Below are 72,089 nucleotides of genomic sequence, written 5' to 3' on the forward strand. Positions count from 1 at the left end.
ATTTCTTCCCTTTCCCAACCCTTTTCCCAGTTGTCTTTCCTACCAATGTTTTATAGCTGAATTAAGATATTTCACCACCCCAAATAAATAAATGTAATACCCTCCCAACCTTCTCAAAACATGCTGGTCTTTTTTCATAGCACATATCGTAATGTGCAACTATGCACTTATTTTTTTGTTTATAGGTTTAATTTCTATCTTCCTCTCTACCATGTAAACTCCATAAGGGTAGAGAGTCCTGTTTTGTTTACCCAGTAGGCTCTATATGTACAGATTGGTTAAATAAATAAATAATGAGAAAACTGAATCTTAGAAAAGTTAATTAAGGCCATAAGTAAGTGGCAAAACATCATTCAAATTCTCCGTGTATTCAAAGCCCTTGAAATTAACCACCGTGTTACTCTGTCCGTGCTAGCAAGGCTGCATAATTTGCAGGGCCCACCACACAATAAAACCGTGAGCTCCTGTTCAAAAAGCAAGGAAAATGTGCCATTAAAGTTATTAAAATATAAATCTTTTTTCCTTTCTTCCACAGTTGTTTCTTGATTTGTAATATTTTTGCTGTTTAATGTGATTCTAAGTAAAGAAAACTTAAAACTTCAAATTATTACCATGAATTTTACCGTTTATCTTTATGTTGTGTAATACCAGTTTTAAATGCAAATATGAGTATTTAATTTGTATGCAGAATCACCAAAATTACGCAATTCTTATTTCATAACTTGGATATGCATATGTATTTTGTTCTTACCAGAACAGTAGAAACACTGCATAGAACTAACTCAATTGTTTTTATGTCACTTCTTAATTATGCACACATTAGATGAATATTTTCTACCTTCAATTTGCTGGTGAGCAAGGAAGGGTTGAAAGAAAAAGAGGTTGAGGATTTTTTTGTCTTTCTCTTCTCCTGTTATGTCATCATTTCAGCATAAGTATTTGGTTAATAAAGGAAAGTAACAAGAGTAAGAAAACATGTGGTAAGGGTACCTTGGTTGTTCATGTTTCTTTGAATGCCAGACTTCTTTAGATGTTTGAAGCTAATTCTAGTTCAAGAATAAAGTGTGGCTTTTCAGGTCTGTCATCTCTCCCACTTACTCCAGGCAGATGTGACACACTTACCTAGCACTGGCTTGGAATCTTACTGAACTCTTACATACCATGGGTTCGCCAGAATTCTATGCTCATTTGACATTGTAAGTGCAAATGGGGCAGCAAGGAATGGTTTCCATGCATGGTATGCATTTCTCCTGAATTTATGCCCATACTCCATTGTCCCATTGCATTTCACTTGCAAAACACAAGCTCAAAAATAAAAGTAAGAATTTTCCAGACAGCAACAGCAAACCATTAAACCAAGCATGAGACCTTTATGAGCTTACACACCCACGAAGCTGGCCCTGTATACATTCACAATCTAATGCATCTTACTGCTTTGTGCCTAGTGACACTGTATCCAAACTTCCGCAGTAATGAGTCATATTTTACCAAGATAAAGATACTTGATTTCAGTACACTATGAGTACAATGAAGGATGACAAGTAGTTCCCAAGTCGCTTTTCAAACTTTTATTGTAACTGGCAAAGGAGGCAGATACATATGTTTGCACACCAGGAACAAGGAATTATTTTTATTTGCAGACATTTATAATTGCTTTGCCATTGATTGAGCTATTAAATATTCAAATCTGTGCAGGGAGCAGGTAATTTAGTGCAGCTATATTTTCTTCCCCACTTCATTATTGAAATTGAACAAAAGCTGAATTATACAATCATATAGCTGCAAATATTTTAGTCAGGAGAAGAACCTTGTACTCTTCAGCCTCTTTTGAAGAATGAGACAATCATAAACAAGGTCAGTATCTTCACTGTTCTTTGAGTCTGGGTTCATTTTCCATTTTTTCCCCGGTTTCTCCTGACATAATCCCAGTTCAGAAGGCATATGTTCTAGCAATTATACCAAAGTTGATCTTATTTACCATCACAGTTTGGAATTGTCTTGGCCTGAGGAGCCAATCTAAAGTTGATACTTAGATTGTATTAAAAAAATTAAACAAGTTTTTAGGTCTGTTTAACAGATGAGAAAACCTAGTCTTATAAACGTTAAGGAACTCACATAGCTAATCAATAGCAGCATTATAATTTGCACCCAGGACTGGCAAAGCATGCATTCATACCAATTCATTTTCAATAAACACACTAGAGCCAAAGATAATATCTGTATGCTTTGACCAAACTAGAACTATTATATCTTTTTTATAATTTTCATTAGTCATTTAGCTCCAGTATATTCTTTTGCCCTTGGTTACACATTTTTTATTCTATATACATTGTTTCTTATATATTTTCTACCTTTCTTCTACAATGTATTTGGTGATATAAAATATACAATTGTATTTTCTTAAACTACATTACAATTAGAACTATACATATGATACAAAAATATGAAATGTAGATGATATGTATTTTACATACATTTATATTACATAATATAAACATAAATAAAAGATGACAAAGTAGATTTGTGAATTATCTGAGAGATGTCAGATCTCACATAAGGACACTGAATTTAGCATTCGATCAAAAATTCAAAGATACAGATTTCATCAGTACAGTCCTCATACACATTTAGATTTCTGAGTTTATATTCTGCATTCTATATAATATTTATTATTTATTCAGTAAAACCAAAGATTAGTATGTGCAAAGCAGTGAATTCAACATTGTATTTGCGATGACTTGCATTCCCTTTACAAAGATGCTTAAAACAGTTTAACATCTGATAGCTATGAAGATGACCTTTTTCAAACTTAAGAAATTCTAGAGGCCCATGTTAAACGATATTATATTCCCTTATGAAAACAAGTAGAACCAAATAGGCGATGGAGAATGTCAAGCTAGAAAGAGGACCCAGAGGGCTCCCTACACTGAATCACATGAGGAAATACCCTTTCTTGTAATAGAAGACTTGACATTAACTATTTGTATTTCTTTACAAAGAAGTAAAATACTTTAGTTTTTGTAATTTATAGAGGTTCTTTTCAGGTTTAGTTGATAGAATATTCTGGTTCTATTCCTTGAGACTTCAGTTTCTGAGAAACAGCAGTTCATAAATGATTTCTAAGAGTGAGTTTATTTTTTATTTTTGCTCATTTTAGTGTAAGGGTTCACCAAAGTCTGTATTTATAGTTAGAATCATAATTTATTTAAATACCAGGTGATAATCAGGCAAATCAATAAATGAACAAATCAAAATACACCAACTAAAGTGAATAGTAAAAGAGCTTATTGTGTAACAAAGACTAAATAATTTAAAGGAAAATTAAGGTGAGTACTAAGCTTCATTCAATAGTTGATGTCTCAGGTGCTTCCTCCCAATTTAAAAGATGAAGAGAAGCTGACATGATCGGTCCTAACTGATGTTCCTTGTCCCACCTTCTGTCAACATGAACCACAAAAGCACTGAAATAAGAAAGCTTTTTTTTCTTTTTTTTTTTTATCATAGTAGGCCTAATTCTTACTTGTGTCTGAGGAGTCTATTTAATTCCTTAAAACTTCTATTTGGTGGGTTTTCTTTGAATTTTGGATGTCTGAAATGGTTTTTTGTTTGTTTGTTTTTTGGTTTTTGGCTTTTTTTGAGATGGAGTCTCGCTCTGTCACCCAGGCTGGAGTGCAGTGGCGTGATCTTGGCTCACTGCAACCTCTGCCTCTCCAGTTCAAGCGATTTTCCTGCCTCAGCTTCCCAAGTAGCTGGGATTACAGGTGCCCACTACCACGCCCCGCATTTTTTTTTTCTTTTTTTCTTTTTTTTTTTTTTTGGTAGAGGCAGGGTTTCACCATGTTGGTTAGGCTGATCTCGAACTCCTGACCTCAGGTGATCCACCTGCCTTGGCCTCCCAAAGTGCTGGGATTATAGGTGTGAGCCACTGCACCTGGCCTGAAATGTACTTTTTGATTTAGTTTTGTAGTGTAAGAGGAATACAAATGAAAAAAAGACTAATAGATAAGGAAAACAAAGAAAAGTCCATAGTGAAAAGTGCAAAACATTTCCACCTAAGAGAGTAAATTTTATTTGGTTTTAAAATAGAAGGAGACGAAAAGAAATAGTAATCTTAAATTAGAAGTTCAAAAATCACCTACAGGTTTCTGAAGTGATGTCTCAGCCTAAATTATCTGAACAAATGTGTAATCTATTCCAATTTCCTTCTTGAAAGACTTTTATTTTCATCTGCAAGGTCCAGAATGCCTGGGTACGATTTAAGCTCTGCCATTAACAAGCATGCACAACACCTGTAGATGTGGTCTTATTTATAAATAGGATCGTAAGACTGCATGTCAGCTCTTTTAAAAATGTGAGGTCATGCCCACATAGCCCTTGTCACCTCTCCTGTGATTATCCCTGCAAGAATTTAGCCTTGCTAAGCATCCTTTCCCTTACCTGTAATAAAGGTATAATGTTAATACCCACATCATTGTGGGGTTACAAACTTATTATAAATGTATTTTTCCATGTAAGGTTCTTAGAATAGTGTCCAATAAATGTTATTTATTGTTTAGCTAAGGAGGACTAAATTTCAGCCCTTTATAAGAGAAGCTCCTAGGAAGTCTATGAACCTTCATGCACCAACTGAGCCTCCAAGAGCAGAGTCCGCCTGGATCTGAATAGGACACTTTGGTGTAATAATCTCCATCACGAACTAGGAAGTAGGAAGTGAATATTCATATCTCCACGTTTTACACATAGGAAGCCATCTTAAAGCAGTTAGATTATTGAGTACAATGTCACATGGCTAGCAGGAGACAGAGCTGAGACAATGTCACATGGCTAGCAGGAGACAGAGCTGAACTTGCTCTGTCTCCTGCTAGCCATGTGACATTGCACTCAATAATCTAGCTTCTGATTTCATGTCTTGCCAAATGAGAAAAACTTACAGTCATGTTTCTTCAAATAAAACGTCATCAACTGTGAAACAGTAAGAAGGAGCTACTCTAGTGTTTGGCAATCAGTAGCAGTAGGCTCCTTTTCTTAGCAAAATTCAAGCAGGGCATAAATCTGGGCAAATATGACATCAGAGGTGGACATGAATAGTGACAAGTGCCTCCACATAAAACCGCCATTCAAATGATCCTGTTATCTTTTGCTAATCTGAAATTTAGTTGTATCAGATTTTTCCTGAAGCAAACTGAAGTAAGAGCTGGGGCTTGTAGATCTCATTGTCATTGAGAGGATTGGCTGTGATATTAGCTATGTGAGTTAGTCCTAAATGTGAGGGTATGGACTTTGGAAATTCTGGATTGTTTTGACATACTAGTCTTGTTTTGGTTTGGCTTAATTTTTCTAGAATATGAGAAGCAAATTCAGATATAGCAGATACGAATAAGCTCAGTAATAATATTGACTTTATGATAAACATTTTTCTCTTTGCAATAATTTATTCAAGAAGGACTAATGAGTAAAGAAATATTTTCCTCGCTGGAGGATACCATATCTTTTACAGTGCTCAGTTGATCACATCAATTATTATTTAATCTCTAATGATAATCGATATACAATTAATATAAGAAAATCAAACATTTGCTATATAATTCAGTTCTACAATGCCTCAGTCTCCCTTAAGAAGCTCGCTTATTTTCTTCCTAACGAAAAGTCATTTTATATGCTTCCATTGAGAATACTACTAAGATGTTCAATCATTGGAAATTTTAATTTACCAGCTAAAGTTGGTGAGATAAACCTTTCTTTAGATGACCAGTTTTGCAAAAAAAAATTACTGCTCCTATCTGATTGTGCAAGTAAAAATAAGTTGGTTGTATAGAACACAATGAAACTAACATATAAAAAGCATTCAGCTATAATTCGTAGATTACTTTGTATGAATGAGTATTACAGAATGAGCCAATATCGTGTTTGCAAATATCTCTCCACAGAAACAACAAATCTTTGCAGTTTTTTCAGCATTATGTATTAATTTAGAATAATAAAAAATCAGCAATATTCAGATATCTGCTCTTTCTGTGTTATATTCTTTTCTCACATTTAATATTTTTGTCATTTACCTTCCCCTGGGGTGACAATGGCATAATGAAAAAGAACATAAAATTAGAAAATCTCTTTACAGTAGCTATTCCTATCCTTTGGGAGTCAAGACATCCTTCTTTTCTTGTTTTCATTTTATAACATGCACCCATTCCTAATTAGATAACAGAACACTTTATATATATAAGTGCCTCCACATAAAACTGCCATTCAAATGATCCTGTTATCTTTAGCTAAACTGAAATTTAGTTGTATCAGGTATATATATTACACACACACTTTTCAAGTTAATTAAGTAAAATTTAAATCACAGAATAACTTGTTGAAATATTAAACATAGTGGGATATCAGAAATCAATGATTGAGAATCAAGCACTTACATTCTAAAGATAGTGTAGACCGAATACCCTAAGTATACCTCTCACTCATTTCTCTGACTTCCCTTGGCATTCACCTTCTGGAGCATTAGAGAAAGAGTACAGCCTTTGCTAATCAAAATTGATTAAAGAGACTCTTGGCTGGTAAAGGCAGTTACTTTGGATGACTCACATCTTTCTGCTTGCACATGGCAAGGATTTGGCACGGTTTTTACAGTAAGACTGTGTCTGTCATCCCCAAGATTTTTGTTTTTCTTTTTAGAAATGTTAAGATTAATTCTGGAAAAAATATATTATAGTTGTGTAACCACGTAAGGTAAGTCATTGATCAAGGGGAGTACTGCCCTTCTAATACTACTTAGGCTTTAAATATTCAATCTACCAAAGAATAGGAAATATTGCTACACTAACCTATTTACTTCATGTTAATAACAACTTCTGGGTGTTCTTCTTATCTGCATCCATTACTCCATGATAATGAGATTCTCCTGCTCTCAGAAGATATTACATGTGAAGGGTGGGTGTTCCGTAAGTAAAGGCATAAACACAGCTAAAACAAAAGCATTACATTTATTTTCAAAGTCATTATGTTAGGACCCTAGAATTACTGTTATTGCAAAATCATGTTGGTTTTTGAGCAAAAAAATTGAGAAGTTATTCAACCTAGCCATCCCACTACTGAACAGTACATCACACATATCAGGAGAAAGATAAAGATCTTAAAGTTAACACATCACCACAGTTCTACATCCTTTTTAATTAATGGCAGTATGTTTTTAGTAGGTATAGAGTGACAACACTTTATAGGACTCAAAATATTTTCTGGCTTGATATTAAAGGCAACATGCAGCTTCCCATGTGAGTTCTCTACTCTTTCCTGAGAACCACCTGTAGACTTGTTTGACTTGTTTCATTAATTACAAACAAGGGAGTTTAACTTGTATCAGTACCTAAACAATCAAGTTAAAAAGACAATTACTTCTTTTTTTAATGTGAAATTTTTGTTCAGGTTCACTCAGACAAAATAATTAGCTAAGAGAACATTTTTACTTTTCCACTCAGTAAAGCTAAGCCAAATTCTACTTAAGATTATCATATTTCTAGGCTAGCAAGAGTTCATAATTACCTAGCTTCACTCTTGTGTCAAATCTTCCATAATCTTTTGGCATGTTTCAATAAGAAAGCCTCACTAAGGTAAAGGAAAAGCTTTTTTTCCACATTTTATTCCTTCTAAACTATAAAATAATTAGCAGTATACTATGTATAAGCAGTAAATCCAAAAAATGAATAAAATTAGAAAGTTATATAAAAATTGCTTTTTCTGATTTTATTTCATAGAGTTTAATTTAAGGAAAAAATTGGCCACTTATGACTTTCCTACATTCATCTGTTGATTAGGTTATTTGCTCTCTTCTCCACACAGAGGGAGTTCTCACAAATGCATATTGACAAGCCCACTGTAGGCTTGTGCGGAAAGGAGAATTAATCCTCCATTGTGTAGCAGTCAAGTCCTATTTAGTGGTTTGTCTGCTGAGATCAATACAGGGTCTCTAAGGCATAATGGCTGGCTCCTTTCACTCTTGCTAGACAAACAAATACCCCTTTTAAAAAATCAGTTCACGAAGAAGAAAAATAAAAGCTTTTTCTAGGCATAACCAGCCCTGGCTAAAACTTTTCAATAGCCTAAGTTTGGATTTCAGTGCCACAGTCTTCATTTCTAGGCCCTTTTCCCTTCTCTAAATGTGACTGCTCTTCAGTCTCTCCCAATGAAAACCTGTCTTCAAGAAATAATTTGATATACATATTTAATCCCAGAGAGATGCCTGTATGAATTCAAAGTCTTAATGTGCTACAATTCTCAGGAATACAGCAGTCCCCCATTATCTGAGGGAGATATGCTCCAAGATCTCCAGTGGATGCCTCAATCCAAGGATGGTACTGAACTCAATATATTCTGTTTCTTTCTATACATATATATCTATGATAAAGTTTAATTTATAAGTTGGGCACAGTAAAAGATTAATAACAATAATTAATAATGAAATAGAAAAATTGTAACTATATGTTTTAGCAAACATGGTTTTTCTCCCTCATAATATCTCATTATACTCTACTCTTCTTCCTCAAGCGATGATGTGAGATGATAAAATGCCTACATCATGAGATGAAATGAGGTGACTAACACAGGCGTTGTGACTTAGCATTAGGATACTATTGACCTTCTAGCAGTCATCAGAAGGAGGATCAAATGCTTCCAGTGATCCTGGATCATGGAACCATGACTATGTCAATGGTTTGATGTCAGGAGCAGACAATGTCGATGACTACTGGGCAGGTAGAACAGGTAGAGTATATAGTGTGGATACACAGGATAGAAGGTTAATTCATTATTCAGGCAGAACAAGTAGGGCAGAGCGACATTTCATCATTCTATTTAAAAGTGCACGTCCTTTAAAACTTATGAATTGTTTACTTCTGGAATTTTCCATTCGATGTTTTTGAACCACAGTTGACACTGAGTAGCTGGAATTATGGAAAGCAAAACAGTAGATAAGAGAGGACTACTGCGACTTTAACAAAGACAAGAATTCTTAGGCAGAATTAGTCTCTGTGGAATTTATGTAATACAGGTAGGCATTTGAGACATGGAGTTGAAAGCAAACCATCTCAGTATCGTCATAGACAGCAACTTACTCCACCTACTTGTAAGATTATCCTGCAGCTGGGAGCTGCCTGGACACCTCTTAAAAAACCACATCTCTTCTATTTACTGCTTGGCTAACTTCTTTTTGTTCCTCTAGATTCAGTTCAAATCTTGCCTCCTTATGGAAGTATTTCACAAGTACACTCAATTCCCAAGGAATCCTACCATCATTTCTATTATTGCAGTTATTACTCTCAAATGTTATTTTCTGTTTGTCTCTCTCTCCTAGAGGTCACTAACAGCAGTGACTGCTGCTGTTAATTTGTGCCTTTCCACACTTAGCACAGTGTTTGGAGCATAATACCTTCTCCCTTCTCCCCCCTGCACCAATATTACATAAGTGGTAGACAGCAACCAGGGCAGTCAGCTCATTCTCCCTTTCATCTTCTGTCCACCTGTTAATGGAAGGCATCCAGTAATGGTGGAGAGGGGCAGTGATAGGAAAGAGGCAGATGCGCTAAGAGTCAGAGGTGCCTCTTTTCACTTCCCCCAAAGATGTATTTCCTAAAGTCGAGAAGCATGAAATGTTTGAAGAAATACATTTTACAATATCAATGTTTTGTTGAGTGGTTTCAAACTCTTCTAGAAGAAACAGCACAACACGTAACCTTTCCAAAATGAGTTAATTACACAATGATTTTTCCTTCAAAGCCAGAGTTTGGCCAACTACATATGGCCCACAGGTCAAATGTGGCCCATCTCCTGTTTTTGTACTGCTTACAGGCATAGAAGAGTGTTTGCATATTTAAATGGTTAGGAAATATCATATTTCTTGACATGCAAAATTAGTATAAAAATCAAATTTCAGTGTCCCTCCATAACGTTTGATTGGATTACAGTGACTCTTGTTCATTTATGGATTATCTAGGCTTGTTTTTGCATTACAAAAGTAAAGTCGAGTAGTTGTGACAGAGGCAGTGCCATTCTGCAAAGCCTAAAATGTTTGCCAACTTGCTTGCCTTTTACAAAAAGAGTGCTCTAAATGGGCATATTAGGAACAGCTCAGGCACTCGAATCACATTATTTACAACACTTAAAAAAATAATTGGAAACAATCGAGAGGAGAAAGAGATTCACTTAGGCTTGAAGAGAGTAAGCCATTGGGGCATTCCTCTTTAGGGTGAATAGCAGAGACATAAATGAGATAATTAACAATTGTTTTCAGGAGGAGTTAGATCCCATAGAGCAGGGAATGTAAACAATAGCCTTGGTTGTCTGGAAAGTAGAACAAAATACATCAAAATATTTAGAAAGCTGAGATCATGAAAGTTCACTTATTTGTTTATTACTCTAACTTCTTTCCTTCACTGGAAGATCCTTTTGGGGTGGTTCAATAAATTGAACCAAGTGTTCAATTTGTGATCAGCACCAAAGTTTCCAACTCACTACAGAAACTAGATACAGTTTTGAGGGAGGAAAGAAGGGAAGGAGAAAGAAGAAAGAAAAATATATTTGAGAGGATTATTTGCTTTTAGCTTTTACCATTTGCTTTAACTTATTTTTCACTTTTATATGTGGAAGTTCACGAATTTAAGTGTTCTTATCTAACCAGACAATTGTATTTGTATTTATAAAACCACTACCAAATGTTTCAGGGAACGCGCTTCTGCTGTTTCAAGTTTTACTTTGTTTTCTCCTAATGAAAATCAACCACCATTTATCACGTAGCGACTGCTCTCAGAGGTTAGTGAAGTCGTGAAAACCCTAATAGACTTTTACAACTACAAATAAATTATTATCATAACCCCTTATTAGTGGTAGAAACATCAAGTTGTCAAACAAATTCTATAAGAGTAGTCTAGCTACTCACGTAATGACACCTATAATGGAATCACTATGTTCTTTCTTGTGTTTAATTTAAAGCACACATTGTACATTTCCATTTTATTGCCAAAACTCTCATCTGTAATCTTATAATCTCCTTTAAACACAAGAATATTTTTCTTTATTTAAATTTATAACTAACAGCCAGGCTGTGACATGTTTAGCTATAGACTTTCATTAGCATGATAAAAAAAAAACCACCACAATAAAACAACAAGCAAAACAAAAACTCCTGCAACAAAAAAGACTCATGAGCAATTGAACTTGGAATTGTATTCATTTTTAAACGCAACTTGGTTTTACATTTATTCACCTGCCCTTAAAATATGGCTTTAATTTATTACTGATGGCATTTTCAGAGATCCGTTGAAGGATTTAACTCTGAAATGGTTTATTCTAATTAAGAGCTTCTTGCCAACACTTAGTCACCATGAGGCTTGGAAGCCCCAGGGACCAGCTTTCATTACACATTGTGCCCATTTCATACAAGTAGAACATTTTACAATAATCAGATCTAATTTACATCTTTATAATGTTCCCTCGTTTAACACTTTTTTTCTCACTCTGTCAAAAGAGATACTTTGGTTCTTTAGTTTGTTCTCCATTTTCAGTGGATTGAAATGCACAGCTTTGACAGAAACTAAAAAGCTTCAAGCCTACCCTAGAAGATGGTCCATCTTACCCTTAGTTTTTAACATAGTAAGTCTGATTTGCTCATGATCATTCAAAACACAGAGTGACATGACACAGGAAACTGCTTCCCATCAGTCTCACTACTGTGTTTCCAATCTGGATAAAATGCAATTTTCTGCTTTTGGGAGGGGGCGGGGCTGGAGACAAACAACAGTATAACAGCTCTGCATCTGGTCCATAATGTTTTGGAACCAGGGTGGATCTTTGTAGTGAGCTGTGGTAAGGTAGGCAGAGCATAGCTTTAGGTGAAAAAGCCCTGGGTTCCTGTTTGGTTATGCCTCTCACTAGCGATCCAGATGCCAGCAGGCTGCATCTTCCAAGCTGGCTGGTCGTCTGGTTTCCTACCAGTTGCGCCAGTGGAAAGCACTGGCAGGAGATTGGAGAGGGGCTGGGGAAGGAGTCAGTGTATTTCTCCTCTTTCTTTGCATCTTCTAAGGCAGTTGCTCACCCTACTTTGTGGATCTAGTATTTTCTGCATTGAAAGACTGTTTCAATGCAGTCTTTGAAAGAAAGTTCCAGCCTCCATGACACTCTGCCCTAAAACTGAAAAACTTCCTCCTCCCTTTGCCCTGCAGCCTCTTGCTGATGGCGGCTTCCTGCTGGTGCTAATTCCCGGGTTATCTTTTGTGATGAGAATTTTCTTCACTTAGTCCATTCTGTTGTAAACACTTGATGTGATTTTTATTTGTCTGCTTAGACCCTGAATATGAGCAATACTATTTTAAAAGTAAGGTACTCTGTTCACAATCCAACCTCATTTCCAGAAAATTAAGTGAAGAGAGGAGCATACAAAGAGATATAAGAAAGTATGCATTTAATGTACTTAGAATGTGGCATATATGCTGCATTTTTTTAAAAGTTTTCTAGTATCAACATATTTTCACAAAATTTGTTTCCTCTTTCTCCTTAAAATGAAACCTGATGGAAATAATTTTTATGGAAAGTTCTTTTCAGTTGGTTTATGTTTAAGCAGGTGTACTTTTTGGGTCATCTTTTTGTTTTGTGTTGTTGATTTTTCTTAACTAGATAGAGTAAGAATATAACCACAGAGCATATTCATACAGAATTCTGACGAAGTAGAACTATAGAAGTAGAGTCATGGATTTTTTAAGATCCTTTTCATGTATATATTTTTTCTGGATATGCCTTAGTTTGTATAGGTAATAAGAAGAATGACCATTCAATTGGTGCTTTAATCTCCTTAGAAGAGGCAAAATAATCCAAACACAAATCCATAAATTATACTCATTTAATTTTAGGAAATAAGTTTGTCTCACATTGATTGGAATAGAATCTTTCTTCTAAAACATATCTAATGTAAGCCTAAGTTCCCAGATTCTCATCAAAAACAAAGTTTGTTTAAGGATATAGAAACTTTCTAGGTTAAATTGAGCACTAGAATTTTAGTGGAAGTGCCTGGCTGTCTTTGAGAGGTTAAATCACATTTTCTCTTATCTCATCTCCTTTTATATTTAAACAGCTGTGACTATTTACATGAAGCATCATCATATTAAATTATTTATACTTAAAGAACTTTGGAATCTTAGCAGGGAAGAAGTCCCTGGTTAGTGACTAAGCAGAGAAGTGCACACATAAAGAAGAAACAAGATGATATGGTTTGGCTATGTCCCCACCCAAATCTCATCTTGAATTGTAGCTCCCATAATTCCCACATGTTGTGGGAGGGACCCAGTAGGAGATAACTGAATCATAGGGTCCGTTTCCTCCATACTGTTCTCATGGTAGTAAATAAGTCTCTAGACAACTGACGATTTTATAAGGGGTTTCCCCTTTCACTTGGCCCTCACTCTCCCTTTGCCAGCTGCCATGTAAGATGTCCCTTTGCTCTTGCTTCGTCTTCCTCCATGATTGTGAGACCTCTCTAGCCAGGTGGAACTGTGAGTCAATTAAACCTCCTTCCTTTATAAATTGTCCAGTCTCAGGTATGTCTTTATTAGCAGCGTGAAAACAGACTAATACACAAGGTGTAAGAAATGGCCCTTTGTTGGTAAACTCCAAACTGGTCCTGTGCTTCCAACACAGGACAGGAGGAGCCCAGGCCCTACCTGGAGTGGTCAGTTGAGTGAGAACACCAGGGCTTTCACAGAACAGCCATTAGATCATGACAAGTATTTGGGAACAGGAATAATATGGGTATGGCCAGACCCACCAGGAGGGACACAACTTGTACTCACAGTGCCATCATCTCAGTTGGACACTGCTGCTGCCAAAAAGGAGCCTAATTCTCTGCCCCAATAAAGAGGTCAAGTCTTATCTCCCAGGTATTTAGAATTTTGTGCATTCTTTTCTGTAACACTTAAGGAGTAGATAACAGGTGGCAAAATTATCAGACCTTCTTGGGCAGAATTAGAAATAAGGTATGTATTAGGTCATTACTGGATAATCCATAGTAATTTTAAAAGCACAGTCAAAAATAAAATAGGTAAATACAACTTAAAAATGCCATGAGACCTCTAATAGCTAATGGATTTTAGGCTGTGTAAACTCAGATGGGGAAAAAAATCAAATTAAATAGCTGCACTTCTTGCTTTAAGGCTGCCTAACTGACATTCTCCCCTAAGACTGGAACTACAGGCATACACCTGGGGACCAGCTTCTCTATCTTCCCCTGGCACAGGCACTTAGGAGTCTTTGAATAGGTTGTAAGCAATGCACAGTTTCAGGGGTGTCAGCAAGTGAGAGTGTTGGCTGGTTATAAGAAAACAGGCTTATCAACAGCCCTGTCAAAGTGGGGATTTGTCTCTGAGCAAGGAATTTGGCTCCTTGGGTGACAGCCTGCAGGGCAGCAGCAGTGACTGGAACCATGCACCATGGGGAGTTTCATCCAACACAGTTACCTTTCAAAGCCCAGGAAGAGATGGAAGCAACAGCCGCAGGTAACTGAAGAAAGTCCCTGGAGTGAAAGCAGCCCTGAGAGTGTTGAAGATGAAACCTCTTGGGATGGAAAACCAAAACATGCATCTTAGGGAAGCTGGTGACGTCAGCCCAAAGCCAAAATGATCAGGCATTCACTGGGACTTTGATTTACTTGATGTACTCATTTTTTTTTTTTTCTATTGGAAGACAAACATACCTCCCTCAATATACTCACAAGGTTTAGCCAAGAGGATCTTGTTAAGAAAAATAACTACCACGTGATGGAATTTTCAGATAATTGCCAGTGCTCACTATCTAAGATTAGTAGCAGCCAACAGAAGAATAGATGGTTATGGAACAATTCAGCCATTTCACAGGTTGATGGTGAGATTCAGAGAACAGAGTCTATATTTGTTCAAATTGCTGGATATTTGAGAGGACAAAATCTGCCAAGTTGGAGTTATTTGTATTTTAAAATTATGGCCAAGCTGAGCATGGCGGTGCATGCCTATCATCCCAGCTACGCTGGAGGCTGAGGCTGAAGGTTCCCTTGAGTCCAGGAGTTCTAGGCTGTAGTACACTATGGCTACACCTGCCAACAGCCACTGCACTCCAGTCTGGGCAACATAGTGAGACCTCATCTCTTTAAAAAATTGAAATTAAAATCAACAAATTCTTGCCAGATTTATAGATTCATGTTTGTTAAGTATGTAACCATGGAAAACAGGTAGAAAAGTGGAAAGGTTGCAGGTCTCACCACTTCTATTTTCATTTTAAATCATCTAGGTTAAAAATGGATTTCTCTGAGTATAAAAAGCAGGAAGCATAAACAGTGTAGAACCAGGTTATGCTGGGCATTTTGTCTAAGTATTGGAGAGAAATTTGGAAAAATTGAGGTGGTGACATGGTGCTGGACCTGGGGACTAATAAGAAATCTGGTTCAGAACAAAAGAGGAGGAGACCTGTATCTCCCCTCACTCCCTGCCGTATATATTGTTTACCATCAGACCTTTCCCTGAAGGATTTATTTAAGCAATAAATATTTATTGACTTCCAATTATTTGCTCAGCACTGGATAAGGTCTGTGCTAGACCTGGGTTTAAAACAATGACATGATCCTTGACCTCAGCGAATTCATGATCTAGCAAGAGAAGATCAGCCTGTAAAAATCTAATTCTGCTCTCTCAGTTGCAAGTAGCATTGAAGGCATAGCAAAGGGAGAGTGGATAATCTTATTGGATAGAGATAAAATTGTCAGGAAGTTTTTAAATAAGAATTGACATTTGAGCTTCATCAATGTAAATTGGGAATTACCCAAAGGATTTATGCAGTAGGAGTGCCAAGAGGAATATTCTGGAAAGAACAGTATTACAAGACATACAGAAATGGAAAGACATAGTACATTCCAGTAATAGAAAGTTATTTGTTCCAGTGAGAATGTGGGGTGTATGTGGGTGAGCAGTGGAGGATGAGGTGGCCAAGTCATAAAGAGCTGTGGTTATCATGCTAAGGAGCTTGGCTTTTTCCTGCAGGTGATGGAGAGACACTGAAGACTTTTATGCAGGAGAATGACATGACCAGACTCACAGATATGTGAGAGTGAAAGGATAGCTCCAGGCAACAAAGAGTAGGAACTCAAAGCAGAGGAAAATATTTCCGGTGGCTCCACAGCTGGGAAAGCCAGTCCCTAGTGGGTTTTTTGTTTGTTTTTAATGTGTACCTCTCAGTAATCAGTTGTACATCTATTTTCATAACTTCTTTAAAAATCATAATTTCGGAAAATGAAGAATAAAGTGTTAAAAACATGGCTCTGAAAAGCATACTTTGAAAATAAAATATTCTGTAAAGGAGACTATATAGTCTTTTACTCGTGGCATTCATTTAGGTAAAAAACACTTCATTAGGATGTTAGGTCAAAATCACATGTTCCATTTATAACCTTTAAAGCCTTCCCATAATCATATAAGAGGCTAAAAGCAAGAGGAAAAAAATAGGAAACAGGAAAGAATTTGTTTTTTTAAAAAAAGCACAGCTAAAGAACGCAGTCAGTAAGCTCTACTGAAATCTCACATTAAGGGTTTAATGTATAAATGTTGAGAATGTTGAGTAGATGTGCTAAAATCATCTTAGTTCTTTCCTTGATTTTTTCTTTTCTATACACAAAACTTAATCCTTTAATTTCACGTAATTTTCACACTAAGGGTCCTAGTTAAGGGTTTCTTATTTAAAATTGTGCCTTAGCGATATGTAGCATTACAGAAAATTACTTACCTTTGTAAAAGAAACACAAAATGCTGTCAAAATTATTTTTGCATCTTTTTGGAAATAACTTGAAAATAGATAATGTATGAAATTTGTGGGGTACGGGTCAACTATTTCCAGAGGAATAAGATGCCCAAAATATATCCTAAATATTGCATGTGTGCAGGCAAAGATAAGGAATCGGTACAGGCAATTTACTGGAAATACTTTTCTCGCTCTCAGCTTGTGAAAACCAGCAAAGACCTGGTTTGTTTCCAAACTTTCATTTAGGTTTTTATGCCCCCTTGTGGGTATTCGGTATTTCTGCAATTATAAAATAATGCTGATATTTTTCAGCAATTCCTTCGTGCATTGTGAGTTCAGACTCTTTATGTTGACAATATTTAACATTGATATTCCCATAAGTATGTTAAGTATTCAAATTAAGAGTTTTAAACATTATTTGGCCTGTAACACTTTGGATAATTTAATAATAGCTGTGAAAACACTTTTCATGAAAACGCTATGAAAACATGTAGTATCAAGGAGTTCCCTGACTCCCTTGAATTTATCCACGCATTCCTTGAAAGTGCATAGACTCCAAGGTAAAAATCTCTAATTAGGGTGTGGAATCCTCTAGTTTCCGCTTTCATTTAGTGGGCTCTAATTAAGATTATTAACGCTCTGAACAGTGGAGATTGTTTTAAATACACTATTAAAAGAACAGTAGCTCATAATTTGGCTGAAACAAGAAATAACACAGAGTACTTTAAACAACTGTATTACGTTAGGTGATCCAAAAAAATATGTTCTTGGGCTTTCCTGCAGAGGTGAGATCGTATAGGAATTGATCCTCCAGGCAAGAGAGGTGGAGACAAAATCAAGGCAACTTTTTAGGCAAATATCAATTTTAAAATGTCAAAGAGAATTCTGCCTATTGTGAAGTAATACCAGAGTCCCTCTGGCAAACAAGTTCAATACCACAAGCAGGTGTTATGTAACAACACTCAAAAAAAAAGGTCATTTGCTATTTGCAAACATTACAGCTACTATAAAAATCATCCATCAAACTGTGATCCTTTTAGAATATCAAGCTGATGGCAGAAAATCCATGAATAACATAGATACTCACCCTAAGGGGTAGAATTACTAGTTACAAAGTGATCCAGATTCCAGGTCGGAATAAATTGTTTCTTAGACCTCTCAGACTAACACTCTGGTCAAAGAGAAAAATTCAAGGGATACATCAATAATTTAAATGCACATAGATGTACACACATAATCAACTAACGGCTTTCACCGGGATGTTATATACGTGACTTAGTTTCATCTAACTTTTTAAAGGATACCTGCTTTTCAAATACTTACACTCCAAATACTGATTCATGTCCCATATGAGTTTATTTTAATTATTGTAGTCGTTGAAATGCAGCGTTTTTTGAATCAGCAACTGCCCTACACAATGTACAGAATGCTCCTGAACTTCTGGGCACCTGCACAGGATCTGTTCATTCGTTCTATTCCTTATACCTAGTAATTTACAATTTTTCCTTGTAAAAAATGAAAAAGAGAATGTGAGAGATTGAGTTACAGTAAGCATCAAGGTTTATTTTAAAATCAGCATTTTCTTCCTGTTGTACAAGGATATCTTCTATCTTCATGATTATTTATCAATTACATGACTTTTGTTTTCTCTTTTAGTATGTGTGGGACATAATTTCAGAGGTGGAAAGTCGTGCATTAGCTGTGGAGATTTGCCTTATATTACATTTGTACTCTATCAAATGAACATACTATTATACCCATCAAATAAAAAGAGAAAAAAATACAAACTATGTGAATAGGACTAGGAAGCTAACAGTACTGTTTGAAGATGGTGTAAGAAAATTCAGGGAAATATTTCTCCATTTGAGATATAAAGACAGCCACACTTTAGTCATGCAACTTCTGAAGAAATACTAAACAGGGAAAAATGTAGTAAGATATCAATGAAATTTGGTTTATAATGAATTATGTTTTAAAATTATGTACATTTTCAATCTATCAATATTACTTGATAAATAGGAAGATGGATAGATGGATGAATGGATGCATTGTCTGCCTGAATTAATCAGTTTTCACCAGATTTAGCATTAAGTAGAGTGCATGCCAGAATTCAAGAACTTTGCATGAAACTTTTCGATAATATTTGAGACTGAAATATTTAATAGCCAAAAATTAAATCTCTTCTGAGGAATTGGTCTTCCATCCAAAATAATCTTCAATATTTGGCAAAATATACAATTTTAGCCAGTATTTTTGGGAAGTATGCAAATTTAGCATTAACATTTTTATGCAAAGGGCAGTTCCATATTGTACCTTTTTAACTGATATAAGGAGGAAAGGGAGCGGTAAACATGAGGTCTGGCAGATGTCCCGGGTGAAAAAGGAGCAGAAGGAAACTGGTGGCTCTACTGACATAGTAAATATAGGAGAAAGAAGGAAAACTTAGAAGCGGGGGAAGAGTAGAAAGAGTATGGGGGGCCAGGCACGGTGGCTCACACTTGTAACCCCAGCACTTCGGGAGGCCGATCTTTGGATCACAGATCACAAAGTCAGGAGATCGAGACCATCCTGACCAACACGGTGAAACTCTGTCTCTACTAAAAATACAAGAATTAGCTGGGTGTGGTGGCGTGTGCCTATAATCCCAGCTACTTGGGAAGCTGAGGCACGAGAATTACTTGAACCCAGGAGGCAGAGGTTGCAGTGAGCCGAGATGGCACCACTGCACTCCAGCGTGGCAACAGAGTGAGACTCCGTCTCAAAAAAAAAAAAGAAGAAGAAGAAGAAAAGAAAGAGTAGTATGGAGAAAAGTTTCCTTTTAATTAACAAAGTTCAAGTTGCTGTATTATCTAAAATATTTGATAGTTATTCTCTCATGATATATTCTCTTGTTTCCTTCTGTTTTTTTTTTTTTTTTTTTTAATTTTGAGATGGAGTCTCGCTCTTGTTACCCAGGCTGGTGTGCAATGGCGCAATCTCGGCTCACTGCAACCTCTGCCTCCTGGGTTGAAGCAATTCTCCTGCCTCAGCCTCCCAAATAGCTAGGATTACAGACATGTGCCACCACGCCTGGCTAACTCTGTATTTGTAGTAGAGACGGGGGTTCTCCATGTTGGTCAGGCTGGTCTTGAACTTCTGACCTCAGGTGATCCACCAGTCTCTGCCTCCCAAAGTGCTGGGATTATAGCTGTGAGCCATCACACCCAGCCTCCTTCTTACTTTTTTGTGAATTCATTCTTTATCTTATTAGACTTTAGGGACTCCTCGTAGTCTTTTAGTCAATCTTATTAAATACAGAAAAAATATGAATATAAACCCCAATATATGTCATGTTTCGGTGTAACTTTTTTTGGGAAATGATTTTTCAAAGACTGAATACATAATATAAAATTCTGAAGAAAAACAGAAAGAATGAAATAAATAATCCTACTGGGCTTAGCATAAATTTACAAATAAGGAGTCAGGAAAAATGAGATGTATTTTTTTATATTGAATGTAAGTAATAAAGTACCAACAGGAAACCAAGTTGCCTAGGATATAAATAATCATTAAAAGGTGGCAGTATTTTAGAAACACTTAAGCTTTCAATGATCATTTCACCACGGTAAGTGTCACTTCGCAATATAAGCTTTCTATTCTAAGCCTTTCCTCCACGGAATTTCAGAGAGATGTAATTCCTGAGGTGTATAATGCATTTTTGCTTCTTGCTATGAGTTTGAATACTAGTTAGAAGATATTTTATTAAACAAAGAAAAGCAGCTGGTTTTGCCAATGAGATATATCCCATCCCTAGCAGATTCTATGCTCAAATACAAGTTTGCAGATAAACATTACCCATTTTCATTTCTCCAGGTCACTCCTAAATGAGAAGAGAGACAAAATAAGTAGTGTAAAAACAGACATGAATCATACTATATTTTTTGCTCTTCTCCGACATATTCAAATAGTGAGATATGCTTAAAATATTACAAATATCAACAGCAGTCAACTTTAAACTGGTAAAAGGGAGCAGGGAGAAGGATAGAAGGAGTAATGTAAATTGTACCAAGAGTATGAGGAAACAGGCAGCTGGTGTTCCATGGGAACCAGCCAAGGGCTCAGGCTGTCCTTACATGAGAATTTGCAGGACAGCCTGGACTGTCTTAGCACCCCTGCCTGTTCTACTTCCTTATACTCTCTTACCATCTCCTCTGCTTTATCTCACAACAGCAGAGCCTTGGAGACCATCCTAACTGGCTATAATGTGAGGAAACTCTGTGTCTCTACCCAAGAGTGTAAACGTGAGAGAAGATGTACCCATTGATGAACACTTTGTGCCCCCTTCGTCTTCTCACCATAATCATTGCAGTCCTGCTTAGTCCTTGCAAATACTCACCTGTGCTTTCTCAGTTGTGAAGGAATGTTGGATTATAAAACAAAGATGGTAGAGCTAAAAAATAAGTATTTTGTTTTATGTTGATTACCATAGCTTTATGACACGAAGCTTCTCTTATGTATCTGAAACCTCTTTTCCCTTATGGATCCTTCTAGACTGTGAATGTGCTGCCTTTCAACAAATTGGTATATCTCCCTACTTTTCGTAATTTTCTCTAATAATTGCAACTCTTCTGAGCTTGCCTATCCTATGACATAATGAACCAAGAATACAAAAATTAAATACTAAATAATGACTTTTAAAAATCTTTCAAGGGCAGGGAAAGTATATGATGGATTCACTTAGCTATTTTATATATTGATATTTTAAAAGGCTTACTTCAATTACATGGACTCAGTACTTGTCTTCTTTAGCCATAATAAATAATTGAGTTTTTATTAAAAATCAAATCTCTTTTTTAAAAGCCGTGTGTATGTGTGTGTGTGCGTGTGCGCACGTGCACGTGCGTGTGTGTGTGTTTCTGTGTGTGTGCCTTCTCTGGGGCCTACTGCGTAATCAATGCGAAGGGGAAAAACACTGTGTATCAAATATGGCTGGACATTCAATGGGAACTGTGACAGATACATAATTTGTCTCATATGTACACAGCATTGTATAAAAAGGAGTTGACCTTCCAATCCCACTGACATATCTCTATAGTAAGAATTTCCCCAAGACTTTTAAAAATCATCTTCTAAATTCCTTTAGTTTTCACTGTTTCTTCACTAACATAACCTTTAGATTATAATTTAGCTTCCCAGATAGAAGGAGATCATGTTTTATATGAACACAGCATTCTGGTTCTTAGGTTATTATTTTTGTACTATAAATTAATACTGTCATTCTGGTGCCAAAGCCTTGTGGGAACTTTAGCTATGTTAAATTAGCTCAACTACCGATCACCCACAACCACCAACAGGAATGAGTATCTGAGTCTTCAATGCAAAAGACCAGAGCTCAGAATAGGGTCACTAAATGTGGCACTAGATAGTATCACCTTCTGTCTCTCTCAAGTTTTTCTTCAGCCAATTCCTCTCCATCTCCATATTGACACACATATGTTTTCCCACAAAACAGTGTTAGGGTGACTATTGCCTAGGCTACCTCTCAAGATACAATATAACCGCAAGTCCTCCTAAACTCCCTTGAGTATGGATTCTAGTATGTGAGTTCCTTTGAGCCCTGTCTCTCAGGATTACACTCTCTGAGCATTGAGCTCTCCAAAGCCCCAGAATGAGCATGGAATAGTTGGAGCTCAGACACAGCTGGGTAACTTCTGCAACAATAAGATGGAAAGAACTCCTCCTTGTCCCCTGCCCCAGGAGTGCACTCTTAGACGGTCTCCATCAGTAAAGAAGAGAAAATGTATTCATTCAAGTAGGAGTTGGCCTTATGCTCATGAAACACAAAGTAGAACAGCTCCTGCTTTAGCAAGTTTACATTCTAATGTCAGTAGGGTGGATGAGGAGTGAAAAAATAGATCAATAAATAAGAAAATGTTACTTGTTAATAAGTACTCTGAAGATAATCAAATGAGGAAATGTTATAGAGAATGATTAGGGAAAACAATAAGACTATTGTGAATTAGGTGGCCAGAAAATCACTTGGATGGAGACATTTAAATGGCACCCTGAATAATCACCATCTGGGGGCTGCACACGAAACAGAAGGCCAGATGGCCAGTGTGGCCAGAGGCCAGTGAGTTGGTGAAAGGTGGTATAAAATATAGGCAGGAACTAAATGAGGTAGGCCCTTGGAGGCAAAACTGAGGAGTTTGGATTTATTTCAGTTTCAAGTCCATTTCAGGGTTTAAACAACATAGCAGTAGTCTAATCTCCATTTTTAAAACCAAAATTCTGGCTGCTGTGTTGGTATGAATTGTAAAGTGGTAAATGTAGATAGGAGAGTCAGGTAAGAAGCTATATCTATGGCTCTGGCAAGAAATGACCATGGTTTGGTTTATTGTCATAAAGAGGCTTGAATGGGATACAATTTGGTTTGCCCACAGACAAGAAGACCAGCTAAAAGATGAAATGTTGACACTGGCAATTAAGATGATGGCTCTTCCAGTTTTAGTATGAACAACTGCATGGTGGTGGTTCTGTTTAATTATAGGTGGCAGACTTGTGGGAGGAAAAGATTTGAGAGAGGCAGAGGAAGCTAGGTAAATAAGAGTTCCATTTTGTCTGATTTAAATTTTAATGGGTTCTTAGGCATCCAGGGGTAGAAATAATCAGACCAGACCACTCGAGATATGAATCTGGTTTTCAGGAGAGACATCATGGCTGTCACTATAAGTCAGAGTGTCAGCTGCATGGAGATAGTTTTAAGGTATGAGATTGGACAAAGTCACATACGAAGTGGGTTTATATGGAGAAGATAAGAGGACTGAAGACTGAGACCTAAAGTACTCTAAGGTTTAGAAATCAGATAAGGGGAAAAGAGGCAGAAAAAAAGATGGAGAAGTGGTAGCCAATGAGGTAGAAGGGAGAATAAGAATATTTGCTAATACTAAAGCCAAGAATAAAAGGAGTCTTTCAAGGAGAGAATAGTCAACTAATAAGCTACAAATGAGAGACTGAGTTCGATTTTTATGGAGAAACAGCCATTAGATTTCACAAGTGAAGGTTAATGGGGTCCTTGAAAAGTTTATTTTTTAAATGATGACATCTGGTGAAAGGAATGTGATGTGCTACTTTTTCTACTTAAATTTCATAACCAATTGAATGTTGAAAAAAAACTAAGTGGAAAATTGTGTTATCCAGACTATAAATTTCAGCATAGAATTATTGAGTATTAAATAAATGTAAAGAACTATGTCACAGTGTATAAAGGAAAAATTGAACAGCTATCGTTACATCATCTGACTTAACATATTTTCCAATCAAAAAGATTCCTTAATGTTAGAATCATTTTCTACAAGGTTGAAAGGTAATTTTTATATTCAGATATTTATAATTTCTGACATTAACATCTGAAGCCATGTATATTGTAGTCACAAAGTAGAAATAGACATGTCTAAAAAATCATTTGACTTAAAGCAAAAAATTCTTAGTTTCAGGTAGAAATGTCTTTCTGTGACTTAAAACAATATATGTATTTTTTTTCTTTAACTCAGGTATGGTGACATGGTGCCAAAAACCATAGCAGGGAAGATTTTTGGTTCTATCTGTTCGCTGAGTGGGGTCTTGGTCATTGCTCTACCCGTTCCGGTGATTGTATCCAACTTCAGTCGTATCTACCACCAGAATCAACGAGCAGACAAACGAAGGGCACAGAAGGTGCGTATTCAGCTCTATGCAACCATAGTTTAGCACTTCCCACTTTTTATAATGAGCTTTAATAGTTCTTAACGGTTACTCAGTGCTCTGGATTGGTCAGTATGTGCATCAATCAGGACCGAGTAGGTTATTCTACACTAAAAAGAAGCCTAACATCTCAGTGGCTTAAAACAATAAGCAATATTTCTGAATCATGCTACAAGTCCATTACTTGTCCAAAGAGTAGAGAGTCCATCTTGACAGTGTACTTCTGCAGTCTCCAGGAGGAGTAAAGGGCACGATGAATCACACACTGCTTCCTAATGCCCCTCCTGGAAGTGGTTTGAGTCACTTTCTTGTCTATTGCATTAACCAAAGCAAATCACACAGCAGTGTCTAATTTCGAAGTGGGCAGGAAAATACAATTCTACTATGGGACCAGAAGCAGAAAATAAGAAATATTTGATGAACAGCACTAATGACAGTAGCAAAATCAGAAACAGATTCTTGGCAAATTTTATTAAAATCAGATTTCTAGATCTGATTCACTGAGTCTGTATCTATCAAGGGTCAAGCTGGTTCCAGTAGATGAGGGTTATTAAAGGGCACCAAAATGTGTCTCAGATATTTGACATAGTTGACACAGGAAGTAATCTGATCATCTGGGGCTGAGTTTTATTCTCGTCCTAGCAGCTTACCGTTTGTTTGAACTTCATGCCAAGTAATTAATCCCTCAAGAATAAGCATAGTGTACACTCAACTATAAAATGGGGAAAAATAATAAATAATAAGATTAAAATTATATACAAGTATATGTAAATTTATATAACCACATCATATTATAAATATTCAATGTTTACTATAACCACATCATATTATAAATATTCAATGTTTACTTGTGGTTTATATGTGCCAGACATTAGCCTAATGTTTTTCACAAAAGAATTCATATGTTAAAAGATAAACCTTAGCCAAATTAAATTGAAAACTTTACCTGAGCAAAGAGCTATTCATGAATTGGGCAGCCTTTCAAGCCAGAGTAAGCACAGAAACTCCAGCACAGCCACACGGTAGGAAAAGATTTACAGGCAGTAAAAGGAAAGTGACATACAGAAAACAAAAGTGAGGTACAGAAACAGTTGTAATGATTATAGCTCAGCGTTTGCCTTATTTGAACACCATCGGAACAGTTGACCCCCTTTGATTGGCCAAAACTCAGTGGTTGACACAAGAGTGGGTTGCAGTCTGTTTACTCCTCCATTTAAGTTACAGTTCACTATGCATAGAGAAACCTTTAGGCTAAATTTAAAATATGTAAGGAGGCAACTTTAGGCCAAACTTGAGTCAACACATACAACCTTCATGAAAACTCTAGCAGTTAGTTACCATTATTATCCTCATTTTATAGATGGGAATTCTCCAGTATTCCCAAATTAAGCAATTGTAAGGTCACCACAGTCGTGACACTGCCCATACAGTCCAGTCCCTCCACTGGGTACAATTGCGCATTGTCTAAAGTAACAGGATCCTACTAAAAGTTTAACTTTCAACCACCCATCTATCTCCATTCTAGACATTCCTCCTTTAGTGTAAGAGCCAACTATATGAAAACTATAGGAAGCACAAATCTAAATTTCTGATAAACCAATTTCCCAAACACCTGTATTTCTTCAGAGTTTGTCATCTGCAACAAAGAAATAATAAAGAAAACCTTAGAGTATTTTAGAAGCCTTTTGGTCTACTAAACATTAAATACTAAAATACATTTAGAAATCAAAAGTAAGTAATGTGACATTCTAAAAGTACACTAATTGAAAAGTATATTTTGTGAATGCTTTTAGGAATCTTTAAAATATTTGCTATATTTTTAGTTTCTGCCATAATGCAATGAATTTTACAGAGTTTTACTATTAGAAAAATTGTATTAATAAAGTCAAATATAATAACCAAGTATAATATGTCTAGTATGTAGACTGTGACGAATAAACTGAACATAATCTTCTAAGAAATAACAGTGAATATGAACTAAATAAGTTACCAAAGGATGTTTCCTATTTTCCTTCCCAAGAGATTAGGGGGGGAAAAAAAGCAGAACAAATGCCCATTAGGCTAAGACAGTTTAAATTTATCTGGGACTGGGCTATGTGCCAAATATTAAAGTTATGCAAAAATAACCAGCTAATTCAGTCAAGTAAATATTCAATTCAGTAAAAACATCAGTCCAACTAATAAAAGTAATGTTACAAAATGGTTTTTTTAGACCATATTTTTGTTGTTTAATTCAATTGCCACGCCAAGACCAAGCAAAAGCATGAAATAGACACAGTATTAATTTAAGAACATTCCCATCATCACTATCAGAAATACTTTCCTTCTTCTAGGTTCTTCCATTTGCAATACCCTTCATGCTTTTGCTACCCACTCCTGCTGTTTACAGGGAATACATCGTTTACCCCATTTCTATCATTGATAAAGTCTTAACTAAATCTCAGCCCTTTTTCTGCTTAGCCCTGCCATCTCCAGGATTAACCAAGTTCTGGACCTAGGAATATTGCACTGTCTGCCACTGACTTCTTTCCTCTCTTTTTGTTGTTGTTGGGTACTCAATTTGTCTCATTTCTAGCACATACATGCTGGTGGATATAGGCCTAAACCGTGACACCTCTCCTCCACTCCCACCCTTGGTAATTGTATTTTAATAGATTTATTGATTCTCTTAGTTATTCTATAAATATTTACTGAGTAGAATGTATTAGCCAAAATAAAGCTAGATTAATGCAATGACGAGTGGAAGGTTGATATTTTGAAGCAGCTCTTTTAAAATATGGATCACATCACTTAATCATCTGCATACTCACAGGCTAACCTGTGAGTAATTATCACATAATAATCATAGTAGTAATTATAGTTATAATTTAATAATACAAATTGCAACAGCAAAACCCCTCACTAGTTTCTAGAATGTCCCAAGTGTTTTATATCTGTTTTTTGTAACATTCACAATCAACTTGCAAAGGAAGTATACTATTTTCATTTTACAGATAACTTTCTCATGCTCACAAACCTAGTGATTAAAGTCCAAGGCAAAACAATTCTAGTATTATTTGAACTATTAATATTTTAAGATATTCCTATAGATAATTCTAAATGCAGTGAGAAGTTTAGAATCAATGAGCCAATGTATGGTGTAATATTTTTAATTTTCACATTAAAATTTTCACATTGACTAGAAAGGTACTACCCATATGTAATCTGCCATTTTATCATACCCTGCTAAGGTGGTTTACAAAGTTTAGAATCATCTGAAAAAGAAAAAAAAAAAAAAAAAAGATTGTTGAGCCCTACTCCCAAAACATCAGACTCTGTAGTTTTGGGTTAGAACCTGAACATTTGCTAATAAATTCCCAGGTGATGCTGATATTGCCGTTTGGGAGACCACATTTTGAGAACCACTGCCTAGTACATTCAGCAATGTCCAAATGAAAGATTTTTTTTTAAGTAGAATAATGAAAAAGCAAGAAATAACTACTTGCTAGAACCTGAGAGTAATCTCTTAGGCTATCTACTATTAAAAACAAAATTACGCAGCCCCTAATTCCACCCAAGAATTTGGTCGCAGATGCCTTCCTATATTCTCTTTCAGTTCTCACCCCTTCCAACATGGAATCCTCTTGCAGATCTCTCATTGCTTAGCCTCTTCCACTGACCCAAATCCCAGCCTTTTTCTACTTAGCCCTGCCATCTCCAGGATTAACCAAGTTCTGGACCTAGGAATATTGCACTGTCTGCCACTGACTTCTTTCCTCTCTTTTTATTGTTGTTTGGTACTAACTTGTCTCATTTCTAGCACAGTTATTTTTTCTTAGCAAGTAAAAAGATTCCAATAAATGTCTTAAACTTCTAAAAGATGATAAAGTTTAATATGCTACCTCCACCTGAGGCATTTTACTAAGCCTTAAATGAAAGAAACAACTGTAAGCAGAATTTCCAGAATGCATGTTACAGGGAGTGTGGGAGCAAGTATTTGAGGAATAAGGAATTACCAAAGAGAAACACCTTCTTTTTTTGTTTGTTTGTGTTTTTTTTTTTTTTGTTTTTGTTTTTTTTGAGACGGAGTCTCGCTCTGCCACCCAGGCTGGAGTGCAGTGGCCAGATCTCAGCTCACTGCAAGCTCAGCCTCCTGGGTTTATGCCATTCTCCTGCCTCAGCCTCCGGAGTAGCTGGGACTACAGGCGCCCGCCACCTCGCCCGGCTAGTTTTTTGTATTTTTTTAGTAGAGACAGGGTTTCACCGTGTTAGCCAGGATGGTCTCGATCTCCTGACCTCGTGATCCGCCCGGCCTCCCAAAGTGCTGGGATTACAGGCTTGAGCCACCGTGCCCGGCCGAAAAACACCTTCTTTACCTCACTTTTAAGGCTGCCTAGGATACCTTTATGTTTCAAAATATTTTGCGATTTAGTAACAAGATGGCCCCCCAATAACTTCCTTTAATCTACCTCATACCTCATCTAGAAATGACTGACCATTTAAGGAAATCAGTGTCTCGGCCGTGTTTGGCTCACAGATCCTTCTCAGATTGACTTCCACCATCCGTTCCACACATACACTGTAAAGTTTATGTCACTTGGCGTAATTAAAAAGCAATCTACTTGATAAAACTCATTGTGTTCCACTGCATTCTAACCTGTGAGTACTTCACAATACAAGATTTCTATGTCAAATTAGTCTGAGGAAACTTGTAGACTATATATCCCTGTTCTCCTCACAGTGACCATCCACAATGTCATGTGGTGTGAGGAACCCAAGAGCAAAGAAACCTGTTTAACACCTCAGCATTTCCCAGCCTTTTCTTGACCACAGAACCAGTCCTTTGCTTCATCGGTTTGATTTAGATATTACTTTTGACACTTACGAATTCCTTGGAACCAACTTTGAGAAATCCTGCTAAGATTAGATGATTAGACACAAACTGCAGCTATGAAGAATCAGGATGCATAGGAAGAATATGTTTATGAGACAGACAACTTTTCTCCAAACACTATCACCATTTAAGGCAAATAAATTATTTGAAAATAACTATAGTGCTTTTTTTACACTGAAAATGTAAACCTTGCTTTAATTAAAATTTAAGAAGTCTCCTACTTTTCATACAGCTAAGATAAAGTACTTACTGAAACTTTTCTCTAACTTCCATATTATTTGCTGATACTTTGCCATGCCAGAAGTTGTATGTCCTAAAAGGGTCAGGGGTTAAGAGACTGAAAGGAATACGTTTCTTTTTACCAGCAGATGGCTTTCTTTTAACCTCCCAATTACATAATCTGCGCTGCCAAGATTGTCGTACTGAGAGGGTCAGAAGTAAAATGATTTTCTAAAATATCTTTGTGAAATAATTTCCCTCAATTACCTCCTGGAACCAAAGAGATAATCACGAGTCATAAAGGCTAGTATTCAACAGGCATCTATTGTGGTGCTCCACAAGACCAATTAAACCAATTAACTCCTATGGAATTGTAGTTGGGTCAAAGAAAAGCCATGATTGAAATTGAAATGGGAAGTTATTTTTCTAACACAGTGCATGACTTAGCATAAATGGATAGTCTGTCTCTAAAGCAACTTCTTTTATGTCCCTAAGCCCAGAACTACTTCTACAGTAGTGTTTTCTACCATATGTAGGCTTCCTAATACATGATGAGAAATATATGTCATTTTATTTTGCTGGACAGTATTTTTGGTTAATGTGTATGTTTCCTTAATAAAGGAAAACAGTATCACCCAATGCTGCTGGTGAATGCTTAGAGAATGAAGGGAGGGAGTGGGTGAGGAGTCAGGAGTCTGGAGTAGAAAGGCAATGAATGTTCCAGAAGACTAAAAAGACTTTAAGACTGAAATTTCAACAATAATCCCTTTTTGGAAACAAATATATAAATTGCTTATTTCTGAATTATTAGGCTAATTCTGAGTCGTTTCCAAGTGTCCTTGTCACTTGCTATTGTTACTGAGTCTCGTCTGAAATCCTGAAACTGCCCAGCTTTTGAAGTTAAAAATTTTCTACCTTCCAACTTCATTCTCTACTATTGTGTCAGTATTTTGACTGATCTAAACATTATGTTTCCAACAAAGAATGAAATTTGTCTAATTTTCTCATCATTTATAAATATGATCTTTGTACAAAGTATATTATTTTAACCTGCAGTCAGCATACAGGAAGAATAAATTTAGGAAGGAAGGGAGGAAGGGTGGTGTTAAAGACAGATGATATCTTAATGCGATTTTGAGAGCTTCAAACATCTCAGTGCTACTCTCAAATGATACATGTGAAAGGCATCTTGGTACAATAACTTTGGAGGGAAATTTGGTAAGACTTAACAAAAGAAACACACACACACACACACACACATGTGCACTCTCTTTGGTCCAGGAATAATTTTGCTTTCAGAAATATGTCTTGTAGATGAGCTCATCATCATATTCAAAGCAGGCAGCATTGCTTATAGTTGCCAAAGATGCTTTAAAAATTAATTGGTAGTTGGCCTGGTAAATAAACACTTCTTTGTTTATACCATGGTGTATTATACATTCATAGAAAATGAGGTGGATCTTTACATGTATATATGGAAGGAGTTCCAAGATGTAATTTAAAAACACAACTAAATGCAGAAGAGTGTGAGGAGTATTCTCTGGAGTAAAAATGTATGTGTATATACATGTGAATATATATACTTGCTCTTTTATGCTTAGAAAATTTCTCACAGGATTCTCTAGAAATATTACCAATGATTGATTCTGAAGCCTAGTAGTGGGATGGCTCCTGGGTCACAGACAATTGTTTGCATGCACTTCTGTAGTATTAAAAATTTTGTCATATGTATATATTTATTTTTCATTTAAAAATCTAGATAATTTTAAAATTTTTATTAAAAAGAGCATTCCAGGTCTTGAGACTAAAGATAGTATTTTTCAGGATTGTTTAGAAGGGAAAAAGAAGAAATTTTGTGAGTTAAGCTTACACGAAACTTATCTAAGCCATCCCAGTCTCTGTTTTACATACACTTGCTAGCTACATGTAATACAAATAGAATGATCACCAAAATAGTGATCTCCAGGAAGGGAAAACAGGACTCTTTCCATGACAGTCTAAATATGCATCAATAACAGCAGTAAGAAAGTAGAATGGAATATCAGAAATCTGGCTACACAGCCAGATGCCTAGTACTTGCACTTTAGGGATCTCACTGTAACTTAGAGGAACAATTGGACTGGTCACCTAAACCCTCTACATTGAAGGATATTATCTACAGACACACACAAAAAAGCTTTGAAAATGAAAAGCAATGTTTAAATCTCTCTGGATAGGCTCACTATGTTCTTCATTTCAGCCAATCCAAGAGTGAAATACACATCAGATGCGCATACAGTTGTGTGGACCCGTGCTGGCAGACAAAGTAGATAAATTCAGAGTTGGTTTTGTTTGTTTGTTTTTGTTTGTTTGTTTGTTTGTTTAGAGAGAGAGTCCATGTTGTTTGGCATGGATCTACCTTGACTAACTTAAAGGATAATTGCAAAAATACAATTTTATATTGGAGGATGCAGATATAGATGAACAGTGGTTCTTATAAAAAAAAAAAAAAGGAAGGAAGGCAATCAGTTCTTGGTATTTAATTACTAATTTTTTAAGGACATTAGTTTAAACAAAAAGGATTTGGCAGCTGGTTTCCTGAGCTACCGGTCTTCATTTCATTAAGTTACTCAGATAGGGATAAATGAAAATATACGTAAAGTAATACTGCTATTTTTCTTTTGACACAATTGAAAGAAACAATAATGAAATAACTTGATCTTACTGTAAAGACTTGATTATAATTTTTAAAGGCATAAGCCAGCTCCAAGGTAGTTCATTGATTTTACTGATAAATATTAACTGAAATAAAGCACTTAAAAAGGTAGAGAGGTAATTTTCAATAGTTGCATTTGAAAAGCTGGCTTACTTTTAAAAATATGTAGGCTGACAATAGGATTACACAAGAGTTCGTTCACTGTTTTAAGGAAACAGTTCGTAAATGTTAACGGAATATTTATTTTTCTTCTCCTGTAGAAAGCTAGACTGGCCAGGATCCGGGCAGCCAAGAGTGGAAGTGCAAATGCTTACATGCAGAGCAAACGGAATGGTTTACTCAGTAATCAGCTGCAGGTACGATCAAGCACATCTCTTTTTTTAATGTTCAATTTATTGGTTTGAGATTGATTTAGTTTTACTTCCATATAATTTTATTGTGGCTAATTATGACGATGGCTATCCAAACAACAAAAGTATTTTTTTGTTTTGTTTCTTTTTTTATAACTTCACCTATACATCCTCGTTGGCTGTAGAAGGTTAGAAAGTGCACTGTGAAATACTGCCAGTGAATCATGATGACTATTCATCATTAGGCAATATTTCTACACTGTCTCTTATTAACATGGTAAAGGTTTAAAAAAAATACTCAATAATTCAAATGCCTAATTCTTTTTTTTATTTCAAATTTATCTTCCTTATCATTCAACTGGATCAATGGTTGAGGTGGGTGGCTAACATGATGTCTTTTACTTCATAACAAAGAGGGAACAACATTCAACATTAGGAAGATCATATGGCATAAACTGCAATTTGAGAAAATTTATTTTCACCCCAGAATTTTCCTTTAATATTTAGGATTCCAATCTTTACTTACAAAATAGTTTTTATTTACGTGCGCATGATCGCGGTTTCAAAATTTCCTAAGCACTAGGTAAAATTTGATCATCAAAACATAACAGCTTCCCATCTTACAAACATAGTTGGTAGTTGAATGAGTAAAAGGGATTTAAAATTTCAATTCAAAGAGGCATGTCTAAAAGACCAGACCATTCATTTGATGAAATTGTAAATGCCGATCATCCAACTTAACAGGAACTGCACATTTGTTCCTTTCTAGTTAAAAAATAAAATAAAATGTTGCCAGTTAATAGAGCAGATCTCTCTGTGGAAATGTGTAGCTGAGGTTCGAGTTGTTTGCAAATAAAATAGAAAGCTCTTCTGTCTTCTCTTTGTTAACAGTCCTCAGAGGATGAGCAGGCTTTTGTTAGCAAATCCGGCTCCAGCTTTGAAACCCAGCACCACCACCTGCTTCACTGCCTGGAAAAAACCACGGTAAGGAGACAGTATGACTGCCTTCCTCTGCTCTCCGACAGTAATTCCATTTGCTTTTGTGCATACTTCATGCTTCCGAGTGTGATTTCACTGTCTGCATTACTGGACAACATGCTAAAAAACAAACAAACCAAAACCTCACAATATTTGAAATTATTTTGAAAGACTGTAATGACATTTCAACTTGGAAAGCATTTTAGAAACTTATTTAGAATGTTTTATTCTTAGCCGCTATCTTAACTCTAGTCTAAGAAGTCGGTTAATGCAGATGAAGAGTGGTCTTCCAATAGTAAATCCTACACAATATCATTTTTTGTGATTCTTAAAATGCTGATTAGATAGAAAAAAAATTACTGGTGCTCAAGGATCCCTAACATCTAGATCAAGAGAATAGCAATAGCAATAACAAAAACAGAGAACAATGGAATATAAGCTTTTGTTTCATTCACAACCATAATGAATAGAGATAGATAATAGAAACTATTCTCATTAGAAAAATGACTCATGTAATCACTGGTATGCCCCTGGGTGCTAAGGAGTGAGTCTGTATTTCTCCACTTACAAGCTCTCATTTGGACCTCCTCATTGGCAAATCTACCAGTTTCTTAGCCAGTTTGTAAATAGGAGTCACGGTCTATGATGATTACAGAGCAGAACAAAATCTTCACCATATTTGGATTGTGTCATCTCACTCACTCTCGAATGATACATGATTTGTAATCTCAGTTCCAAAGTATTGCCTGTCCATGTACTTATTTACCAGTAGAGTCATTCATGCCTACTATGTGCCCAAGAGCAAGCCAGATCCAAGAAACACCATGAAATGAGTTGTGGCCTCTGCTGCCATTAGCCTCCATTATAAAACAAAACCCCAGACAGCGCTGTTACTGGAAAAGAGCAGCGAACATGGAAAGCAACAATGGTGCCACTGGTCAAGGGAGCAAAGAGGGCAGAGCCATGAGGGGACAGGTCAGGCAAGGCTTCCTGGAGGAACTTGAGTGGAGACCTGCAGGTGACTAGGAGTTAGCTAGGCAGAGCAATGAAGGGGCTAACAGGTGATATAAGTACCTCAAGAAGGAAAGAACTCAGCCAAGGAGGAAGTGAAAGAATTTGAGGGTGGTCAGAAGGAGAGAGTGTAGCATGGCAAAAGAGGAGGGGAAGGGAAAGGCAGTGTCCAGGTAATGTTAGGCTTTACAGGCATGTGGACAATTTTGATCTTCAGCTCATGGAAATTATTTAAGTGTTTTAAACAAGGTAGTAACATGATTATACTTGCATTTTTAGATAAAGATATGGACAGGTCTATAACCTAGTAGGATAAATTTGAAAGTTAAATGATACATTAATAATAAAATGTTGGCCAGGCACAGTGGCTCACGCCTGTCATCCCAGCACTTTGGGAGGCCGAAGTGGGAGGGTCAATTGAGTTCAGGAGTTCAAGGCCAGCCTGACCAACGTAGTGGTCAGGCTAAAAATACATAGTGGTCTACTAAAAATACAAAAAATTAGCCAGACGTGGTGGCGGGAGCCTGTATTCCCAGCTACTTGGGAGGCTGAGGCAGGAGAATTGCTTGAACCCGGGAGGTGGAGGTTGCAGTGAGCTGAGATGGTATCACTGCACTCCAGCCTGGGCAACAAGAGCCAGACTCTGTCTCAATAAATAAATAAAGAAATATATAAGTAAAATATTTTTATTCTTATCTTTTTTGTTCCCTGTATTTTACTTTTGTGAGGGCTTTTTTTTTAATCAAAAACCATTTAACACCAACTAATATAAATTGTGCTACCTACAAAAGTACATAGTAACTAATAACAGAATGACTCCGACACTTTCAACCACTGATGAGATAAATTAGAATCTCATGCATTATAGCTTAGGTATGTGAAACCATGCATTGTAAGAGAAAAAAACAGATTGTGAATCTTTTGTGCACCATTTTTCCTTTGAAATTTAATATTTGACATGAAATTCCGTCTTGTCTGATTATATTATTCTCTAGACTTCAAAGAATAGAATGTTAAATTTCATTTATTTCAAAATGCTTGTCTCAGCAAAGAAATGACAAAACGAGTAGCTAAAACATCATCTATTTCTTATTAGCCGGTGTCTTGCTTCAATTGTTTTGCTAATATTTTAGGATGAGAGATGGCTAAGTGGAATTTAGTATGTGCAAACCTTCCATTATAAGACTATCCCCACCCACGCAAAGAAAAACAAAGTAGTAATTGAGGTCATTCTCAAGTAGTTCAGACCAAAAATGTTTTCCTGTATATTTCTGAGGTGAAATTCTTGCATAGGCATTTCAGGAGGTTTTTGTTAAACATTTTAAAAGCAAAATTGATACCATGTTTCTACAAAATATGATACGTGAAATGATGCCTATTACTATTTGCTACTGGGCTAAAAGTTAAGAAATAGCGATGGAAAAACTCCAAATGCAAACAGAGATCATGAGCACAGCCAGCAATGCCAGTGATGTATCACAAAGATTATAAAAAAGCCCACAAAATTTCAATGCTAATCCCTTCTGTGTCAAACACAAAGTGACACATTCACAGCAGACAATTATATTTTATTTATGTAACTAATAAGTCATATTTTTCTGCACTGGGTATTTTTAGAGGAACATATAAATAAATGGATAGTGTCTTGGGGTCTCATTTTCTCATTTAGAAATGTTTCCAATCCCAAGTGAAAATATTTACTAATATATAACAGACAATCTAACTTGGGGCATCCTATTAAAATAATCTGTTTTCCATAATTTCAACCTGTTTTAAAAAATAAAGTCAGTGAGAATTTATAACTTCCCTGTGGGTTTTATCTGTATTCATTTTTTAGGTTTTTTTTTTTTCTTAGCTTATACCTTCCAGATTTTATGTTTAAATAAATAAATGATATTTCAAGATAAAGTTAGTCTATAAAGGGACACTAAGTCAGCCTACAGATGTCAATCTCTAGGTTTCACTACAAAGATATTTCCACATAAATGCCAAAAATAAGTGGTTTTGATGTCAATCTTTATGAGAATTGTTTTATTTAACCATTGTATCAAGTCTAACTATACTTGGGCATATTTGAGCTTTAAAAATAAAGCTATGTATTTCATTTTTTAAAATGTGCTTCTCTGTTTTTTCATTTACTTACAACTGTGGAACAGAATCACGAGTTTGTGGACGAACAAGTCTTTGAAGAAAGCTGCATGGAAGTTGCAACTGTTAATCGTCCTTCAAGTCACAGTCCCTCACTGTCTTCACAACAAGGAGTCACCAGCACCTGCTGTTCACGACGACACAAAAAAACTTTTCGCATCCCAAATGCCAACGTATCAGGAAGCCATCGAGGTAGTGTACAAGAACTCAGCACGATTCAGATCAGATGTGTGGAGAGAACGCCTCTATCTAACAGGTACCTGAGATTAATCTGTGTTGTCTACACACCTGTGCTGGTTCCCAGGGTGTGTCTTCTGCACTCATGTTGTCACCTATGTGGCATCTAAATTTCTTGCTCCTATGGTTCAAGAAGAGTCAAAACTGGTAGTGTAACAAGTAGGAAAATGGTTCTACTTGCATATCCATTAAGGGTTAAAAGTAGCAATTATATCAGTATTCAAAGAGTCAGAAGAAGAAAACATGATTCGGTGCACACAAATGTGTTTTTCTCTCTACTGCTCCACAACCTTTTCTTATTTGGGCAAGGACTTTTATACTCAGGATTCTCTTATATATTCAATAGACTGAAATGGTGGTGGACACTACTAAAAGAGTCAAATGAAATTGAGATCAACATGACTAAAAGTTATTTAACAGCACATAAAAATATACAAACACACTCTCTGTAGCAGTAAAAATGAAAACTTTGCCTACACAAATCATTTATACCAATATATAATTTTGATCAGAAAGATATTTTTGGCCATATCAAACACAAAATCAACGTAATACAAAAAATAAGTGAAGTACTAAAATTGTTTGCCTCTGGTTAGTTCATGAACAAGTTAAGTAAAATTTCCATATTGATATTTTTCCTTTGCTTTTCCTTATTCACTGTCTTTACCACAAATCTGTAAAAAGAAAAAGTAGTACGCTTAAACAATGTATGTCATTAAAATATCAGTTTCTGCCAAAATAATTTTATTCTGTTTTCAAATTGAATAGCATATGTTTTTAGCGTTAGAGTCTGTAAATTCAGTCCCCTTCTTTGTTGGCATTCAAAAGTCTTTGTTGAAATCTGGATGAGATTCTGAATTCAGGTGATGTTGATTTACATAAATTGGATGTCTCTGGGACTAGAAAATTAAACTTAGGAGCCATAAGACTTCTATCTTAAAGATATTTTAGCTTTTCAGTCTTATATCCTTTATAAAAGGAAGTCAACAACGGAAAAGTATCGAGCAAGAAAATCTTAGGACATAAACATCTTAATTATGTTTTCCATGAAAATAAAATAATTAGGTTCAAGCTTCTGTGTGTATCCTTCTCTCTCATTTCCCTTTTATCCCCTTCTCCATATAGAGTATACAATTCATCCAAGAATACCATTTGGGAAAACCTTAAAGTATTAGATAGTAATAGATAAATTTTTTGATTTTTATAATATGTGGTCATCATTAAGTTGAGAGATTTGAGGGCATTATACATCCCAAAAAGACATGAAAATAAAAATATTTTGTGGTCAAAAAAATTAAGAAATCAATATGATATGGCTCTTTCATAGTGGTTTCTCAAACCTCTTAGAGGTCCTATCTTAAATAAAACTACTTTGTTCAGCCCAGGCTATCCAAATCTTACTTGATGTTCTTTCTTTCTTACATTTTTAAATAATACATTTAGTTTGATAAATACTTGATGGAACCAAGTGAAACTGTCTTTTAGAAATTTATTTAATGTTAATTACTGACTATATTCATCTTTAACATAGATTAAGATTTGGGGTTTGATATTTTTAATTATAATAACTTTCCTTAGACAATTAAAATGTTTTTATAAGCATTACAACACATATTCCTCAGTTGTATGAAAAAAATTTAACTAAACAACTTACTTTCTTAAATGTTTTTTTCTATCAGCCGATCCAGTTTAAATGCCAAAATGGAAGAGTGTGTTAAACTAAACTGTGAACAACCTTATGTGACTACAGCAATAATAAGCATCCCAACACCTCCAGTAACCACACCAGAAGGAGACGATAGGCCAGAATCTCCTGAGTACTCAGGAGGAAATATTGTCAGAGTTTCTGCTTTGTAAGACAATTGGAATAAGGTTTAAGAGAATTTGAGTCCTGGCTGTGAAAAGAATCTCAACGTAGAAGAAAGAAGAAACAAACATTCTGCAGATTAAGGCAGCAAAGCAAGAAGGTTGGAAATGAAACAAAAACAAAGCTTCCAATCTTAAGGATGTGAATAAAACCACCAAATGGCATTTCTAGACAGTTTGACCTGTTATACAGAGTAATATTCTGTGGCCCTTTGACTTTGTGAATGAGCACAATGAAATGCCGCCTATTGATGCTTCTTATGATCAGAACTCTTTTTTAATAAAATAAATAAAATAAATCTTTGAACATAATGTTCCAGTTGAATGCAAAACAAAAAAAATATGGAAAACATTTTGATAAAATTTTTTCCTGTTAAAACCATGAACATTGGCTATGATGAAGATTATTACATATGAAAAAAAAAACCACAACATATTTGTATTGACTGAAGGAAACCATCATAATGCATGCTAGAATTCTTTGAAGCAGTGATCTCAGTTTCTTTATGTTGTCTTCAGAATAGGCATGATAAACTATAATTGTAGAAAGGGGTAATTTCTGTGCACTTACAACAAGCTGAGTGTTCATGTTCCATGGTGGGCTGTGCAAATAAACTCCTTTTAGAACTGCAGTATTTCTCATGGGGATACTCATTAGTAAATCTAAAGTGTTCAGATAGTTCGGTATTAATTATTGTTTAACTTTGCACCTAGGTACTGTTACAACTGCAATAATTCATTGTACAACTGTTGTATCAGGAATCAGGATTTTTCTGTTGTTGTACTTTCCAGATCTTTATAGATATGGTAGAGCCACGTTCGTAGAAAAACTTCTGGTGTGGCCAGGTTTTAGGTAACTTTTTAATCCAAAACTATTGTGCCATAAATGTTTTTCAGTAATATTCTTTGGTCCACTGTATACCTGTGACACAGTGCATTACCTGTTCTTGTATTTCTATAGCACCTTTCTATTGGGTTTATCATCATCAACAAGACTAATGTTTACTGTAGTTCAAGTGACTTTCCTACTTTTGTATTTCAAAAAAAAAAAAAAAATTATCTTGTAAGTAGATTGTCATCAATCCCCTTGTCAAAAATGAGAAAAAAAAGGAGTTGACCCATGTAAATTATCACTAATGTCTTTGTTGTTTATGGAAAAGCCCAGATACTGGATCTATCACTATGTATTTTATGAAAAGAATTGACTGGGACTAATATCACAGGATCGGTCATCTCAGAGTCTTACTTGATGTATTATTTATTTTGCCTGAGATCTTGAATACATTTTGAGAATAACTAATGTGGATTGAAATGTAGAGATAAACTAGAGTGCTTTATTGAGCAATATTTGATGAAAGCATGCTTTCTACGCCATTCAGGAAGGCAGCACAAATTTATCTCAGAAAAGCTCCTGTGTATTGCGAGGTACAATTTTCTCCAATAAGTCAGGAGGACAGGAGTTTGATGATGCAAAGTTGATCTCTGTACATTTAAGTGAAAAGTTTTGATAACTTTTCACCCTTAAAATATTTCAGCAGACATGTCTGCACGTGACAGTGTAAAAAAGTTTAAAGTCAAATGCAAAGTTTTTATTCATTCCAAGCCACCACTGTAAGGAATAAAGCTTAGCTTCTGTACATGGAAAGAGTTAATAATTATTCCTCTATTAGAGATGAGATTTTTAAATGCTTATCATATTTTGTCATAAAAAGAGATTAATCCAACCATTTTCAAGTAAAGCCAGAAATCCTTGCTTCCCATTTCTAGAATAGCTTCTAGAACAGTGCTATGCACATATTAGATCTTATAAACATTTGCTGACTGAAAGTAAGATAAACTCAACTATCTCTTGGGAAGAACTGGCTTTATTCCTAGTACATCTTTTAAAAAGTTACTAATCTTCCAGCAGTACAAATATTAACAATTATATTAACACCTGCCTCGTGTCACTTTGTGCTTCTAGAGCAATGTCTAGTGAAACTTATCTGATGGCATTTATCGAAAACTTTCTAAAAAGTAGACTAAGGAAACCATAATCAGAATTACTATGTCTTTTGATTCCCAATGAGAAGTTCTATTTTCATGTTCTTAATATTACATAAAAGAAAATGCAGTTAGGTTATTTCAATTGACAATTCTGCCTTCTCTTTTGATTTATCACTTATCCAAAATTATTAATTTTGTTAGGCTTTTGGAAAAGAAAAAAACCTTTTTGATGTTTTAGGTGATTTAAAAATATACTGTGTTGGTGGTGAATGACTATTGATGACTGTTAAGTGCATCTGTATTGTAAGTGAAATGTAATTATTTCTGTGTACCATATGGAGTAACTAAGGTCATTGTTTTTGACAATTTTGTTTGAAATTCATATATCTTATTTCAAAGGATAGCATAATATCTGCATTATGCTGGAAAAAAATAGACCTTTGGAGAATACTTAAATAAAACATGTGCATGCTTGAACAGGACAGAATGTTGACTGTTGACCTATTTTGTTAGATTTCATTCCTTTCCCGAAATTAGGATGTGCCACATCCATAATACACATGTGGGAGTACCCTGTGGGACATACAACTCAAAGGACAGAACAATGGAAAGTAATGCTTAAATCTCATCTGAATGGGTGGAGACAGTAGCTTTTGCCAGTAATGGGAATTAAGGCAGAGACTGTAACAGAAAAGATAGTATCAATTAAGGAAAGCCAGTCCCTGAACCTTATATACTTCTTAAACGCCACTACTTGCATTAAGCAGAGAAGCTCAGGGGTAATGGTTTTGGTCAGAACTTAACTAAATTCTTTTTTTTTTTTTTTTTATTTTATTGAGAACTTAACTAAATTCTTAATCAAAGGCTTTATTCTGTCTAGGAAAGCAGGGTGATTTATTTGTCTAGCTATTTGTATGTATGTGTATATGTAGATATAAATTTATTCATACACATATACATAGATTTGCATTCATTTTAAATATGCAACCACTAATGGTTTCTCCTTAATATCCTGGAAAGGATAAAAAGCAAGCAAATGTTAAGAGTTTATAGAAGAAGGAAAAAGACAAAGGAAATTATTTAGTAGAAAAACTGATTTTAACTGGTGATATATATGATCCTCTTCGTGGATAGTCTCTATCTTTTCTTGTTAATTATTTTCATTTATAGCCTTTGATTTATTAGGTGTCAATTTTGCATTAAAAAGTTCAACACACCTCCCTATTCCTTCAACTTAGTCACAATGTTGGCTTAGAAATAGTCTCTGGGGAGCTATAATATGTCTGCCAGTAACATTGCTCAAAAGAATAAAAAAGGGTTCTTGACATTAAATTGATGACTCCTCAGAGTTTCATAAGAAAGGCATCTTCTCTTCCCTACAGTGTCATTAAGGTGTTTGTTTTATTAACTTGCTGGTACAAGAATGGTTATTACTCTCCACTGTGTAAACATCTGAATTTTTCAACACAATTGTGTAGGCACACAGTATTTTTTAAATGAAGGTTTAAATTTTATCTACGAAGGTTTAAATCGTATCTACTTCAGCTGGTTTCATTAGGAGAGTAAAATATTCTTTACAGAGTTTGATTTTTTACTTCTAAGGAATTACTAGTTTTGAACAGTGACTTTGCTTAAGATTATTTTAAAATATAATTATTACAAAATATTTTTAGTTGAAAATAATATTAAATACATAGCATACCTTTAATCTTTCAATTTACTGCCTGCCCTGCCTTTTTACTCCTTTATCTTCAAGCATTAATTATTATTGTAGCAGATTATTCTTTGCCTTTCCCTAATTACTTTTTTTTCTAGCTTTTCTATGGAAATCCTTTAGGTCACATAACTATATTCATTCTACATATAATCAAATTTATTGAATACAGATGATGGGCCAGACGTGATAGAGAAATACAGATTAAGAAACCAGATCAAATCCTTTTGAAGGAATTATCTAGTGGAAAATATTTCAACTCTCTTCTTTACACTACTGTTAATAATCTTACACTTCAAATCTTCACCTTTCCATTTTGACAGTAACTCTTCTACTTCAGTCTTCTGAAGACATCTCTCCAACAGTGGTTACATAAAGATACTATTCTTCAAGGTGCTTTCTAAAATATTTTCATCACGTCATTAAAACCTTCTTTCAGTAGGTAATGGTTCTGTCTCTATGGGGGCTGGCAGGCAGGGCAAATGAATTCCTACCTGCCCAGAGAAAGAACAGGAAACAATAAAGGTAAAACGAAACCCAAAGGAAGAAGAGCTTCATGTTTACGCATCATGTTAAAGTTAAAAGAAAAAACTTTCTCAAGTATCCTTTCTACCTTTTCAACTATAATTTCAGAGAATGTAAAGAACGCTATTAAAGTAGTTTTGCAGGAGGACTAATACACAATGCTTCTGTGAATCTGAACACCACACCTCAAATTGTATTATCTGATGAATCCTATTGAAACATCTGTGTAATTGGGACAACAGAAAGGTAAGTCTGTAATAAAGGGCACTCACTAATAAGGTGGGCCTAGTTGGTTCACATCAATTCCAAAGCAAGAGGAGGGTTGAAGAAGGGTATTGAATGAGTAGATAACAAGTATTTGGAGAGACATTTGGAGGAACCCTGGAAGACAAGAGTAGGATATTGGCAAGGGCTACAAGATGGTAGAGGCCTCCTTGGGCTTTGACTCTAACTGAAAATACAGACTTTTGACCTGGCGCAGTGGCTCGTGCCTGTAATCCTAGCATTTTGGGAGGCTGAGGTGGGTGGATCACTTGAAGTCAGGAGTCCAAGACCAGCCTCACCAACTGGTGAAACCCAATCTCTACTTAAAAAAAAAAAAAAAGTAGCCAGGTGTCCTGGCGCATGCCTGTAATCTCAGCTACTCAGGAGTCTGAGGCAAGAGAATTGCTTGAACTCGGGAGGTGAAGGTTGCAATGAGCTGAGATTGCACCACTGCATTCCAGCCTGGGTGACAGAGGGAAACTCCGTCTTAAAAAAAAAAATAAAAGGAAAAACCAGAATTTTAAAGTTCAGTTTAGATCAATTTAATTCCTTGGTTAGAGCTACATATTTCAGCACCAAAAGTTCTCTTAACCTATTACCAGTTTTTAATAGTCATACACCAATACTGCTCAGACATCTCCTACACTGCCTGCAAAATGAAGAACAGAACCCTAAAATTAACAGAATAAGCTATTTCTCTGAGACATGTGAAAGGGAGTTGAAAGAGCCAAGGCTGAGTGGACATTGAATTGGATAGAGAGGTTTGTTAAATTTCCCAGTCAGAGACACCTTCTTGGAGAGGCAGAATATTTCATTACAGAGGATATAACAATTTTGAAAGTAAAACTGTCATGTGCATCTTAATTTTACACAGCAATCGTTCTGGACATGCATTAATTTATTGCCGATCAATCTGGTAAAAAAAAAAAAAAAATGTAAACCCACAGAAGTAAAATCCTAATGCACCCTTTTCATTTTATACTTTCTTTCTTCAATAGATTAACAGTGAGCACTAAATAATGATGATTACAACCACCATGGAAAGATAACAATAATGACTGTTAACTTTATTGGATATTAAATATAGGCCAAGCACAGTGCTAATGACTTCACATGTATCAATCCATTCAGTAATTATTAGCCACATTTTCTGATGAGAAAACTTTAACACTGAAAAACTGTGAGTCTGGGTTTTCCTAATTTAGATAATATAAAATTTTAAATTATGTATTTCTATGACAGAGTTCCATTGTGTCGAATTATTGATGTTATTTCTTCTTTTAGGCTAACAGAGAAATTAAATGAAATGGGGGTGGGACACAGAGGGAGGCCTGGACATACCTGTGCTCTGGTGATTGCGGTCATTATCAAGGATGATCATTTTCTCTTCCCATTTTCTTAGGTCCAACATATTTTATCATCTTGTTGTATTCTGATAACAATAGCTTCCTAATTGACTACTGGTAAATTAAAATAAAATGGGACCTGGCTAGGAAATATATTACTGTCCTAACTAACATATATTTTTCCAACAAGTCCGTATCAGTACAGAATACACATTTAGTTAATTTTCCAGTCACAGAGATGGATTGCGTTAGAGCATCTATTATTTCTTACTTGCTCCCCTTTTTTAATAAGGTCTGCCAAAATTTTCAAGGTTGTTTATTAGGGCCACAGTTATAGCCTGCAGCATTTAATTGGTGCACAGTCCAAGTCCTGAAGGCTGATCATGAAACAGAAATATTTTGGAATTAACATCAATAACCACAATTCTCATCCTTCATTATCTTCTGCAGCTTCCTAAATTCTTGCCTGAAACATTTTCAGAAGATAGGAGCAAAGTGCCTATTGGCATTTAATACCACATACAAAATAAAGTGCAGAGAGATTCAGACAGGCAAAATAAGTGCATAATTCAGTATCCCAAGTTAATATAATATAATTAAAAATACAATTGGATTTTTTTCAATCCTGTTGTTCCAATCCATCCTCACAAACATTTCCAAAATTTTTCTGAAGGTCATTGAAAATTTTTATTTGTTCCTAATAAAATAAAAAGCTCCAATAAAGGTGTAAACATAGACATTTGATTTATTCAGAACTGTAGAAAATTTAATGTACCTTTTAAAATGGTACTTGGGATATAAGTACTTCCCATAAAATTTCTTATTTGGGCTTCATCGTTTGCTTGTTTTATGTTCCAAAAGAATACTGGCTTATTAATAATATCTCTTTACTTTCCACTTCAATCTTTCCCCTTCTACTTTTCAAATGGTAAATTTGTTATTCATTGTAAATATTAATATTGTGTCCAAAACTTTCTTTACATGAGAAATTAAGATACAATCATGATCTAAAAGACATGTATGGGAAATTAATGTCACATATAGCTTATTTTATCAAATTCTGATAAGTGATATACATTTAATATAATAAATTTTATATTATAAATTATAATTTTCTAAAATTATACAAATTTTATTTTAAAATAATAAAAGTTCCCCAAGTTGTCATACAGAGGGATAAAAAACCTAATTTTTATTTTTTCCAAACTGCTAATACACAGCAGATAGACACTAATACAAAAATCACACCACACTACGAAAATGAGGCATACATATATACATACACAAGTACATACACAAGTACATACAGTCATGTGCCACATAGCAATGTTTCAGTCAATGATGGACTGCATATATGAGGGTGGTCCCAACAGATTATAATGCTGTATTTTTACTGTACTTTTTCTATGCTTAGATTCACAAATACTCACCATTGTATTACAATTGCCTACAGTATTCAGTACAGTAACATGCTGTACAGGTCTGTATCCTAGGAGCAATAGGCTTTACCATAAAGCCTAGGTGTGTAGTAGGCTATACCATCCAGGCTTGTGTATGTACACTCTGTGATGTTCTCACAAGGACAAAATTGCCTAATAACGTGTTTCTCAGAACTCATCCCTGTTGTGTGTGTGTGTGTGTGTGTGTGTGTGTATCAGACAGCTCTACTAATATCTACAATGAAATGAATTTATTCATCCAAATGTGCAGGAACTGACTAATGAGAGATTTGTGAGAGAAATGGATTTATGAGCGACTAGAAGAACTTGAAACCATATATCATTCGGAAGAAACAAGAGTTTGGAAAACCAGAAGAATTCAATGTCATACCAGTTTCTTTGGTTATCATATTTATAATTCAGTTCATTAGCAAAGATTCTGAGAATTTAGTTAAATTGTACTGCAATTATTTACTATTAGATATAGACTTAATGAATTTTGTAGAATCATCTGAAATTAATTCAAGACATTTCTCTCATCATCCGGTATTTCAACCTAAACTTAGGCTGAGTAATAAAGTGATTATAATAAATTCACCTTAAGAGACTAAGATTAGGAGCCGGGCTCAGTGGCTTATGCCTGTAATCCCAGCACTTTGGGAGGCCGAGGCAGGCGGATCGTTTGAGCTCAGGAGTTCGAGACCAGCCTGGCCAACATGGTGAAACCCCGTCTCTACTAAAAATACAAAAATCAGCTGGGCGTGGTGGCGGGCGCCTGTAATCTCAGTTACTCGGGAGGCTGGGGCAGGAGGATCATTTGAACTCAGGAGGCAGAGATTGCAGTGAGCCGAGATCACGCCATTGCAGCCTAGGTTACAGGGCAAGACTCTGTCGCAAAAAAAAAAAAAAAAAAGGACTAAGATTAGCGCCATAAGTCAAAAACATGAGAACATAAATGCCTAAGTGTCTGTATGTCTGTATCTGAGTATTGCTGATTCTAATGACCTATTTTTTCTGTAATTATTGCTGACTGAAGTCTACATTTAAATACAAATGAACTATATATATTTATGACTATGACTATGGCTTATTTATCATTAGTTGCACTTCTCCATTTCTTCTCATAACTAAAAGAAAAATATATTCAATATTCAAAGTTTATCATAAAAGCACCACCTCAACTAAGGCTTTTTAACAATATAAAAGAAAGCCAAATAAATCAGCTAACTTAGGTTTCTAGTGCATTCCTCGTAGTAGAAATACATAAAATAATATAATAAAAACACATTTCTTGTGCATACATTTATATTCTTAATCATAGATTACCAAGTAGTTTACACAGATGTTTTATTATAAAATCTCTTTCATGTTTCAGATAAAAATCAGGAAAGAAAACACTGAAAGAAAGGGTGAACACGTGGACACACACGAACACATACACACTGCACACAAATCAAGGCAGGCAGAATGTGGAGTTTTATTTATTTTGCCACCTGAAGAAACTAGAATTTTAGTGAAATCCGAAAGAAGACTTTTTCTTCCATAATCATTATACCTCCTTATTTTTTTCCTTCGTCTATTGTAGAAAATAATAATGTAGCAGTGTTTAGGCTTTTAAATGAATCTTTCCAGAGATATCATAAGCAGTATTCTTACGATTACTAAGGGCGTTATCTTTTTTCTAAACTTAAATGCTTTAGCATGCCTGAACCTGCATTAGCTAGTATAAGAAAGAAATAAGATAGCAGCGATTTTGATGCACACATGAAAAAGAAAAAATCCTTGTTTGTTAATTTGGAATTTATTAAGCGTCTGTGCTCTTTCAGATCCTTAATACATTTTCATAACATTTAATCAATTTCCTAGGTAAATTTGTTTAAAACTTTAAGGTAAATATAGCTGGCAGTGGATTTATTAAAAGCAAACCATTCTTCAATTGTATCCTCATGAAATTAAAAGGTACACCAAGAAATTCAAATTCTTGTTTACAAAAATGTATCTGTGAGCTTCTACCCTATTATCCTCCCTACTTTTCAAGTGGCTAAGCCCTTTTCTTTGGATTTTATAATTTATAAAGATCACAGATGTATACATATGCCCATATCCTCTGGTTCATGTTAATCATTGTATATGATACTATGTAGAGAACTGGGGACACACCAAAAGCAAGGAGGCAAAAATCCCTTCACACAATGGAAATGCTAAGTGTATCCTACATATTAAAAAGTATGAGATAGAACTTCAGAAAGTTACTATAAGTTCCCTTGATGAACAGCATAATGCCTGCAGCTGAAAATTACATAAATTTCAAGATATTTTCTAAAAACAATATTTTTTTAAAGAACGACTCTTGCGTTTTGCTTCAGCTATGGCTAAAACAATATGCCAAAGGGGCTTAATGAAACTCAGGCAATGTAGCTATCCTACTTATTCATGTTCTTTGTGAGCAGGTACTGTGCTCGGTGCTGGGAATGGAACGTAAACAAGATCCTGCCCATGGTGGTATTTGTAGTTTATTTGTTGACTTGGACCCTAAACAGGGTAAAATTATAATTAAACAACTTAAGTTCAGAGCAAGATGTATTCAAGGGAAAAACATACAGGGTTCTCAGATCAGCAATAAAATGGTAGTATAGGGATGCTTAACATGTTGGTGAAGGAAAAGCCTCTAGGTAAAGATGTGAGAACTGAAAAGGGAAACGTCAGCCAAGTAAATAACAGTCCAGATCTGGGAAGCACATGTACATTTGCTTTCGTAATGTTAAGAACCAATCTATTTGATTGTGAACTTATGGATTATATCAGAAATTAAAATATAAAAATAAAAAAGAACCAATCTGTTTGATTTTAATAAAATTCATGGGTTTTAAATTTTTCTATTCTATTGCCTATTATTTCAGGCCTTTATATGATTTGGGGGCCATAAAAGTTTTGAATACGGGCTGGGCACGGTGGCTTACGCCTGTAATCCCAGCACTTTGGGAGGCTGAGGTGGGTGGATCACCTGAGGTCAGGAGTTCGAGACCAGCCTGGCCAACATGGTGAAACCCCGTCTCTACTAAAAATACAACAATTGGCCAAGCCTGCTGGTGCACACCTGTAATCCCACCTACTCGGGAGGCTGAGACAGGAGAACTGCTTGAATTCAGGAGGCAGAGGTTGCAGTGAGCCAAGATCGCACCATTGCACTCCAGCCTAGGCAACAAGAGTGAAACTCCATCTCAAAAAAAAAAAAAAAAAATTGGATGTGATAAATAGATCAAAAGTTTATCAATTATTCTTGATTCCTATGTCTTTCCTTTTCATAGTTAAGTGCCAAAAGAGAGGTTTTATTCAGTGCAAATGACAGCTAACATTTATTCATTAAGCAACCAACATGAGCCATTTACTTTATTTCAATTCGCTGCAACAACCATATAAACTGGTGCTAGGATGACCATTTTCGAAGGAAGGGACAGAAGCTCAGGAAAGTTAAGCAACTTGCCCCAGGCCATGCCACTGGTAGATAAGGATTCAAACTCAGATCTGACTGCAAGTCCGTGTACTTTCCCCTCTAACATCATCTTCCATTGTGTTAACAATACAATTTAATAGTATTGAAGTTGTGTACAACACGCAATTCTAGATTTCGTCACTTAAACACAAAAAGTTTAGAAACGTCTTGTGACTTATATATGTCTTAATTATAGGACTAATTATATTTAATCTTTGAAATGACTATTAACTATTTATATTGGCCACAGTTGATTTATTCACTTTATTAGTTCAACAAATATTGATTAAGTACCTCCTATGGACCAGATGCTCTGCCAGATACTTGAGATGAAACAATTAACAAGACAAATATGGTCCCTGTCATTACAGTGCTTGTTTCTAGTCAGGAAGACTATCATTAAGCAAATAAACACACAGATTGCAAATTTTGGTAAGTGCCATATGGTAAATAATGAGGTATTACAAAAGGGATAACAGAGCGTTCCTCAGTTAAAATTTAAGGTTCAGAAAAATTGTCTTAGAGGAATGTCATTTATTGAAAACCCCAAAGAGGGGTGAAAATTCAAAAAAGGAATGAAAACATTCCAGGCATATTCTAGAGGCAAAATTATAATCCACAAGGTAGAAAAGGTCTTGCAACATTTGAAAGCCTTGAACCACTGAGTGAGAGGAAGACTGACTACAGGTTGGAAGGTGGGCAGGGATGAGGCAGTGCACGAACTCACGCACTCTTCCACTCAACAATATGACACTTTGTTCTCTGTCCAATGGGAAACTATGAAGAATTTTGAGCAGAAGAGTGACATGATCCAATGTATGCTTTAAAAAGGTCACTCTAGTTGCTGTGTATTGAAGAATGAGTTCAGAAAAGGGTGCAAGAGGGAGTAGGAAGACTGATTTGGAAACCATTACAGTAACTTAAGGGAGAGTCAAGGTATGGTTGATTTAGGTGGTCTATGAGAGAATTGGAGTTAAAGTAATAAAGACTTGATAATGATTGATATCAGTGTGAGAGGTATCTAGGGAAGCTGTCAATTTCTGATTTAAGCAACTGAGAAGAAAGTGTTATTTGCTGAGATAATCAGAAATTCTGATTTGAATAGATGTCCATGAATCATCTAAGAGGAGGGTATAAATGATATGAATAATTTTTTAAAAAAGAATTAGTAAATACTTAATAAATGCTTACTGTATGGCAGGCATAGTTTTTAAGTGCCTTAAATGTATTAATTCATTCGTTATCAGAAAAGCCCTATAAAGGATATGCTGATTTAGAAATGAACAAACAGAGGTACAGAAAGGTCACATAACTTATATAGGGTCACACAGCAAATACGTTACAAAATTGGTATTGAACTCTATGTTTCTGACTCTGACTCCAAAGCCTGAAAGCTTGAGCACTCCAGAGATTTCTCCCTTTCATCCTTAAACAAGCAAATAGATACAAGAGAACACTGAGCAGAAGAGGATTCCAGAGCTATTCATTTGAGAATCAGCAGCATAGAGGAGGAATTTAAATCCAAGGGAATGGAATAAAGTGTAGAATAGGAGGATTCCTGAAATGATCTGGCAAGAGCCACAAATAAGTCTGAAAAAGAATGGCCAGACAGATGGGAGGAAGCCAAGAGAATGTTGAGGGATTTCAAGAAGGGAAGGGCCAACGTATTGAATGCTGCTGAAATGTCTCATAAGATCTGAGCTAAGTGTTTGAGAATTTGACACATAAGATATGCACTAATAGTGTTTGAAGGTTTGGCACCAAATTGGTCATCATTCAACCAAGCAAAACACCTGACGTGATGTGTTGAGCACAAAACCTAAACTAGATTAGAGACACCAAGTGTAGAAAACATTCTTGAGCTGCCAGGCTCTGAAATGTAACTCAGAGATGGGGAGATTTCTAAAGGGAAATCTGGGGTGAAGGAAGCAGATTTTCTTTTTATTTTCTCAGCTTATGAGATATAAAATGGTATGTTCACATGTTGGTAAGAAAGCTCTAATAGCTAGAAAAGGAGCGGCTGAAGTTGTAGGCAAGAGAAGAGAAATATAAGGAACGAAATATGAAAAAGGAGAGGGCAGAGTCAGAGGGGTGGAGAAGGAAGGGGCCCTGACGGGAGGTGGGTCACTTCTTCCAAGGAACATGCAGGCAGGCACCTCTCTGGCTGGTTATGTGTGACAGTGCATGAAATAGTCACTGAATATGCTCCCTTGCTGTCCCCTGCTTGTGCTCACCGAGGAGTGACTGTGTCTACTGGGAACAAGTTTGCCTTTTCACTGTTCTGAAAAAAAAGGATCAATGATCTCAAATCTAAAGAGCATCAGGAAACCTCTGAAGCACAGAACTGTACCAGGCATGTCAGGCATTCAGCAAAATTTAGGAACAACTATCTTTTCCATTCCTCACCATTGCCCAGTACCATAGAGAAGGGGAAATCCCTATGATCCGGGAAGATAATCCAGGAGATGTCACCTCAGCCAGTAAACCACGCTCCAAGAGCCAAGTGTCTCTCGATTTCCTTTTCTGAGACATTTTCACTCACTTTTATCTCTGGTTTGTTGTAAGTACTAGGAGGAAGACAATTTAATTATAATACTCACAGGAAGATAAAGATGACGATGCAACTCCCAGGATATTTGCAATTCACAAGAGACCACTTAAACTTAATGAGTCTCTAGAGAAACATAAAGAGGGAAGATAATCTGTGGTCTATGAGTACTTGCAAGGGAGCTGTCTATTCTGCCCATTCTGTCTGATCTGCCCATCAATCAGGATGGCCCTGTCTACAGGGGAACACACCAGATACACACATCCAGGCATGCATGCACACAAATGTATATACTCAAGACACACAGACACATTCCCAGACACATACTAACACATCTACCACACAGCATGCACATAAACACACATGTACACACAAACGAAGACACACATGCACACAAAGTTTGTGCTACTTTAACTAAGTACCACGTATAGTGAAGATCAGTGTGGCTGACGAATGGGCAGGAATAAGAATATGTAAAAAATTCTGAGTCAGAGCAAATAGTTTAGATTTATTATTCTAAATGAAATAAAAAGCCATAAGGAGTTTTAAGTGGAGGAGTGACCTGAACTGATTTCATTTTCAAAATGCTCCTGAGAGGTGACAACGTGCTGGCAGCCCTCGCTGGCTCTAGGTGCCTCAGGGAATACAGGCTCGGGGTCCACTCTGGCCATGCTTGAGGAGCCCTTCAACCTGCCACCGCACTGTGGGAGCCCCTCTCTGGGCTGGCCGAGGCCCGAGCGGGCTTGCTCTCCTTGCTGGAAGGCATGGAGGTAGAGGCGTGGGTGGGAACCAGGGCTGCGCCCAGCTCTCGCAGTCCATCACAAGTTCTGGGTGAGTGCGGGCTTGGCAGGCCCTGCACTGGGAGCCTCTGCCCAGCACCACCAGCCCCAGGCAGTGAGGGGCTTAGCACCCGGGCCAGCAGATGCGGAGGGTGCGCCGCCTCCCCCAGCACTGCCTGCCCGCCTGCCGGGAGCTGGAATTCTTGACCGGCCTCAGCCTCCCTGCGGGGCAGGGCTTGGGACCTGCAGCCCGCCACGAGCAAGCTCCCCTCCCCACTGTGGGCTCTTGCGCGGCCGAAGCCCCCCCAACAGGAGCCACCCCTTGCTCCTTGGCACCCGGTCCTATCAACTGCCCAAGGGCTGATGAGTGCAGGCAGGCGCATAGGACTGGCAGGCAGCTCCACCTGCAGCCCATGCTGGGGGATCCACTAGGTGAAGCCAGCTAGGCTCCTGAGTCGGGTGGGAACTTGGAGAACTTTTGTGTCTAGCTGGAAGATTTTAAATGCACCAATCAGCATGCTCTGTCTAGTGAGGAGTTTGTGGATGCACCAATCAGCACTCTGTATCTAGCTAATCTGGTGGGGACTTGGAGAACTTTCATGTCTAGCTAGAGGATTGTAAATACACCAATCAGCACTCTATCAAGGCGGACCAATCAGCTTTATGTAAAATGGGCCAATCAGCGCTCTGTAAAATGAACCAATCAGCAGGATGTGGGTGGGGCCAGATAAGGGAATAAAAGCAGCCTGCCGCCTCAGCAAGGGCAACCCACTCCAGTACCCTTCCACCACGTGGAAGCATTGTTCTTTAACTCTTTGCAATAAATTTTGCTGTTGCTTACTCTGCCTTTATGAGCTATAACATGACAAAGGTCTGCAGTTTCACTCCTGAAGCCAGCGAGACCACAAACCCATTGAGAGGAAAGAACAATTCCAGACACGCCGCCTTTGAGAGCTGTAACACTCACTGCAAAGGTATGCGGCTTCACTCCTGAAGCCAGCAAGACCACAAACCCACCAGAAGGAAGAAACTCTGAACACGTCCAAACGTCAGAAGGAACAAACTCCAGACACAGCATCTTTAAGAACTGTAACACCACGAGGGTCTGTGGCTTCATTCTTGAAGTCACTGAGACCAAGAACCCATCAATTCCAGACATACTCCCATGGCTGTAATGGGGAATACTTACAGGGGTCAGAGAAGACTTACTAAGCAAAGCTATTAGGAGGCTATTACAGTGTTCTAGGTGGGAAATAGAGAAAGGATGAACTGGACTGGCAGCCATGGAGAAGAAAGTTTGGTAGATTCAGGTAGATTCTTTGGAAGAAAGACATGCTGACAGGACTTGCCCAGGGATTAGAAACAAGATAAGGAAAAGTTTAAACAAGTGGGTAGGCCAGGCTGGGTGACTCATGCCTGTAATTCCAGCACTCTGGGAGGCCGAGGTGGGTGGATCTCCTGAGGTCAGGAGTTCGAGACTAGCCTGGCCAAAATGGTGAAACCCCATCTCTACTAAAAATACAAAAATTAGCTGGATGTGGTGACACATGTCTGTAGTTCCAGGTATTCAAAAGGCTGAGGTTGGAGGATCGCTTGAACCCGGGAGGCAGAGGTTGCCGTCAGCCAAGACTCACGTGCCACTGCACTCCAGCCTGGGCAACAGAGAGAGAGAGACTGTGTCAAAACACAAAACAAAACAACAAAACATAAGTGGATAGATTTATTTAGAAAGAGAAAGCTGGGAGAGAAGGGAGAATCCAGAGTTCTGTATTAGCTGTGGCTGATTTTAAATTCATGTGATCTATGTGACAATGTTCAAGAGAGACTGGATATATAAAACTGGAATTGCAAGGCTAGGTCAGGGCTGAAGATGGAAATACAAGAATTATGAGAACAGAGATGGTGTATAATGCATGGTATTGAATGAAGTTGTAAGGCGAAAGCATCCATAAAGAAGAGTCCCTGAGCGGCTAGAAACCTCCAACATTGTAAGGCATACAGAGGAGGAGGGGGCAGCAAAGAAAGCAGAAGGAATTGTCAGTAAAGGATGAGAAGCAGCAAGAAAGTGTTTATCCATTTTCGTTAGTTTTACTAGGATGTGAACCAACTGAAAAAAAAAATTTTGTGTGGTTTCTCTTGCAAAAACTGAGAATTTTGGCAAGCAAAGTTTTAAAGATATGTTCACAAATTATTTGATATTCCTCCTTCTAACAAATGGAGTTTAATTTCCCTTTGCTTGTGTGCGGGTTACATTGAATGACTCAATACTAATTGAATCTGGCAGTGGTAGTGGGATGGCACATCAGGATTAGATTATAAAAAGACTGTGGCTTCCATGGTGAGGTGGCCCATGTGGAGAGGAGCTAAGATCCTGGACCAAAAGTCAGCATCCAATGTTCACTCAAGGCCCAAGGCTCTTCAGTCAGCTGTGGTGAATACTGCTAGTCTTGAGTTTCTCCCTTCAGGGCAGTGGGCTTCCTTCTGGCCCAGGGAAAGTCCAGAAATGCCTTCCAGAGTCAAGGCCTAGAATAGGGGACTCTAGGAGCCCACTTGGTGCTCTATCCCACTGTGGCCAAGCTGGTACCCAAGCTGCAAGGCAAAGTCCCCTTTACCCTTCTCTATCCTTTCCTCAGGCAGAAGGAGTCGCTTCCCATAGCCACCACAGCTGGGAATGTGCTGGGTCACACCTGAAGCCAGCATGGCTCTGACTCACAACCAAGGCCCAAGGTCAGTACTGCCTGGCAACCACTGTCCACTATTCAGGGCCCAAGGGCTCTTTAGTCAGCAAGTGACGAATCCTGCCAGGACTAGGTCCTTCGCTTTAAAACTGCACATTCCCTTCTGGCCCATTATGCATCCAGAAATATTTTCCAGAAGGTAGGGCCTGGAAAGGAGACCTCAAGACTCTGTCCAGTGCCCTGTTCTCCTGTGGCTGAGTTGGTATTCATGATGCAAGACAAAGTCCTCTTCACTCTCCCTTCTCCTCTCCTCAAGAAGAGAGAAGGTGTCAGTACTGGAGCTGCAAGCTGCACTTCCTGGGGTTGGGGAAGAGTGATGCAAGCATTCTTGGACACCTCAGCTGATGGTTCTGTAGGTTGTGTGTACACTAAGTCCACTGGCTTCAAGCCCAGCACAGCACCAGGACTTGCCCAGGAATCACATCTAGACCCAATCCTTGTGGTCTAGACTGCCTTTCAAGTTTACATAGAACCCCAGAGTATTTTAGCCTGTCCTTGCTGGAACTCAGCTTCAGACTGCTGGGATGGATGATTCTCCTCTGGCTAAAGCTATGGGTGCCAGCTGAATTCAGCCCTGTGTGTGCTTTCTGCTATCATAGGGCAGCTCTGGGTTCCAACAAAATGTCTGATAATCACTGAGTTATCCCTTCCCTAAATACACATATTCTTTCTGTGTGCCACACAGCCACTGCCAGGGAATGGGGAAAGGCTGGTGTATGTGATTCAATACTGTTTTTCCTACGCTCTTCACTGTCTCTTTCTTTATTATAATGTTAAAACCAGGCACTGTGATTGCTCACCTGATTTTTGGTTCCTATGAAAGTGTTTTGTTGTGTGAATAGCTGTTTAATTTGTTGTTCTTGTTGGGAGGACAATCACTGAAGGTTTCTATTCGGCCGTCTTGCTCTGCCTCCTCTCCCAGCTATCCTTCTATTTTACTTTTCTGAGTGAATATTAAGAGCTATTCTTTCTCCTTTTTAATAATTGTTGGCATGAGTTTGTTTTTTGTGGGGTGTTTTGTCTTGTTTTGAAATGGAGTCTCACTCTGTCACTGGGTTGGAGTGTAGTGGCATGACCTCGGCTCACTGCAACCTCTGCCTCCCGGGTTGAAGCAATTCTCCTGCCTCGGCCTCCCGAGTAGCTGGGATTATAGGTGCCCACTAGCATGCCCAGCTAATGTTTGTGTTTTCGGTATAGATGGGGTTTCACCATGTTGGACAGACTGGTCTTGAACTCCTGACCTCACGTGATCCACCCACCTCGGCCTCCCAAAGTGTTGGGATTACAGGCATGAGCTGCTGCACACAGCGAGTTTTGTTTTTTAATCTTAAAGTCACAGAAACTCTCAGGGGGTAGCTGTGGAATCTGAATCAGGATAGCTAGTTTCTACAGTATCCATTTTCGACACTTATTTTACTCTATTGAAATCATTGAAAACGATGATACTAATTGGTTTTAGTCCATTTGTGCTGCTCTAATAAGATACCTGAGATTGGGTACTTTATAAACAGCAATTTGTTTCTCATAATCCGGGAAGCTGGCAAGTTCAAGATCGAGGCTTCTGTAGGCTCAGTTTCTCATGAGGGCAGCTCTCTGCTTCCAAGATGATGCCTTTAATGCTGTGACTTCACATGGCAAAAACTGGAGGAGCAAAAGGAACTATCACTAGCTCCGTCCAGCCCTTTTATGAGGTCAATAATTTCATATATGCAGGCTCCACCCTCATGATTTAATAATCTCCGAAAGACCCCACCTTTTAATGCCATCACATTGGCAATTCAGCTTCAACACATAATTTTGGGGGAATATTCAGACCACAGCACAATCATAGCATCTAATTATAATCAGATAACCAAATTTTTTACATTTCCCTCATAAACTCATACTTTGAAAAATCTCTTACAAATGAAAATAAAATGCACACATAAGCAAAATATATGTGCTCTTCGTTATTGAGATATCTGTGGTATTAGACATAAGTTTTTCATTTATTTTGCTTTCTTCTCCTGAGTTTCAACATAAAAGAGAACAATGACATCCTTAAAGGAGGCCGCAGATCTCCAGGAAGCGATGAATAAAACCATCGTAATGGCAGGATTGGTCTGGTTCACTTAACTACTCAAAGAAATGTGCATAATTAGCATGTCTTCATAAGAAAATTAAGTTAGAAACAAATTTCATTTATTAATTCCCTTTTGTCTTTGCCTTCTTAGAAGGAGTTTTTTAATAATCCATTTTTAACGGCTTTTATTTAACTTTTAATGTTTTAATTTTTAATTATGATGGATACATAATAGCTGTACGTATTTATGGGGGACATGTGACGTTTCGATATAGGCATTAGAGTATAATCATCACATGAGCATAATTGGGGTAACCCTCGCCTCAAATACTTATCATTTATTTGTGTTAGTAACATTCCAATTCTACTCTTCTAGTTATTTTAACTTATACAATACATTGTTGTTAACTATAGTCACCCTATTGTGCTACTGATCGCTAGCTCTTACTCATTCTAACTGTATTATTCTATCCATTAACCATCCCCTCTTTATCTCCACACTGTCTCCCAGACTACCTTTCCTAGCCTCTGATAACCATCATTCTAGTCTCCATTTTTTTAACTCCCATATGTGAATGAGAATATGCAATATTATTTGTCTTTCTAGTTTATTTCACTTAACATAATATCCTCCAGTTTCATACATGTTGTAGCAAATGACAGAATCTCATTCTTTTTTATGACTGAATTATATTTCATTGTGTATATACCACATTTTCCTTATCCATTCATGTGTTAATGGACAATCAGGTTGTTTCCATAATTTGGCTATTGTGAATAGTGCTTCAATAAACATGAGAGAGCAGGTATTTCTTCAGTGTACTGATTTCCTTTCTTTGGGGTATATACTGAGGAGTGGGATTGCCGGATCATATGGTAGCTCTATTTTCAGTTGTTTGATGAACCAACAAACTGTTCTCCATAGCAGTTGTACTAATTTACGTTCCCACCAACAGTGTACGAGGGTTCCCACTTCTCCACATCCTCATCAGCATTTGTTATTGCCTGTCTTTTGGATAAAAGCCATTTTATCTGAGGTGAGATGATATCTCATTGTAGTTTTGATTTGCATTTCTCTCATGACTAGTGATGTTGAGCATTTTTCACGTATCTGTTGGTTATTTCTATGTTTTTGAGAAATGTCTGTTTATATCTTTTGCCAATGTTTAAATTAGATTATTTTTTCCTAGTGAACATTTTGAGCTCCGTATAATATTCTGGTTATTTATATAAGGGCCCTCATTGGAAAAATCACCTTTTCTACATTCAGCATTGTTTTGTAATGTGATCAAACATATTTAGTTACAACTGTTAGCTTCATCTCAATTGTTTCAGTTTTTAAATATTATAATATGAAATATTTTGAAAATACTAAAAAGTAAAAAGAATAAACATGTGTTCACGCCACTAAGATCCAACAAATGGTAATATTTTGTCATGTTTCTGATATTTCAATTTTTCTTAAAAAATGAAGGATTACAACAAATACAAGCGAAGATTCTCTGATTCTAGTTCCCATACAAATTTCAGGATAATGTTTGTGTACAGAGAGGAAGAAGGGAACTAGAATCCCACAAGACTGTCCGCACTTCAGATGCCAATCAGAAACCACAGGGTATGATTTGTGCTTCTGCCCACGCATAGTTGGCTACAAATTGGGCCTTCCCAAAGCTGCCTCCCTGGGTTCAATTAATTTGCTAGAATGGCATACAGAACTCAGGGTGAAACACTTTATTTACACTTATCTATTCATTATAAAGGATATTACAAAGGATACAGATGAACAGACGGATGGAAGACACATTAAGCAAGATATGGGGAAGGGACACAGAGTTTCCATGCCCTCTCTGGGGCACCACCCTCCAGGAACCTCCACATGTTACCAATCCAGAAGCTCTTTGAACTTTTATGAACAAAAAGAAGCTTTTATGTAGGCAGGATTGATTAAATCATTGGCCACTGGTGATTACCTCAGCCTTCATCCCTGCTCCCCTGCCTGGAGGTTGGGAGTAGATGAGACTGAAAATTCCAACCCTCTGATCACAGGGTTGGTTCCCCTGGCAACCAGGCCCCACCCTAAAGCTATCCAGGAGCTCCCAGCTATCACTCCAATCTTTGGAAATCCCAAAATCCCAAGGGTTTTACTAGCTGTGTGCCAGGAATAATGATCAAAGACCAAATATTAGAACAAAATGTTCTCCTAGTGCTCCATTTACAAAGGTTATAGGAGCCCTGTCTCAGGATCCAAGACAGAAACCAATTGATATATTTCTTGTCCTGGTTAACCACTCAGCCACCCACTAACTCTGTTCCAAAGGAATCCCCAGGGGATACTACCTCTACCAATGTATTGAGAAATATATTGGTAAATAAAGAACCAACATCCCAGAAAAGTTCAGTGGCTTCAGATCAGTGAGGGTGTTTGAAAATGATCTCCTTGACATGGCCTCCCTGATTCCCAATCTTAAGGGACAGTTGGTAATTACCAAAATGGGCAACAAGAAGCACCAGCCAAAACAGTTTTAACCACAGATATCACTGAGAGCAACTAATTGATTATGGTATTCCTAGGACAGATATAGATATCTATACCATCTATAACATATGAAAAAAATTAGAACTTTTATTTTTGTGAACAGAGTCTTAACTTCAAGCAACACAATGGAGAATCACAACTTCTCACTAAGTTCCCAGACTTGAGTCATTTCACAGACATAAGTCCCTTCGATAAAGGGATGACCAGATACCATCGATAACTCCCACTGTTACACTAACACAAGAAGTTTGTATAAAATTTCTCTCTTGAGTTCCTTCTAAGGCACAGAGCCAGGACCCCACGTAGGTGCCTTCCAGGCCTCTCCCAAGTATGGAAATAAAGGAAAATCTTGAGTTGCTTTGAAAGAAAATTTAGGCACTTAGCTAGCTCTGAGAAGTAAATGAGCAACTTGATAAATAAAAAGGTAATAGTAGCTGTAAACAATAGCCAAGGAAGTTAGAGTCACAAGATGTTTGGGTCCCTGCAGAAACTGAGAATAACATGTTCACATATGTCCCTGAGTTGAGTTTCAGAAACCTGGGCCCACACTAAATGGATCCATTGGTACATAGACCTCAGATAAGAAGGAATTGTGGACTGAACTCCAACTGCTGTTCTTTCTAAGGTTCTTCCTAAGGGGTTTGGAGGTAGTCACACCCGTGAGCCATACCTGATGTATCTTTCTGCTGATCCCAAATTTTTAAGCAAAGCTTTTCTTCCTTAACTAGTTGCAAATCAGAAAATCTTTGAATCTATCTATGACTTGGAAGCACCGGCTTCAAGATATCCCACTTTTTTAGTCCCAACCACTGTATAACTTACATGTATTGATTTTGAATTTTGCCTGTAACTTTAGCTCTCCTGAAATTGACCCGTGCCTTTAAAAACCTGTGCTTGCAAGCCATCAGCGAAGTCAGGTATAAAGCAGGAGTTGCCAGATTGTCCTTGCTTGGTGCCCTGCAAATAAACGCCCTCCTTTCACCTGCTACAAACCTCAATGTGTATGTTTGGCCTTATGCAAGTGCTGCGTGAGTGAACCCCAGTTCAGTTTGGTAACAGTAGTGTGGCTGTACACTGGAGAAAGAGAAATACTCAGATTCTTCAGAGATTATTGCACTTGTTCAAAGCTTACAAATTCCCATGGATCCTATATGTCAGTGTGGTCCAGAAGTCATGGGTGGGGGCTTACCGAGGCCAATGACCTACATTAAATAAAGTTGAGAAAGCAGAAAGTCTTTGTTGCAATTCAGAAGAAGGAATACAACAATCAGAATCCATCTCACAGTTGAATGCGTGGCTCTGTGAATCGCCTCATGCTTAGCTAACTATTCAGTTTCTGAATGCAAAGTGTACATTCAACAATAGGAAGTATACCTACTTCAGCTCCTTGTTTTATGAAGTAAGGGCTATAAGGTAGGAAGATCAGATGAAAGTGGCTGGAATAGCCCCTTTTTTGAAAATAGAAAGTCACAAAAAATATTACAGAGATCACTGCCATGATCAAATTTGAAAGACTAAGGGGTAAAGATTTCTGCTGCCTCCTTGTTTAATTCACCTATGTGGCCAAAGGAAAAAAACAGATGGCTTTTACAGAATTATGTGGAATATCATAAATGTAATCAGGTAGTGTTGCTACTTGCATGGTTGCTCAAATGTGATTTCTTACTGGAAACCTAGTATGCCATTATTAAATCTGGCAAATGCTTTTTCTCTAGACTGTTTCTTGAGACCACAGAAGCAATTTGGCATGTGGCAGAAACAGTACTGTGGATTCCCTATATTGACGCAGGGGCTTTGGCAACTCTCTGGCTCTTTGTCATAACCAAGTTCCAAAGATCTGGATCGCCTTGTCCCACTGAACATTATGTTTGTCCAGGACTTTGGTAACATCCTTCTAATTACACCTGGAATTAAATGTGTAGAAATACCAGCCGGGTGTGGTGGGTCACGCCTGTAATCCCAGCACTTTGGGAGGCTGAGGCAGGCGGGGTTACCTGAGGTCGGAGTTCAAGACCAGGCTGGCCAACATGGTGAAAACCCCATCTCTACTAAAAATGCAGAAAAGAAAAATTAGCCAGGCACAGTGGCACATGCCTGTAATCCCAGCTACTTGGGAGGCTGAGGCAGAATTGCCTGAGCCCGGGAGGCAGAGGTTGCAGTGAGCCAAGATCGTGCCACTGCACTCCAGCCTGGCTGACAGAGTGAGACTCTGTCTCAAAAAAAAAAAAAAAAAAAAAAAAAAAAAAAAAAAAAAGAAGAAAGAAAGAAATACTATTATTCTAAAACTAAATTTGTACAAGTCATCATTCACCTTAACAAATATTACACCTTCGTCTCAGTGTGCAGTTTCCCTTTCTCTGTTTTGTCCCTCTACCTGAAAAAGTCCTCTCTTGCCTCACAATTTTACCTCATTTGGCTTCTATTAAAGGATGTGCTCATTTTCCTTTCTTAATTTTCTGATCTTTTTTTTCTGTGACTTTTACTGGTTCTATTTCTTCTCCATTGCCCTTCCCCCTGACACACATCGCCAATGTCAGCCCGTTGCTCATGTTCTCTTTACATGATACATATTTTTGTCTAGAATTTATGAGGAAAGTGGACTCCAGTCTAGGAATTTTGAGGAGAAAGAGATTTAATACAGGGAGTTAGAAACGTATACATTAGGCTGGGCATGGTGGCTCATGCCTGCAATCCCAGTACTTTGGGAGACTGAGGTGGGCAGATCACAAGGTCAGGAGTTCTAGACCAGCCTGGCCAACATAGTGAAACCCTGTCTCTACGAAAAATACAAAAATTATATGGGCATGGTGGTGCACACCTGTATTCCCAGCTACTTGGGAGGCTGAGGCAGGAGAATCGCTTGAACCCAGGAGGTGGAGGTCGCAGTGAGCCAAGATCGCACCATTGCACTCTAGCCTGGGCAACAGAGTGAGGCTCCATCTCAAAAAAAAAAAAAAAGAAAAGAAAAAAAGGCACACATTTGTAAAGCTGGAGGAAGCACAAGTTATTCCAGAAAGTGGCTGGAAATCTAACAATGAGAGCCCACAGGGGTGAGGTAAGGCCACCAATGAGAAGTCAGACAACAGTTGCCAAGGGATGTAAGGACTGCACCCTCTGAACATCATGAAACTGCCTCACCTTGAAATAATCTACCCAGAAACTATGCAAGAAAGAAATTCTGAGGAATTCTTTCCAGGCTTCTTTCCTATGAGACAAAGGAGAAGGAGAGAACAGACAGGAGCGCTGCTGAGTTGACAAAAGACAACCCAGTTATTTTCAAGGATATAAACCCATCACCCTAGAAACACTCATCCCTAATCTGAGCCTTTAAAACAAAACAAAACAAAACAAAAACAAAAATAAAAAGGTATCATTTTGATTTTGCCAAGATAATCTCAAACTTGAATCTGAAACAAACTCTTTACAATAGTCTGTCTTCCGCTTTTCTCTTCTGATACCAGGATTGTATCCTCCACAGTCTTTGACTTTTAAATCAGGAGGTCAAACTTTATTTCTTCTTTTTCATAATCTGTGAATCTCATTGTTTTCTACTTTCCATAGTTGATTTCTTTCTTCTCAACCATGCTGCAAGCATAATACTTTAAGTTATGATTACCTGTTTCCTATATTTCTATATTCAGATCTCCATGCCTTTGCAGTATATTTATCAGCCTTTCTGCATGCTATGCAAGTCTAGATTCAAAAATATGGCTCTGCTGATAAAAACCCTTATGTAGTTCTCCATGTCCTCAGAATAAAGTCCAAAATTCTCATGAGGCCCTCTGTTCTGCTTCAACTTACCTATGTGTTTTTATCTCTGACAGTCATAATAGGCTTCTCCCTGCAGTGAACACACTGTACTAATGTCCATCTCTTTGATTTATTTATAATTACCATGAACTGCAATGCTCTTATTATCTTTCATCATCAAAATCTGCCCCATCTCAAGTGTGATCTTCCCATGATCTGCCAGAACTTCAGCCTCCTTTGATGCCTTGCTTTCTTTGAAATCCCGGCTCTGTTAACATATACTTCTGCATTTATCCTTATACTATTTTTCAGTGTTGTTTAATTTAATTCACTCATTAATAATTACCATCACTGTGCCAGAAACTGTACTGGGCACTACTTAAATACTCCATGTTCATTTGCTTGGTCTCTCCACCTAAACTATGAGTTCCTTGAGGCTGGGATTATATCTTACATGTTTCTTATGATCTGTATGTTATCCAGCCCAACTTATTCTACATACAAGATGTTCAGCAGATCTTACTAAATTGTATTAAATTGGTCTCAAATTTGGCAAGAGAAAATAAGAAGATTAATTTATTGAATTAATAGGGGAAAATAGAATGGAATTAGGAATCATCAATAGACATCTGATTGTCAGATTGTTAGATTGATTCATATTAAACCTCAAGCAGAATAATAGCACAGTCTTCACCACAGTAATTTCCTTCTTCAAATTTTGCCAGAACATAACTTTCCAGAAAGAAAGAGATTTTTAAGTTATGCATGTGTGGAGAACTTAACAACACAGGGCAATTAAATTCTCACAAGCTTAGTCCATAATTTATAAAAGGTAATAGCCCAAAGCTTAATTTTGAATTCTGAAAAATGCAACTATTATTTTTCTTTTAACTGTTCTACCTAAAGGACCCTGTCCTTTGACAAGCTTGTGAACAATGAATTATGAAACAGAGAGAACTTTCTCCTGTCCCAGTAAGTAATAAATGCTTTCTATCTTTCCTAGTAGATCAATCAAAGATCATTATTTATTGGCCCACTTTGTTAAATCTTATTTTAATAATAATAAGGTCTCTCATTTTTTAAAAGCTTTGTTGACATATAAAATGCACAAATTTAATGTGTACAATTTGATAAGTTGTGTCATATGTATACATCCATGAAACCACTATTACAATCAAAATAGTGAATATAAACATCAACCCCCAAATCCTCCTGGAGCCAACCAGGGATCTGTTTTAGTTACTATAGATTAATTTCAATTTTCTAGAGTTTTACATAAATAGAATCTTGCAGTATGCACTATTTATTGGTTGGCTACTTTTACTCGGCATAATTCTTTTTGTTTTTCCCATATCATCGTATATAACAATGGGTCATTCCTTGTTGTTGCTAAACTGCTTTCAGTCAGCATAATTACTTTGAAATTTATCCATGTTGTTGCATATATCAATAGCCTACTCCCTTTTAGTATTGAGTAATAGTCTATTATATAAATATTACACAATTTCTTTATCCATTAATTTGTTCATGGCATTTAGGTTGTTGCCAATTTTTGGCGACTGCTAATAAAACTGTCATGAACATTATATATAAGCCCACATATGGAAATACACCTTGCTTTCTCTTGGGTAAATTCTCAGGCATAAGTTAGCTGAATAATATTTTAGGCATATATTAAACAATTTAAGAAATTGTCAAACTGTTTTCAAAGTGGCTCAGCCATTTTATGTTCATCGCAATAGTATATGAGAATTCAGTTTCTTCACAACTTCACTAACACTTGGTATTGTCAAACTTCTAAATTTTAGCCATTCTAGTAAGTGTATAGTGGTTATTGTGGTTTTAACTTAAATTTACGTAATAAATAATTACACTGAACATTTTTACACATCTATTTTCCATCTGTGTATCTTCATTATGAAGCATCTCTTCAAATATTTTACCTATTTTAATTGGAATTTGCTTTAGTATTATTGAAGTTTGAGAGTTCTTCATATATTCTGGATATGATCTTTAATCAGATCTTTATCAGATATGTGTCTTACAAATATTTTCTTCTAGTCAATGACTTTTTAAATTTTCTTCATGGTACCTTTTAATGAGCACTGTTTTTAAAATTTTGATAAACTACATTTTACCAATTTCTTAATTTTATGGACTGTGCTTTAGTATCATGTTTAAGGAGCCTTTGCATAAGCTGAGGTCAAAAAGATTTTCTAATACATTTTCTTCTAAACTAATTATTGTTTTAGTTCTACATTTATGTATGTGATCTGTTTTAATTACTTTTATTCATGTTGTAATGTATAGATTACAGTCCTTTTAAAAATATATTTTATATGTGGATTTCTAATAGTTCTGGCACTATTTGTTGAAAAGATTATTATTTAACCAAAGAATTGCGTTTGTATACATGTCAGAAATCAGTTGTCCATGTACATAAGAGCTTATTTTTGTACCCCCTATACTGTTTCATTTATCTGTTTTTCTGTCTTGACACCAGTACCAGTATAACGTTCTTGACAGCATCACAAGTTTTGAAATTCATTAGTATTATCCCTTTATCTTTTAAAACTTTTTCAACTTCTTTATTTATTTTACTATCTTAGATCTTTGACATTTTCAAATGAATTTTGCAGTTAGCTTGTCAATTTCTACAAAAACACATGCAGAGATTTTGATTGGGATTACATTGAACCTAAAGATCAATTTGGGGCAAATTATCATCTTAACAATATTAAGTGTTCCGGTTCATGAATATGCTATGTATCTCCATTTACTGAGGTCTTCCTTAATCTCTGTCAACAGTGTTAGAGCTTTCCAAGTGCAGGATCCTGCACATCTTTTTTTTTTAACACAGAAATGCCTCTTATGATTTTATATTTTTGATGTTAGTCTAAATGGTATCATTTTATGTAATTTCAATTTCTGGTTGTTTATTGATAGTGTATAACAACTTAGTTTGGCATATTGGCTTTGCATTTTGTACCTTGCCAAAAATCACTTATTAGTTCTAGTAGTGCTTTGCAGATTCCTTTGGGTTTTCTACATAGATGATCATGTCGTCTACAAACGCAGGCAGTTTGGATGGCCTTAATTTCCTTTTCTTGCGTTATGTAATAAGAACATAGTCCTATATATTTACACATCTAGTTGCCATTTCCTGTGCTCTTCATCCCATTTTGTAAATCCGTATTTCCATCTGCCATCATTTTCCACAGACTTCTATTAACATTTCTTGTAGTATGATTTGCAGGTGATACTTTTTTTAGTTTTTGTGTGTCTGAAAAAGTTTTTTTAAATGAATTTTATTTGAAATACATTTTCACTGAGTAGAGAATTCTAGGTTGAACTTTTTTTCCTTTCAATGTGAGATGTTATCCTGCATACTGTTTTTGTCAGGAAATTGACTGTCATCCCACATTTGTTTCTCTGCATATCACATAACTTTTTTCTCTGAAGGCTTTAAAGACTTTCTGTGTATCACTGGTTTTGAGCAAATTGATTATATTTTGCCTTAGTGTACTTGGGTCTTTTGATATTCTTGGATCTTTTAATATCAATTTTGAAATGTTTTCTATATTCTTTCATTAATCTTTGCTTTGCTCATCTCCCTTGAAGACTCCAATTACTCGTATATTAGACCACTTGAAGTTGTCATAGCTCAATGATTCTCTTTTCACTGTTTTCCTTTTTTTTTATTTCTCTCTCTCTTTTCTTTTGTATAATTTATGTTGCTATGTCATGAAGTTTCTTAATCTTTCCTTCTGCAACGGCTAATCTGCTTTTAATTCTATCCAGCATATTTTAATGTCACACATTGTAGCTTTCATTTTTAAAAGTCTGAGTGTTTTAAAAATTATCTTTCCTCTTTCTACTTAATTTTTTGAACACATAGAAAACCTCTATAATTACTCTTTTTAATGTTTGTATCTACAAGTTTTAACATTTGTGCCAGTTATGGGTCTATTTCAATTGATTATTTTCTTCTCATTATGGATCACACTTTCCTAATTTTTGGAAGGCCTGATAATCTTTGATTGGACATGTCAAACGTGTATTTTTTATTTGTTGGGTGCTGAATATGTATGTATTTCTATAAATATTCTTGAGGTTTGTTCTGAATATAGTTACATTATGTGGAAACAAAATCTAAGCTCTTGTTTTTATGATTTGTTAGATGCCAGTAACATTTGTTCTAAGGTTAATTATTTCTCATTACTGAGATGGGACTTTTTTGAGTACTTCACCCAGTGCCTTGTGAATTATGATGTTTTCCAGTCTGGCTAGTGAGAATAGGCACTATTCCCAGCCCCCTGTAGTACCAGTAATTTTTTCTCTAATCCTCTTGGATATGCTAATCTGTACCCTGCTGAATACTCAAAGAGGAAACTCCATATCCATTGGGTTCTTTATTTATGCATGCGGTTCTTTATTTATGCCTTCTTTATTTATGCACCTAGGCTGTACCCAGGTTCTCCCTCCCTTCACCACATCCTGGAAACTCTCTCAAAGCAACAAGTGGGGAAAGCAATAGGACTCACCTCATTTGTTACCAGTAAATTAAAAGTCACTGTCCTTTATTCCCTGATGGCCGATGTTTTAAAAATTATTGTTTCTAGTATGTTAGTCTTTGTTCTTTGTTGGTTTGTTTATTTTAAGCAGGAGGGTAAATCTGTTCCTTGTTGTTTTATCTTGGTTGGAAGTAGAAGTCCACTTTTGTTTCTCTTAATGTGGATAGAGATAAATAGATTTAAGATATTTTTATCGTAGAGAATTAAAGATGAGATATATATACTTGCCACATTCTTAGAATAAAATAAAATAAATAAACATATTGACAGGACTCTAGATTGTCCTTGATAAAATATTTTTCAAAAATAAATATGTTCAGACACAAAACAAATGAATATAACTGTTGAATACACACAAAAACTTCATAAATACTAGTTAGCAAAAGGCAGAAATCTATTAAAATAGCAATATGCTATAACCATAAAATTAAGAATAATTTTGGACATCAGTTAACATTGTAACTCTCTTATAAAATATTTGAGTACAGACTTGGAATTTTAACAAAACTCGTTCAAATCCCAACAATATCACTTACTTGCTATGTAATTTGGGGCATATTTCTTATCTCTTTTCATAGGCACTTTAACTTGGCTGAAAAACGGACCTCATTAAGATTATAAGAAGAGTAAATAAAGCACTGTTTGGTGCATTTGCCCAGAAGTTTTGGAATGTCACTTATTTTTTTAAGTTACTTTCTAGAATTGCCTAGAAATTGCAAAGTTAGTGGTGATCTGCTCCAATTTCTCACTCTCCATGGATTTTTTTCAGAGATGTGCACTCAGCTTTTACTTTGCACACTACCAGTCAAAGAAATTTGTATATTTAAAAGCTAAAGGATTTAGGGTTAGGTGTCAAAGCATTTTGTAAATCTAGGACACTATTATATTGTTAGACTAAAAGTACAATCTGATAGTTCACTCAGACATTTATAAGAGTTGACTAAGCTTTAAATGCATTCTGCAGATGCAATCTACAACCGTTTACAGCTAAGTGAGTACTTAGCCCATGCTAACCCAGTGTCCTCTGTCTCAGTCAAGAGAAACAGATAGCCTCCTTTATAGCTGTTTCTCCTTGTTGGAATCATTTTAGGCAATGGCTTTTGATTCATTTAACTGTCTTGTAATTCATGCATATCTTAATTTATATGCACAACAAATAGATATGCAACTGATACATAAGACGTATTGCCTAGGCCTATGCAAAATGCTGAGTGGGAAAAAATAGCACGATGTTTGTTCCCAAGAAAGACCAGATAGACAAGCAAAGAGAAAAAAATAAAAAGGCTGGGCCCCAGTGGCTCACGCCTGTACTCAAGTACTTTGGGAGAAGGAAGTGCATGGATTGCTGGAGCTCAGGAGTTTGAGACCAGCCTGGGCAACATGGTGACCCCCTGTGTAGCCTGGCATGGTGGCTCATGCCTGTAATCCTAGCACTTTGGAAGGCTGGGGCAGGAGGATTGCTTGGGCTCAAGAGTTTGAGACCAGCCTGGGCAACATGGTGAAACCCTGTCTTGACCAAAACTGTAAAAAATTAGCTGTATAAATATAAAAAATGGCACGTGTCTAAGGTCCCAGCTACTCAGGAGGCTGAGGTGGGAGGATCGCTTGAGCCCAGGGGGTAGAGGATGTAGTGAGCCAAGATCATGCCAGTGCACTCCAGCCTGGTTGACAGAGCGTGACCCTGTCTCAGGAAAAAAAAAAAAATAATAGATAGATAGATATAGATGATATAATTGAAAATACAAACATCAAACTAGATGTCATGGTAACAAATTAATGCTGAGCTCCGAGAAGAATGAATTGTTGTGGACTGGAGTAGTCAGGAGAAACTTTATGTAACAGGTGGCTAATGAGCTGGGACTTCAAAGTTAAGTACAAGCTGAAATTGTGGAGATGAGGTTGTGTCAACGAAGAACCATGATGAGAGCAAAATCAAAGAGACATGGGATATGTGGGATGTTAGAGGCGATGAGTGGACTAGGACTGGTCCTGTTGGCTGGTTTCTAGTGATATTTGAGAAAGTATTGTGGGAGATAGATTTGGAAAAATAAATTCAGGTAGTGGAAGACTTTATTCTGCAGGTACTGAGGAGTGTGGCAGAGATTTGCTAGTTGACACCAATACTCATTACCCATTCTTTCTGTGTGGTCATTGAAATTCCTGGTTTAACGGGATGCATGGGTATTCAGAACAAAAAGCATTTACAACCCTTCCTTGTAGCTGTGTGGTGTCAATGGAAGTGGTGTGTGCTTCTGAGTAGGTCCTTAAAGGGAAGAGGTATTCTTCCTTCCCTTTAACTTTCCCTATTGTCTGGCCTATTGTGTGAAATGTGGAAGTAGGCTGCTACTAGGGTCCATGTGAGCAAAGCGAACACCTCAGCGTTGTTGAGTAGCCAGAGAAAAGGATCCCGACTCCCAGACACCTTCGGGCAGCCATAGTTTGGGCTACTCACATACGCATTTTATGAGCTAAAATTTCACTTCTATTTTGCTTAAGCCACTGTATTTTGAGATTTGTAATGTAGCAGCCAAAATTTTGAATTGAGCTATTGCTTCCTCGTAGTCCTTATGGTAGCCAGACAAGGCCTAGGGTGGCCAGTGGCCCCTGAGCTTCACGCATCCTAACATGCCGTATAAATAATATATACATGAATGAGTTGGGAAGCTCTGCCTTTCTTACAACAAGGAACCTCTGGAAGTGTTTGAGTAAGGAAGCAGCAATATAAGAATAAAGTTTCACAAGAATTAATCTGAGTGACATTTAGCAGATCAGTGTTGCCTGGGGCTAGGAGTGGGGACTGCAGGATTTATCACAGATGGGCAAGAGGAAACTTTTTGACATAATGAAAATGTTCTAGATCTTGATTGTGGTTGTGGTTACATGAGTATATATAGTTGCCAAAACTAATTAACTCTATACTTGAAAGGGGTATATTTACTAGGTGTGCGTGTGTGTGTGTATATACATATATATGTGTGTGTGTGTATATATATGTGTTTATATACATGTATATAAAATCTCAATAAAGTTAATTTAAGAACTTAATTTGGGCTAGGCACGGTGGCTCATGCCTGTAATCCCAGCACTTTAGGAGGCCGAGGTGGGCAGATCACGAGGTCAGGAGTTCAAGGCCAGCCTGGCCAACATAGTGAAACCCCCATCTCTACTAAAAATACAAAATATTAGATGCGCACCGGTAGTCCCAGATACTTGGGAGGCTGAGGCAGGAGAATCACTTGAACCCAGGAGGCAGGGGTTGCAGTGAGCCAAGATCACGCCACTGACTTCAGCCTGGGCGACAGTGTGAGACTCCATTTAAAAAAAAAAAAAAAAAAAAAAAGAACTTAATTTGCCTGTGTGTGTACAAGATACTTTAGATAATTTATACTTGTTCTTGGGAAATAATAGTAGGAATGAGGTTAGACAAGAGCATCATTTT

The 72,089-nt window shown here is 36.7% G+C and overlaps 1 protein-coding gene across 1 annotated transcript; it reads left to right on the plus strand.

Moving 5' to 3' along the window:
- Nucleotides 1-14,458: 14,458 nt before the first annotated feature.
- Nucleotides 14,459-41,369, plus strand: LOC113224819 (potassium voltage-gated channel subfamily D member 2-like). The gene is made up of 7 exons (XM_026454313.2): nt 14,459-14,531; nt 21,328-21,376; nt 24,330-24,492; nt 32,567-32,662; nt 33,548-33,640; nt 36,802-37,049; nt 38,710-41,369. Exons 1-7 carry the CDS (start codon nt 14,459-14,461, stop codon nt 38,885-38,887), a joined length of 900 nt encoding a protein of 299 aa, XP_026310098.1. The 3' UTR covers nt 38,888-41,369.
- The last annotated feature ends 30,720 nt before the right edge of the window (nt 41,370-72,089 follow it).

Source organism: Piliocolobus tephrosceles, unplaced genomic scaffold (genome assembly GCF_002776525.5).
Source record: "Piliocolobus tephrosceles isolate RC106 unplaced genomic scaffold, ASM277652v3 unscaffolded_40, whole genome shotgun sequence".
NCBI lineage: Eukaryota > Metazoa > Chordata > Mammalia > Primates > Cercopithecidae > Piliocolobus > Piliocolobus tephrosceles.

Excerpts from the sequence above, each read along its gene's own strand:
- LOC113224819 (XM_026454313.2), top strand. The coding sequence starts at position 14,459 with ATGCACCATGGGGAGTTTCATCCAACACAGTTACCTTTCAAAGCCCAG. Across the intron at positions 24,493-32,566 it reads ACAAACGAAGGGCACAGAAG|AAAGCTAGACTGGCCAGGAT; the intron begins GTGCGTATTCAG and ends CTTCTCCTGTAG. Across the intron at positions 33,641-36,801 it reads ACTGCCTGGAAAAAACCACG|AATCACGAGTTTGTGGACGA; the intron begins GTAAGGAGACAG and ends ACTGTGGAACAG.